The sequence below is a fragment of the Carassius carassius genome, chromosome 6 (genome assembly GCF_963082965.1).
Source record: "Carassius carassius chromosome 6, fCarCar2.1, whole genome shotgun sequence".
In the NCBI taxonomy this organism is placed as follows: Eukaryota; Metazoa; Chordata; class Actinopteri; order Cypriniformes; family Cyprinidae; genus Carassius; species Carassius carassius.
Window position 1 is genome coordinate 28,289,902 of NC_081760.1, and position 68,147 is coordinate 28,358,048.

General features: G+C 38.3%; 3 protein-coding genes across 3 annotated transcripts; 2 read left to right on the top strand and 1 right to left on the bottom strand.

The window, feature by feature from the left end:
• Nucleotides 1-3,542: 3,542 nt before the first annotated feature.
• Nucleotides 3,543-31,515, bottom strand: tesk1a (testis associated actin remodelling kinase 1a). The gene is made up of 11 exons (XM_059552544.1): nt 31,336-31,515; nt 30,271-30,829; nt 10,074-10,195; nt 9,763-9,811; nt 9,525-9,671; nt 8,672-8,754; nt 8,398-8,488; nt 8,227-8,310; nt 6,102-6,188; nt 5,879-5,975; nt 3,543-4,990 (listed from the first exon to the last, which is right to left on the bottom strand). Exons 2-11 carry the CDS (start codon nt 30,445-30,447, stop codon nt 3,948-3,950), a joined length of 1,980 nt encoding a protein of 659 aa, XP_059408527.1. The 5' UTR covers nt 30,448-30,829; nt 31,336-31,515; the 3' UTR covers nt 3,543-3,947.
• A 1,867-nt stretch (nt 31,516-33,382) lies between these two features.
• On the top strand, nt 33,383-44,159 carry faah2a (fatty acid amide hydrolase 2a). The gene is made up of 11 exons (XM_059552545.1): nt 33,383-33,643; nt 34,674-34,756; nt 34,828-34,964; nt 35,044-35,253; nt 37,961-38,080; nt 40,972-41,107; nt 41,649-41,766; nt 41,837-41,956; nt 42,721-42,832; nt 43,035-43,223; nt 43,317-44,159. Exons 1-11 carry the CDS (start codon nt 33,458-33,460, stop codon nt 43,502-43,504), a joined length of 1,599 nt encoding a protein of 532 aa, XP_059408528.1. The 5' UTR covers nt 33,383-33,457; the 3' UTR covers nt 43,505-44,159.
• Nucleotides 44,160-46,755: 2,596 nt separating this feature from the next.
• On the top strand, nt 46,756-49,887 carry zgc:56493 (Thioredoxin-like). The gene is made up of 5 exons (XM_059552546.1): nt 46,756-46,904; nt 48,130-48,234; nt 48,321-48,386; nt 49,244-49,309; nt 49,557-49,887. The coding sequence occupies exons 1-5, from the start codon at nt 46,881-46,883 to the stop codon at nt 49,620-49,622; spliced, it is 327 nt and encodes a 108-aa protein (XP_059408529.1). The 5' UTR covers nt 46,756-46,880; the 3' UTR covers nt 49,623-49,887.
• The last annotated feature ends 18,260 nt before the right edge of the window (nt 49,888-68,147 follow it).

A 68,147-nucleotide genomic window follows, 5' to 3' on the forward strand; every position in this document is an offset into this window, starting at 1 on the left:
GGACCTGGTGTACAAGTCTCTTCAAGCACACACTTAAACGTCCTCAGAGACTTAGATTAATTGTGGCTTAATATAATTATGACAAAACAATTAAGAGGATGCCAAACAGGATGGAACTTAATAGGGTATAATGCTTTAAACTTAGAGTCACCTAGCTTTTGTTATTTAAAAGGATGTTTTAAAAGACTATGAGTATACAAAGCAAACTGAGGAAAGAGATACCAATAAACATTATATATACAGTATATATGTATACAGTATATATAATATATATTTATGTACTTAATTGTAGATTAGTATACCTGAGACCAACACTTCGTTCAGTGGTGTTACATTACAAAAATTACATTTTGTCAGTATCTTAAGATTGGTAGTCCTTTTCCAACTATATGTATTTGTGCTTTGTATGCATAGCCTATTGAAACTATTGAATTATAGAAATTATTTATTATAACTATGTTTCATAAGTCAAGAAATAGATTGTAATAGCAATTAGACTCAACAATATAAGTGGTGCATGTGATGACTGCATGTCATTCATCTAATAGAACAAAATAATTAGTTCTGAATTGTCCTGCTTGGAAAGACAGCGTTTGGGAAAAGTTCAACAGGAACCACCATCCTAGGGGAAGTGTCTTCAACTCCAGTCTTTTAGTCTAAAAAATGTAAAAGGAATTTAGGATTATTAAAGGATTAGTTCACCTAAATCTGAAAATTCTGTCATTATTTACTCACCCTCATGTCGTTTCAAACCCATAAAATCTTTGTTCATCTTCGTAAAACAAATTAAGATGGAGCTGTCTGATCCTGCAAAGACAGCAATGCAACTGAAATGTTTTCAAGTGCCATTTTGGATAATATCTAATATGATACACAGCTGAAATATTCTCCAAAATATAAACAGCTCTTCTATTTGAAATGAGCTCTATACACTGGATTATGGCACACCGCTTGTCAATTTTCTGATTCAGCTAGGTAGCTTTTACAAACATTTCAAATACATTTTAATGTAAAAATAAAAAAAGAAAGAAAGAAAAGAAAAAGACAAAATGACAGTTTCTACATTCAATCTTTTTTTTAATTGATGACATTTTCATAAATAACAATTCACTGACATTTATTAAAGCTGCTGTTCCCCAGAACTAATAAATGTAATCATAGTGGTAAGTGCTTTGCTTTCAGAGAGAAAGCGCTTCTCTCTTAAGAAGAAAAATCATTATACAAAAACGTGACTCATGGACCTTACACATCCATCCATGCCCCATCCGCTATAACATCACTTCATCACTGACTTCATCAAGTTCTGAATGTCTGTGCTATACAAATACACGATCAAACAGCTTTCATCTCTTCTGTGCATTGAAAATTGTAGTCACAATCAAGCCGACTTTTCATTATCAGCTTCTGAGTTTAACAGCCCAATTCTATGCTTCACATTGATATTAAAAAAATTATACTTTTTAAGAACCTAATGAATTCATTTAAACATATTTCTCACCAAACTATTAAAAATATAAGTTACTGTTTAAACCAAGAGCACTTATTGCATCCATATCTTGTTTCAGAATTCAGATCTGAGTAAGACAAAACCGTTTCGAGACAACTTCACCTCTGATGCCAGTCTGAAGGGAAGTTTTAACGTGCTAGACAGCTTCTTGTCTATTGTCATGCATTGATATGTACAGATCACTCTTTTGTACAGTACTCAGCATGCAGATACTTCCTATGCTCATCTCATAAGCAGATGTACACAAACAAGCACGAGGAAATTTCAGTGGATGTGTTTCTGAGGTGTAATCCACACGTCAGAAACATTTCAGCATATCAGACTATCTCAGATTTTGCATGAACTAATGCAAAATTTCAGTTTAGACTCAATATGAATTACTGTTTCAGTCCCAGACTAATATTGACCCACACTGAATCTAGATTCCTTTAATCTCATGTTCAATAACAAAGCAGATTTGTTGACCATTTGTGCTGGGGTGTGTCATATTTGTCTCAAGGAAATGTTAGTAGCATGAGGAAACACTTAATGCAAGTTTTCTTTTGCTTTTTTAAATATGATTCCACAACTTGAACAGAAAAGCTTAACTAGATCAAATGTGAAGGTAAATGTCCTCTAACATCTCTCATGTGAAAGGAGTCTTTTTTTCTTTTCTTTATTTTAAACAACAGCAGCAGTGATCTAATAAGAGTGTATCCTCCAGACCACTAGGGGGAGATAAAAATTAAACTGCTATCATCTACAAGCACTCTTGCACATAGATGTTTTCATTTAAAAAAGGCCTATTAAACAGTACACTTTACATAATCACCATGATTTACTGCATACATTGCATTTAAAAATACACATGTATCACAAAAAATGTCTCAACATCAATACTCAGTGTCACACCCAGTAGTCCACTCTCACAGCAAAGTAAAGAGCATTCAGTCTTTCAGGGGAATGCTTACAATGAACAAATAATCAGATAATACGTTTAAAATGCTTGACATGCCACATTATAATGTAGGTCTCCCTTACTACAAACACAGTATTTGATTTTTTTTTTTCTTTTTAAACACAGTGGCTTTCAGTCAAGAATGTGTATGGAGCCAAAATGATAAACACAATAAAAAGCAGCCATTATTGTAGAGTAATGATATTACGTTCTGAATTACGGCAAAAAAGACCATGATAAAGAACTGGCACTATGGAACCAGCATGCCTTTCATTCCTCTCTTCTATCCTGTGTTCCATACACACTGAAGGGATAGTCCACCCAAAAACAAAACGCTTTACTGCTATATATAGTGCAATATGAAAATAAATAACAACAACAACAACATCAACAACAAAAAAAGGTTGATTTTTTAGCAGATGGCTTTAGTATATTGCTATATCATGGGGGGAAAATTAATTCTAGAATAAGTGCATCAGCAATTTTTTTGGTGTGATTCATCCTTTTAAGGGTCAACCAATTTGGATTTTTCTTTTTCTTTTTTTGAGTGTTCACACTAAAGTTTGTAAGAAACAACAACTTCAGCCTCTTTCTTTAACCATAAACTAAACAATTTAAAAATAATCTCTTTCCACTTGTGTTCATATGCCAAATTCCCATTGATTTTGTCTACTTCAAAATAACTATAAAACAATATCAATTCAACAATATCAATATATAATAGTAATATAATTATTATTATATTGTGATTATTATTAAATAAAAATATTAAACAAAACAAGAAATGTAATAGTTGCATTGTACTAGAAATTAATTTTATACAATTTTAATTTATAGTACAACACTACAATTATAATACTAATATTTGTGCCTTAGTTGCTTTATATTTTTAAACATTAACCCATCAAGCTTTCATTTTGGTAAGCTGCCAGCATAGAAATATATGCACTGCTGGTTTCAGAGAGAAGTGCGTCACTGTTCATTTACAGTACATGTGCATGTGCTCTCAATCTGAAACTGTTAGTGAATATATATTGAAATCAATCTGTGCAGTTTGACAATCACACTAAGCCATATCACAATATCAGTTTCTTTTCCTTTTCTTTCTTTTTTTTTTTTTTACATATTGTGTAGCTCTAAAAGATTGTCATTATTTACTCCCCCTCATGTCAAAAACTGTATGACTTTATTTATTCTGTAAAATAGAAAGAAGATGTATTTTTAGAATGTTTTAAACATCCACACAATGAAATGACTTTGACCGTATAGCCAAAACGCAGTGTGGCATTTTTCAAAACATTGTGTTCCACAGAATAAAATCAGTCATACAGGTTTGGAACAACATCAGCGTGAGTAAATCACAGAATTTATATTTTTGGGTGAAAAATCCCTTTAATTCAATGCTTCAACCCGCACTGCATCCAGTAAGATAGCCGCACTGACATCTTAGATGCGGCCTGACTGTGTGGCATTGCAGTTTCTGTGATGTCACAGTAGCGATCTTTAGGTTTGGGCCTCTGGTAGTGGTAACCCTGGCTCACAAGTAGCTGTGGATGGAGCCAGACCCGTTGCTCCCCGACAGAGCAGTCCCTTTGCTGTCGCTGCAGATGCTTCCCCTCCGTTGAAGTTCCTGTACGGTCTTCGCGGAGGTCCACGGCGCGAGGGAGGAGCTCTACGTAGGCACATGGAAGGGAAGCTGAACCCAGCCAGACAGCAGCCTGGACAAGAAATGACATCGTCTTGTTCGTTAGTGGGAGGTAAAGGCTCCGGGGCGGGGCCTCGGTATCCATTCAGTCTTGCCCACGCCATTGGCCGCCCAGGCCTCAGCAGTCCATTGTTATTGTCCAAACGGGGAAGGGGAGGTAATAACGGTGGACCGTTAGAGATGGGTGTAGCCCAACCATTAGACTGCAAGGACGAGGAATAAGAAGAACCGCAGATAAGCCGCTTCCCTGACACGTTTCCTTCTGCCGTGTCGGGCGAGCTGCTACAGTCCATGGGCTCTGTGAGGCTCAGGCCCTCCTTCTCCACATCGTCATCTTCCTCTTCCTCTTCTACCCTGTCTAAAGACACCATATCTAAGTCTAGAATCAGGCCTGAGCCCTCCACCGCATCTTGCCGGACTTCCACCTCTTTCTCTTTTACTCCATCTCTTAGTTCTTCAGTCCCTTCCTCCTCTTCCTGGCCCTCTTGGTCTCGGAAAGGCAGCTGTCGCCCCAGCTCGGGGGTGCACGGCAGGGAGCGACACCTTCGAGGGGGTCCTCGGAGCCCCGAGCTCCTGTTTAGTGGTGGGGAGGCACAGGGGTCTGGAGGTGGAAGGGTAAAGGTAAGAGAGATGACAGATTTGCTAGGGGTATCGAAGAGCTTGATACGACCACCGTTGAGGTCTTGGCGAAGAGAGAATGGGTTGACCCGTGCAGGTGTGCCTAAACATGGTGATGCGGCAGGAGGCAATACGTCTGACTGACTACGGGACAGGCGCTGGTCACCGGGATGGCATGGCGAGCTTCTCCTCCTATACGGGCTGACGTCAATGGCAATGGGTTCTGAGGAAACCACAACAAGAATGGGTTGTCTAAAGACTAGTAAAACTGAAAAATAATTTCTTGGTGAATGCTATAAAAAGAGTGATTTAAAAGTGATTTTAAAAATGGGTAAATATTTGTAATCTTTAATGTTGAGTTGTGGAAGAATGGGCTGTTAACTGGTCAAATATATTTAATTCAATACACTACCTTTCAAAAGTTTGGAGATTTTTTTTAAATGTTTTTGAAAAAAAGTATTTTTTGCCCACCAAGGCAATTTCTATTTAATCTATTTAATCAAAAATATAGCGAAAATATTGTAAAATTGTAGTCTTTAGTGTCACATTATCCATCAGAAATAGTTCTGTTATGCTGATTTGGTGCTCAAAAGCATTTCTTCATATTATTATTATCAGTGTTATATTTATACATACATACATATACATACACACACATATATATATATATATATACATACATACATATATATATACATACATATATATATACATACATATATATATATATATATATATATATATATATATATATATATATATATATATATATATATATATACATATATACATATATATATACATATATACATATATATATATATACATATATATATACATACACATATATATATATATACACATACATACATACATACATACATACATACATATATATATATATATATATATATATATATATATATATATATATATATATATATATATATATATATATATATATATATATATATATGTATATATATCTTAATCCTACTGATCCCAAACTGTTTAACAGTAGTGTATGTATAATTTATTTATTTATTACCCAATATTATTAAATAAATGGATTACACTGATACAGTGCCCATGCTATCTGTAACATACTTACCTAGGATGACTGGAACCTCACTCATCTTCCTCTCTCTCTCTATCCTCTCAAGTGTAAGTACTATTTCAGAGAAGGCAAGACGACTGTCTGCACTCATCTACCACAGAAAGAGGAGAACAAATTAAAAACGCATCTGAGAGCATGACATTTGCCATTTCATACCATACTATACTATGTGTTTCTGAATTTCTGTATATGAGTGTTATATGCATATTTGGCTTACACTGCAGCAATTGTAAGCCAGGTGAAGGAATGAAGGTGGACAGTCTCCCACCATTTGCTCAAAGGCGTCCACATCCAGTCCAAAATCCTGCAGAAAAACAGACAGATGAAGTTACACACATACTGCTCTGATCAGGCATAGACATCACACAGACAAATCTGAGCTGAATCTTGAGCTTTGCAATAGTGAACACTGTGTTGCTTTCTAAAAATGTTACAAAATAGTAAAATATAAAATATCTATTTTGTGATAATAGTATGATGCTGCTTCACCAGCAGAGGGAGGCAACACTCTAAAAACGAGATACTGATATCAAAGTCTAAACTGCATTGGTCATGAAAAATTTACATCCGTGAATTCTTAAGATTGGATCCGGATTAGAGTTGTTCCGATTCCGATACTAGTATCGGAAATATCTCCGATACCACAACAAATTCTGGCATCGGTATCGGCGAGTACATGGACCCATATACCGATCCGATACCATTTTCAAGACCTAGTTATGAATGCTAGCTTTGCCTAACCGCTGCACGGTTCTTCTTCGCTGCTCAGAATGCATTGCAAACACAGGACGTTGTGCTGTAATGCCACAAGCAACCCCTGTGTAGAGCAGCGAAGAAGAAATGAAAACGCGTTAGCAGCACTGATCTATATATGACTGGATCGCTCATCGCGTTCTAAACTGCCAACAGACAGTGAAGCCGCTTCTATATTATAGATCAGTGGTTAGCAGTATGTCCGCTGTTTAGCAGTATTTCAGACTGGACCAACCTGACAGTAAAACGGCGACTAGGGACCAAGACGGTGCTGAAAATTTTAAAATGTGATGATACCAGCGTCTCTGTAGAACCGGTAGTAAGTTTGAGTATATTCGTTACCCGCAGCTGCGTTCAGTCGCTTCCGTGTTAGTCTAAGCGCAGGGCTCCAGACTGTAGCCGAATATATATACTAGTGTCTGTGAATATTAAACTGCAAAATACTATTTAAATATTACTCCTGCAAAGTCTACATCTCTGTGGGAGACGGGCGCAGATGCACGGGAGCTCGCTGTTTTGTGGCTTCTGCCGTGTGTCACTATATGAGGACTTGAACGCATAAACCGTCACTTCATGAGAATTTAACGTTTCATTTGAGAAAACTGTCATATCATAAACACAGACACTCAAAGATCTTCATGGCGAGTAAATTAAAAATATATTAAGCTACTGTTGTAGCCTACAGTAGATTTAGCTACGTCTCTATGTAGTAATAATACGTCTCTATTAATAATAATAATTATGCCTAGACGGTTGCTTGTTTTTTACTTGTTTTGTTGTAAAGAGATTATCTGATTAATATAGAATTTTTTATATTCCTAGACTTATTTGTTGCAGTTTTTTTATACACCAATATTGTAAAACTAAAATACTAAAATACCTTTTTCAGTTTGCGGTGTTAGATTTTTGGCTGCATTTGAAGTTCTTTTTCGCTTAAGAAATTAAATAATATTACTGTCAAATTCATGTCAGATAATAAAAATACTGTAATAAATACAGTAGTTAACCATGTATTTGTTCATGTTTTATCAAGGGATAAGTCTGGAGCACACCATAAAATAATTCTAGAAATTTACACAGGGCTAGTAGTATATACAGCTGTATATACAGATACACACCCAGTTATCTGATCAGTACTCGGTATCGGCCGATACCCTGAGCCCAGGTATCGGAATCGGTATCGGGAAGAGAAAAAGGGTATCGGAACATCTCTAATCCGGATACATTATATGGTTACTCATATGTACACACGTCATATTTAAAAAAAAAAATAAAAAATGGGAGCAAATAAAACAAAACCAAAATAATCGAATTATTTTTGTACTCATTTGATTATGTTTTAATATGACAGATACATTTTGAGTTTTAATACAATTGCAGAATATCAACATTTCAGTTATCACAACCTCGACACATGAAATATAAACATCCAAGCTTTAAGGCTGGTCATAGATTAAATTTAGCCATTAAATTAATTTTGCACAGAATTATTATTTTGTAGGCTTGCATCTATGTCTGGTAAACCAGCTACATGATTTTATGGTTGATTCTGTGCTTCATCTGGCGGTGTGTGCAGTTGTATGATGTACCTCTGTTCGTGGGAGGATATCTGGGTCAGCCTCAATTCGAGCAATAATCTCACAAAGGATTATACCATAGGAAAAAACATCCACCTATGGTATGAAAATGTGATGAATAAAGTAACACAAGCACACAAGTAGAGTTGGACATTGACTTGTTAGTGTTCAAAGAGAGGATACCTTCTCATTGTACAGCTCTCCTCTTAACATTTCTGGAGCCATCCAGTAGGGGGAGCCCACAACAGCCAACGGCTGCTTCTCAACACCGTCACTGCACACAAGCAAGACAAAGCATACATCAATATTTGGGCTATGTTTGGAATATAGCCTTCTTGGATGGCCATCCTACTTTTGCTTGTATCTCTGGTTAAGTCCTGATCCATTTAAAATGTCATCATCAAATGTGTGTCAATAAAGCTGTCTTATTTGTGTGTAAAAGAAGAGATGCACTCACCTGTAATCAGGGATTTTCTCTGCCAGTCCAAAGTCCCCAACCACAGCGGTAAAAACACCACTGTCACAACGCACCAGACAATTCTGTATAGTACAGTAGTATAGTCAGGGTATTTGATAAGGTATTTAATGTTAGGATATTGTTTTGTGTGTCAATGTTATTAACCTTATAGTCTTATTTAAAGAATGCTGCAGTAATTATGTATATTTGTAGGACAAGTCCCAAAACTAGTTAGCATTTTAGCACTTCCATCCTGGTTTCATTGTCCAAGTCAAATCATCAAGTCATCAAGTCAATAGGTTTTTAGTTTTGAAGGCCTAAAATAAGGTCTGTGGTAAACACAGAGGCAGGATATTTTAACATTTTATTCTTTGACAAAAAAAACAAACAAACAAACAAAAAAACTCAGTAATACCAACTTGAGTGTTTTTTAAAGCTTTTAGTTGTCTTGAAAATGGTGGTTGCTAACAAGTGGCTAAATGGGACTACATAGGGTGTCAAAGATTTTTCAGAATTTACCAGAAATAGCTTTTTTTTTTCCTTCACTTTTTACTTCTGGAGATTGTATTTTGGCTTCAAAATTAATCAGATTTGTGTTACTTTGTGAATATTATCAAGTTGAACAAAATGTGTAAGAATGATATATTTCTGCTTATCGCAGTTTATCTTCTGCATTAATTCAAAAGCAATTGGAAAATCTAATTTTGTCAAGGAAACCAGGATGATGCTAACTTCTGGGCTGGCCTACAAAAATATGACAACACTGCAACATGCTTAACACCAGCATGCAGCAATCACAAAATGAATAGACATAGTTGCTGTCACAATAAACCATATATAACTGTGTATGTACCTTTGATGTAAGATCTCGGTGGAAAATGCCCTTGCTGTGTAGATACTGCAGCCCTCTTGCAATGTCCAGAGACAGACCTATCCTCACACTCCATGACAGATATATGTCACTGTCCAGCAGCTGCTCAAGGTTGCCCCCATTTATGTACTGTAAACATAGTGACAATAAAGTTATCATCACATCAACCTGACACTCCATTTACTCCTAAAGTCTGTGCATTTTCTGTGCAACGTCTTACCTCCGTAAGAGCATGAAGCTGTCCTTCATGAACACACACCCCCAAAAACCTAATGAAGGTGAGAACAACTATTTATTTTCTATATATTTTGGATTCCTTTTGTGAACACACATCTTTAACCTGAGGTAATTTCCCAATAGGTTACATCAAATCTAATTTTTATCACATTCAAGTCAGACTCTTCAAACACACGACCCAAGATAAATGTTATTTATAATAATTGCATTGTAGTACTTTGAAATCATTCCATGCCTACAGAGAGAAGTATTCCCTATTTTATGAACAAAAAGGGAAAATGCTGAATCTCACACCTGAGGATGTTAGGGTGGCAAAGGCGGTTCATGAGTTGCACCTCTCTCAGCATGTTGGCTTTGTTACTGGCCATTGTATTCATCTTCAGAGCCATCACCTGCCCTGTGATCCTGTGCTGCACCTGCAAAATACACACACACACACACTTATTCAGTGACACTAATAACAAGGTATTACACGTAGTACACCAGAGATACCCAATCCAGACCCATGACCTTTAGCCCACAATGCTACAGATTGTATTCAACCAGAATAAGTATTTTACTGCCGCTGGTACCGCAACCATTTCTTTAGGAAATGCATTTGTAGCTTTTGACTGCCAAGTGGCACTTTAACCGTAGACTTGGCAGTTTAACCATAGGCGAACATATCAAAGCACATTTTTGAGAGTAGCATTCAACCTCGCCTTGCCAATGGGTTAGATTTGACTGTTGGAGTCAGCAAATAATCTAAGAAACACTGTATCTTCTGGATATATTCTCTCAAAAGAGAATCATCTTATTCCATTTTTATTTACTTTTTTTGGGGGGGGGGGGGGGGGGGGGGCCTTAATGGTATCACTTTCCAAAATATTTCCAAAGTAAATCACTACACCTGAGTGCCAAAAACTTCCACAGCTGTGTTTGATGGGTCACGCCATTCAGTCATGTAAATGACCTGCATTTAGGATAAAATCTTTGTACATCTGCACAAGAGTATAAAGCATTTTCTGGCCCTACTAGGCAGAATTTCAAGCATGCATTAGAGTGATTTGCCATTAAATGTGAGGCTAGTAAAGGATATAGAATCTAGTGGAGTATTTAGAGGTTGTTGGGATTTGTACGACAATAATGCAATAGTTGCATTATTGTTGTATTTGGGTTTGGATTAAATATGGCTCTGTGTATATGAGTTAGAGAGAGTTGGAGAAAGATCCAGTACAGCATGCTGAGTATTAATAGCCATTAGGGCACTAATAGGCTTTCTGGATTTCCCATCATCCCACCTAACAAGCTGGAACCCAGGACATCATCACAACGTCACATACAAAACGTGGGCTTCAACCATTACCATCACCAAACACCATATCATCCAACATGTAAAAATCAGATATTGGACTGACTTTGATTTACAACTATTTGTACCACACGTCAACAATACATTCATTAATTATACTCTGTCCCTTAAAGAGTCATTTGTCATTTAGACATAATTCTTCTATTAAACTATTTTGCTATGACAGCAAATTTTGATAAATGTTGACTTCTAAAAAGGAAAATAAAAGACAAATTACAGTTTTCTTGAGGTGGCACAAATCACTTTCATTAAAGGGATCGTTCACCCAAAAACGAAAATTCTGTCATTAATTACTCAACCTCATGTCGTTCCAAACCCGTAAGGACTTTGTTCATTTTCAGAAAGCAATTTAAAGATTATTTTGATGAAATACGAGAGCTTTCTGACCCTGCATAGACAGCAATGCAACTGAAACATTTCCAGGCCCAGAAAGGTAGTAAGGACGTCATGAAAATAGTCCATGTGACATCAGTGGTTCAACTGTCATTTTATTAAGCTTTGAGAATACTTTTTGTATGCAAAGAAAACAAAAATAATGACTTTATTCAACAATTCTTCTTTTCCGTGTCAGTGTCCTTACTATGTTTCTGGGCCTGTGAACGTTTCAGTTGCATTGCTGTCTATGCAGGGTCAGAAACCTCTTGGATTTCATCAAAAAAAAAATCTTACGTTGCTTTCTTTCGTAAGTCCTTCCTTACGAGTGTGGAATGGCATGAGGGTGAGTAATTAATAACAGAATTTAAATTTTTGAGTGAACGATCCCTTTGAACATTCTAAGTTACATGCACAGCTTCCTTCAGAGCAATGTAATTGTCTACTGTACAACAAAATAAATATTCACAAATATGTGCCATAACAGCTATGGTTTTCGTAATTTATAGAAAACAATACAAGTCATGCACTGGAAATTTTTTAGACCTCTTTAGTTAGTTAGTTAGTATTTTAAAATGTATGCTCACATTGCTGTAGTTGTAGAATTGAAAATAATCTGTAATTCTGATTTAACTAACCACTAATGAAGAATTACAGCTACTAAATATCTGTAATAAATATAATAAATATGCTAATGACACCTGCAAAAAACAAAACAAAAAGAAAAAGTATGTAAAAAAACTAAATGGATAAGATAAATTTATATCATGATCCACAATGTTATTAAAAAGTATTTAAAGGAGTCTCCATTATTAAATATGGGACAACTGAACTTCAGTTGCAGACATGTTTTGCTTATATCAAAATTATGTTAAAGAAATAACCAAGGCTATTTTTCATTATTTGAGTTTGAGAGGAAAATCAGAGATGCCAACTGCTGATAGATGCAAAAAACTTTCAGCTGAAACCAATCAACTATTTGTGACTTGCACATGAGAGAGTTGACAGAGGAATGGGCCAATAAACACACACCCCTCTGTGAAGAGGACGACAGATTAGGGCAGGCTGGTAATCTGATTACGCTGTGGAGTACAACCAACCTGTCTTATCATTTATCACAGACACTGTTGCTCTTAACACGGACACATATGACACTGTTGTTGTATACACAACACAAGATGACTGAGATTTAGTGATAACTAAAGCTATTACATGTCATTTGTGAGACTGTGTAGATGTTTCAATGCATTTAAATTCCAGTGTATTCTTACAAGTTTCTTTAAACTAGAGATTTTTTATTTTTTTTTAACAACTGTTTATTGAAATTTTATTTTGGGAACAGTAGTATAAAACAAAAAGCAACTGTGCAAACGTATAACCCATCCTGACCCGTCCTACCCCCGAGTAGACTTTATAATTAATTGTTGTTGTTGAGAAATTATCACACAATATAGGTTTCTTTACTGTGATATTTCTCCAATGAAAAATGTAGTAACAATGTAAAATGGTAACATGTCACCTGGTTGAAATTATTATTTAACAACACTGTATCAACTCGATCGATAGAAATCGACCGATACGGGTTTTTCTATAGCCGATGCCGATGTTTAGAGGTCAGGGTCAGCCGATGGCCGATATGTGCTGCCGATTTTTAGGGCCGATATCTTGAAGTTTTCCCCTTCATTTGCATGCTAAAATGTCACACTAATAATAAGTGGATGCACAACATTTCTAAACTTATCATCATTTTTTGAGCACTGACTTGAACCATCTCTCAAATCTTAATTTTGTGCACTGCATGGTATTAAAATAAAAAATGTATCCAAAGTTAACCAAACAAATCAATTACCTGACCAAGTATTAAATATATAAAACAGGTAATATATATATATATATATATATATATATATATATATATATATATATATATATATATATATATATATATATATATATATATATATATATATATATATATATATATATATATATATATATAAGTCAATCATTTGCATTAAAGTTTTAGAGCATTTATCAAGTAGATTTTTTCAAGTTAGTTGGAACATAAATGTAAACTTAAATATACATTTAAATAAATACAATTTTAGAAATAAAAATCAATTAAACTGAAAAATATAAAAAATTAAATATATAAAAAATAAATAACAGTAGTGCTGCAAACACACTTTGTATTTGCTATAAATGACACAGAACATCTAAAGTGCATTCTAATTTCAAACTTACATCGCAGTCTGTTCATTATTAAAATAAAGTACAGTCAACCAAACATTTAAAAGGTTACACTGGTCAGTTTAAATAGACCGTAGTATACCAGTCAACTCTGCTGTTATGCACGTTTTTGCTCATGTGAAGAGGATGATCTTTTCCGTCTAGTTTACATAAAAAATATATATATATTATAGTTTAACATTCAGATACATTGCGAATATGGAAACATTTGGATATGTGCAGAACGAGACGTGAGCAATAACCTCCAAATACATCTAGCCAAACCGGCGCTCGCTCGTCCGCGTATGGATCGGATCATTTTTCGGATCTGCAAAAAAAAAAAAAAAATAGGCCAAGACAAATAAACTTACGTTTTGTCTTTTTTTATTAACATTAAATTATTAAATTAAAATATATGAAATCAACTTAAAGTGCACATGGCATTATATCTTCTTTTTAACATAATAGCCGGACTTCTTATCTCCCAGTCTGCTGTAATGAAGTGAGCAGTTATCGTCACATAGCTCCCCGTCCCCCTGGACGTCCACCCTTCTGTCGTGAGCGCAACAGAGGATGCTCGGGATAGTTCATCCACAACTTTTTTCTTCTCCTGTTCATAAAGATCTGGCACAATCTTTTCGCTGAAGTGGGTGCGGTGAGACTGCTGTATATATACCTCTTACCATTGATTGCTGAGTGCTCTCCACCTGTGTTAATTATCCACACGTGCTCCTCCCGAACTTGTTAATAAAACCTCATTTCATGAGTTCACACTCACATACAATTGAGGGGGTAAAGTATAATGTGTATTTGGCGTGCTGTCCGAAGGGAGGGCTCCGAGCTCGGAGTTCGGCCCGAACCCAGAGTACTCCCCCCAAAAAGCTAAAGAGCAGAGGACAGCCGCCGAACTAAAGACCCCCCGAAATGAGTGCCGCGTTTGGCGGGCTGACATCTCGAGAAAGGGTCTGAATGTTTGGCCAGTGGGCCCGTGATGGCGGCTCACTGTACCTGGACTGACAGGCCCTGCTGGCCTGCAACGGGGAGCAATTGTAATTTGGAGCGACTGATCAGACGAGTTTGTGCCTTTCTCCGCTGTGAGACCAATTCTCACTGGACAGAAAGAGAAAACAGGAAAGAGGAAAATGAGAGCTTGACTGGGAGATTTTCTCAAACTGCGTCCGCTGTGAGACCCAATGCTTGCTGGACGAAAAAGAAAAAGTAAGTGCTCTACCGGGAAAGTTCTCAGTGCGTCCGCTGTGAGACCAAATGCTCGCTGGACAGAGAGAGAAAACGGGAAAGAGGAAAATGAGAGCTTGACCGGGAGATTTTCCTCACACTGCGTCCGCTGTGAGACCCAATGCTCGCTGGACGGAAGAGAAAAGGTAAGTGCTCTACCGGGAAAGTTCTCACTGCGTCAGTTGTGAAACCAAATGCTCGCTGGACAGAAAGAGAAAACAGAAAAGAGGAAAATGAGAGCTTGACCGGGAGATTTTCTCACACTGCGTCCGCTGTGGGACCCAATGCTCGCTGGACGAAAGAGAAATTGTAAGTGCTCTACCGGGAAAGTTCTTGCTGCGTCCGCTGTGAGACCAAATGAGAGCTTGACCGGGAGATTTTCTCACACTGCGTCCACTGTGAGACCCAATGCTCGCTGGACGAAAGAGAAAATGTAAGTGCTCTACCAGGAAGTTCTTGCTGCGTCCGCTGTGAGACCAAATGCTCGCTGGACAAAAAAAAAAGAAAACAGGAAAGAGGAAAATGAGAGCTTGACCGGGAGATTTTCTCACACTGCGTCCGCTGTGAGACCCAATGCTCGCTGGACGAAAGAGAAAACGTAAGTGCTCTACCGGGAAAGTTCTCGCTGAGTCTGCTGTAAGACCAAATGCTCGCTGGACAGAAAGAGAAAACAGAAAAGAGGAAAATGAGAGCTTGACCGGGAGATTTTCTCACACTGCATCCGCTGTGAGACCCAATGCTCGCTGGACGAAAGAGAAAACATAAGTGCTCTACCGGGAAAGTTCTCGCTGTGTCCGCTGTGAGGCCCAATGCTCACTGGACGAAAGTTTTTTTTTTTCTTCTTCTTCTTCTCCCCCTTCTCATTCAATAAGGGTTTTGTGAGCTTTTTTAATGTGGAATCGGTTGGTCCTGATATAGCTATGGAAAGCATCTGAGGACCATCTCCCAAGGGCTTGGATCTGCTGTTGGGAGAGGCTGCTGAAGTTGCTGCCCCAATACGGAATGAGTGACTTGAAAAATTCTTTACTGGAATGCCTGACTGTTGGATAATGGCTTTGAGGTGTTTCTGGAACCTAAAACGTGTCACAGGTTTTTTGGATTCGTCTATGAATAGGGGTTCCAGAGGAGATTTGGCCTGAGAGCTTCTCCATTGCGAATATGCCAGAATTGACTGGTATGGTTGGATTGGCAATGAGAAATTAAAACTGTATATGAAATGACCTTTTTTGGTTTGGTCAGTCTTACTATATTTAATCAAATATGAAATTGATTCACCATCTATTACTTCTATTAAGTCTGAGATGGTGGGGTGGATTTTTGGTTTTTCAAGGAAAGCAGAAGAGACGAGAATAATTCGGTCAATTTTCTCTTTGGGCAGGGATGCTTGGAATTTGTCTGAATCCAAATTAATTCCTAGGAACTCAATGGATGTAGTAGGGCCCATGGTTTTTTCCGCTGCGATAGGAATTCCTAGCTCAGAAAAAACGTTTTGGACTGTGAGGATGTGCGTGACTGGGATGGCATTTGGAGGCGAGATTATTAAAAAATCGTCTAGCAAGTGAATGAGGTGGGGAATGGCGTAGTTGTTCGCCAAAATCCAGCAGACGGCTTCTGATAGCATGTCGAAAATTTTAGGGCTGCTTTTGCATCCGAAAGTTAAACGCACTGCAAAATAATATTTCCAGAGCCAGCGAACTCCAAATAGATGCCATGAATCTGGATGGATGGGCATTACTTTGAAAGCAGATGTAATGTCAATTTTGGCAAGCCAAGCACCCCGACCTACGATTTCGATTATGTAGATAGCCTGATCTATGTCGTGGTATTTAAGCAAAAATTCATTGAGAGGGATCAAGCTGTTTATGCTTGGGAACGGGGAATTGTGCGGGGCTGACAGATCGATTATTAGGCATTTTTTTACCCGAGAATTTTCTTGTAGCCACTCCAATGGGGCTAATACAAAACAGATCAAATGGAGGATTGTCAAACGGGCCGATCATGAAGCCTGACTCAACTTCTTTTTTGATCAGTTTGTTTACGACTTCAGGTTCTATGAGGGCAGATTGAAGATTATTACATGTGCTGTTTTGGGAGAGTGGGCACTCTAAGCCGGGTTTAAAGCCGTTTTTTAGGCCTGACAGCAGATAATGAGTAAATTCAGTGTCCGGGTGATGAGCTAGTTTGAAGTGCATGCGCGAAATATTTACAGAGTCACCAAATAGTTTTTAGATTTTTTATTCACAGATTTATAAATTGGACACACGATGCGGGCATGAGCGCCATCACAGAAACTACAGATGTGCATAAACCAGCAGCGCGCTCTGTTACATTTACCATTGTTAAAATGAATACAGGGCTGTCGGCTGCCGGCTTTCGTCGAAAGGAGAGTCCTGGTTTGCGTGGGTGGTTGCTGCTAGAGGCACGTAGCTGGTGGATTTAGTGGTGTTTGTTCCCGCGTAGGGAAGAGAGGAAGGGTTAACCTGCGGGCACGATGCAGTTGAGTGCGTCACTGACCTGCAAACTGCGCAAGTAATGTTTTTGCAACCTAAAAACACTCTGCTGTGGAGATCTGAGTCGAGTGTGCCCCAGTATGTGCGCTAATTCCACTTTGCGACTCGCACTGCACTTTTTGCTGAAAACAGTTTATGGTACGTGTAGAAGTGCCCACCCCCATAGGACAGCGCGAGCTCGGCTATGATTGCTTGATAATCATTCAGTTCGCGCCGCCTGTGGGGGAAAGCTGAACAGATGATTTCAGTGAAACGGGAAAAAGCAATTGCAAATTCAGAAAATGAAAGAACACGAGATAAGTGAGTGTTTGTGTTTTTCAGGGTAACTGAGAAATCACCGCAATAGTGTTGTCAAAAGACCCGGTACTTCGGTACTAAGTCGGTACTAAAAAAATGTAAATGTGACGGTACCAGGTTTCTTTAAGTACCGGTAGTACCGAGGTCCCGTTCAAACCCGGTTCAGCGCTATGATTTCCGCGAAGCAGAAAACGAAGACGGAATCTCAAAATCCAGTCATGAAAATGAAACTTACATTTTAATATGGACAGTCATGGAATTTGTCAAAGTTAGCATAAATTAATCAAATCAAATCTCCATATGGACCAGTATCTTTAAATGTTAAGCCGCAAATGTTGCTTGAAATATGAATCCGTGTTCTGCGCGTCTCTGTGTGAATTAATGAATGACAGAGACGTGCGGGTTTGTTTACTACATAGACTGAAGCGCATGACGCTTGCATTAATTTCAGCATCTGAGCTTCAGAGTTCTCTCTCCATCAAGCGATCTTTTCAGTTTCTCACACATGCAAAAGAGAGAGAGAGCGAGAGTCTTACCACGCTGAATCGACACGCTATATGTAAACTATTCTTTATTGTCTTTTCCTGTAATGGAGTTCATTTAGAATTATTCATATTCATTTTTGAACAAGCAGAAGACATACCGGTTTCTCCGGTAGTGGGCGGAGCTAATGCGCAAATGGCAATTTCATTGGCTGGCGCTGATTTAGTACCTTCCCTGTTTTGATTTCAGCAAATCAGTTTGACCGAACGCAGACAACGTGATTAATATTCATGAACCCAGCAGCTCATCAATTCATAGTGCATTGGATATACATTAGTATGATAGTAGAATTAGTAGTAGTATTATCTTTTAATAATAATTAATATGAATAATAATTAATATGATCTATTACTATTTTTTTTACAGAAACCATCAATGACCAAAAATATCTTAAGCATCACCACCAGTTTTAAGTTCAGTTAAAATGACAAATATGCATTCATTAGGCCTAAAAGTTAATTTTTACATAAAGGCATTGTGCTAGAAATATTACTATTATTTAGTAAAATGTATGTGATACTGCTACTACTGTTGAAAAAATTTATAAAACCTTATTTTTTAAAGAAATAAATCACAATATTTCTCACATGTTTTAATTTTAATAGAAAATCCCCTTTATTTACCAGAAATAAAATGTGTTTAAATTTCATAAATTAAAAGACAAATTAAATTGAATTGGTGAAACTTGTTTACTTGTTATTTTTAGTGCTAAAAAGTTTTTTTTTAATTAGCATATTTTGGGTTTTGCTTTGGTACCGAAATTGGTACCGAGAACCGTGGATTTTCACTGGTATCGGTACCGAATACTGAAATTTTGGTACCGTGACAACACTACACCGCAATCTATTTGGCGGTCTGGTTCCGCTGCGGGGAGTAGAGGGAGAAGAGAGGAAAGGTCTACATCCGCACCTGATAGGATCTGTGCGCGGATACAGGGCTCCAAACAAAAAAATCGAGTAAGGAGCCATTGGCTCCTATAAGAAAAAAACTTAGGTGCCAAATTATTTTTTTAGGTGCCAAAGAATAAACATGTTTTATGCGTTTTATTTAAATTTTTTATTTTACATTTTAACTTTTTTATCATACTGACGTGTATATGTCTCATCTTTTCTTGACTTTATCAGCATTTTAATCCATCTTGTAGATGACCTGGAAATAAGCTAAATGTCTTTTCCAACTTGAAACTTACAGTCATGCGTTGTTTATTACACAAAATCTGTACCAATATAATGGACCATAAGCATCACTTGGCCCCCTGAGTATAGTTTGGGGTCCTTCTCAATGCATCCTGTAAATGTTGTCATACTCTCTTAAAAATAAAGGTGCTTCATGATACCATAGAAAAACCTTTTTTTCCTGTCTAAATGGTTTCATAAAGAACCTTTAACATTTGAAGACAATAACAGATTATGAAAAGGTCAGAAAGAGATTGTTCTTCAAAGAGCCTTTGACTGAATGGTTCTTTGTGGAACCAAAATTGTTCTGTGAAGAACCTTTTTAGCTCCTTTATTTTTAAGAGTGCATGTCTTTCACACTTTCAGTCTGTTTTTCTTAATAAGTAAAATTAAATTTTATAGGAGGAGTTGAATCATGTAGACAACAGGTTAAGTAAAAATATAAAAATTCAATAGCTCATAAATATAGCAAAATGCTCCTCTTTATAGTTATTTTTCTAACTGACTGATGAGCTTATGGACACCGAAAGGTTACTGAGGTTAATATTACGTTGAAATGTTTACAAGCTTTACACGTTTTCCGCAGTTTGAAAGTGTTGTACTGTAGAATCTCTTATAAAATAGCCTACCGTTTGATGTTAATTCATGTTCATTATGTACTCTAGTAGTAAAGAGCAAGGTATGATAGGTTCACGTGCTGCTTGAACTGAGGCACTACTCGCGATCGCGCATGCCGCATTAGGGGCCGTTCACATGTCGCGTCTTTTGCGCGCTCAAGTTCGTTATTTCAAATGTAGGCGCGCGGTATGCGTGCTCATAATGGAAGCGACGCGCCCGCACCGCATCGAGTTAAAAACTAGAGATCGACCGATATGGGTTTTTCTATAGCCGATGCCGATGTTTAGAGGTCAGAGTCAGCCGATGGCCGATATGTGCTGCCGATTTTTAGGGCCGATATCTTAAAGTTTTCCCCTTCATTTGCATGCTAAAATGAAACACTAATAATAAGTGGATGCACAACATTTCTAAACTTATCATTTATTGAGCACTGACTTGAACCATCTCTCGAATCTTAATTTTGTGCACTGCATGGTATTAAAATAAAAAATGTATCCAAAGTTAACCAAACAAAATCAATAAACTGACCAAGTATTAAATATCATCATAAACATCACAGTCTGTTCATAATTAAAATAAAGTACAGTCAATTAAACATTTAAAAGGTTACACTGGTCAGTTTAAATAGACCGTATACCGGTCCACTCTGCTGTTATTCCAAGGACGTTTTTGCTCATGTGTAGAGGATGATCTTTCCGTCTAGTTTACATTAAATAAATAAAAAATATTATAGTTTAACATTCAGATACATTGCGAATATGGAAATATTTGGATATGTGCAAAACGAGACGTGAGCAATAACCTCCAAATACATCTAGTCAAACCCGGGCTCGCTCGTCCTCGTATGGATCGGATCATTTCTCGGATTAGCAAAAAAAAAAAAAAGGCCAAGACAAATAAACTTACGTTTTGTCTTTTTTTTTATTAACATTAAATTATTAAAATATATGAAATCAACTTAAAGTGCACATAATATCTTCTTTTTAACATAATAGCCCGACTTCTCATTTTCCAGTGTGCTGTGTGAAGTGAGCAGTTATCGTCACAGAGCTCTCCGTCCCCCTGGACGTCCACCCTTCTCAACAGAGGATGATCGGGATAGTTCATCCACAACTTTTTTCTTCTCCTGTTCATAAAGATCTGGCACAATCTTTTCACTCTAACCTCTTTCCTTCATCATTATATCTGACAGGGAATCCAAAATGCGCGGGGCGTTCAAGTTCCTCCGCTCGCCATTACCACTGAGTGTGGACTGAACATGCTCAACTTTTTTTTTTTCATAAATCAATCCGCGGGTCACGTGTGCGCCGAGACGAAGATATTGATCCGAACGGATCACGGCTCAATGATGATCCGTTGCACCACTACTATAGTGTATCATTTGAAAACATTGCAGTTGCATTTTAAAATACAACAACAAGCACCACGAAACCATTTAAAGAGCCGCATTCAGCGGTCTTCCTTGACGGGAAACAGTCAACAAAGTAAAATGATCTCCAACGTATGGCGCGCTCTCTTCATTTTATCAAATGATCATAATCACATCTATTCATTTTATAGTCCTGCCACTAGCATTTTATTCAGACTAAAACCCCTTTAATTCGGGTGAGAAAGCTTTTTTTCCAAGTGGCTTTTGCACATAATAATAATACCGCTGCAGACGCATTTTGCAGCATTAAGGTAATTAATTAATCATTAATTTAAACGACGATCGATCATGGAAATTATCGAATATTGACATCCCTAAATACAAATGAGTTGGATGGAAAACTGGTTATTGTCTGCATCAAACCATGCTTCCGAACAAATGTCATTAACCGTTCTGGGCAGCTCCAGGACAGCTGTCTCTCCGAGCACGCTGCTGTCTGTGAGCGGGGCGGAGTAACATCAGAGACAGTTTACTTTGGTAACGTCACGCTTCAGTGTTTGTTAGAGCTGTCAATTCTCCACCCCATTTACAGAGTGAAATTCTTTGACTACCTTTATCTCCCAGGACTGTTGTTGAATCTTCCAAAACTTTTGGCTTGGGGTGCTTCACATGCTGCTGCAGCAGCACTTTCCACCGCACCAATAACACGGGGCTGCCCGCCGACGTGCCTGACTTTAAATCGGCGCTACTAAACACGGATATCGGCCGATATATTAAAAATGACAAATATCGGCCCGATATATCGGCTGACCGATATATCGGTCGACCTCTATTAAAAACATCAACTTTTCAGAATCCCGCAAGCGCACCGCAGGTCATGTGACAAGAACTAACCAATCAGCTTCATCCTTTCCAGTACCAACGTTGAAAGCTTAGCCAAGATGAAGGAACAGCTGATCATAGCTGTATATGGATGGCCATTTTTAAATAAATTTAGTAACAGAGCTACTGCACGCGATTTTTAGTGCTGCAAATCCATTTATCCTTTGCTGAAATTTACGCGTCTTCATGGAGAGAACAGGTCATGGTTGCTTACCAACGGCAGACGCCTCAGGAGCGCAAGAGCCCGAAGGCTTTTGGAAACAAATCAGAAATCGGCACGCCTAGCGTTTTCCACGCGTTTTTAGGCGCGATATGTGAACGGCCCCTTAAAGAGCACCAAAACTGTATTTATTGTTTGAATTTTGTTATGAATTTGGAATAATTTTAAAGCTGATACTTTGTAAATTAAAAAGTAACAAAGCTTTTTGCGATTACTGGACGGCAAGTGCACTTCAAATAATGAAGTTCATGCATTAACAGAACACAGCATGGACTAAGATCTTGTTAAGAAAAAGCCTTATGATTATAAACGAGAACTGTTAACGATATTACCAATATCCACACAGATGACAGCTTTACTTGTTGTAGTTGGTTCAAGTTATGAACGAAATAGACGCTGTTTTTCTGCACTTTCTCAAGTCTCCATCATTTCTCTCTCTCGCGCGTTTATCAGGTGTGTGTCAGCACTGCTGCGCGGCAGATGAGGACTGTTTAAAACTCTTTTTCCCACTAAAACTTCGATGCGCATTCTCTCAATGCGCGAACATAACAAAAGATGTGAATGCATAACAATCAGGAAAAAAGGCATTACATGCAATCTTTTAAGAGATAGCATGTAAACACATAGGCCTAGTCGCCAGTGGCGACCTCAGCAAAAACTTCACTCGGATTTTAATATTTATGGTCGCAAATGCGACCGTTTTAGTCGCAGTTTGGAGCCCTGGGATACTTTGGGATACTGGTGGTGGTTCCATGGCGACTGTGTTGGACGGAACAGGCATCGGAGTTGCTGTGAAGAGAGAATATGGTGATTTAGTTTGTATGAGAAAGCTGGGAAGGGTATAATCCGGGGCTGCGAATGTCGGCAGCGGCCTCACGCTTAGATGACCCGCTGTGGCTTGAAAAGGAAAGTTAGTTGGAGGGTATGACGAAAAGGAAGAATTTTAGGATGAAGTGTGGGCTTGAGCTGCAAGCGGAGGCAGGCCTGCGCTTGTTTGAGCTACTGGAGCCCCAGGCCACTGGAAGTGGACGGGGTTATAACCTGGTGGATAGAATTGTTGATATTCTTGGGCCTGTGCTATCGCTGCTGTGCTAGCAGCGATGGCCTCGTGCTAGTGTCTCCAACGGGGGCTGTAGGCCACTGAAAAGAAAAAGGCTTATGAACAGCAGGAGTATAAAACTGAGTGGCTGTGGGAGGCCACTGGGCCCGGCTGCATGTGGCACTGCGGCAGCAGAAAATGTGGTGGAGGGCTGGGCCTTATCGAGAGATGGGTGTGGACCTGCTATGGCGGAATCTGGGGCGTGGCCCAGGCTCGCTGAAGGCCTGTTGCTGCGGCTCGATGGGCGAAGCGAGCCGGATCCTGTGCGGGAACACGACGGTGGTGATTGGGCAGGCGAATTTTGGGCCCTTCGGGCTTTGCTCTGCCTGTGGGTTGTTTTGGGAGTTGACTGTAGGGAAACGTACAGATCATACAGCTCCGCTTTGTTTATTTTTCGCGAAGCCTGTATGTCTGAGTTGCCCAGCGCTTCCCTCAATCCAGCTACGGTCCATTTCCCGATAGCTGGGATCGACGGGACGGCCGAGCAGTAGGAGAAGGCCGAGAAAGAAGGTGGAAGCCTTGCCGGGGGCGGTGAAGACTGGCCTCTGCGTCTTGGTGAGCGTAGAGCTGTTCGGGCCGGTGTGCGGTCGCGTGAAGAAGCCAGGGGCTGTCGTGGGACCGGCAGAATGTGAAGGTGCATCCTTGGTGATGTTTACGTCCTCATCGTATAAAGAGCATAATTTAGACATGGTAGCAGAGCTGAGACCAAAAAGCTACTAACTGCTGCGAGACTGTCAAATGAATTGCGGTGAGACTGCTGTATATATACCTCTTACCATTGATTGCTGAGTGCTCTCCACCTGTGTTAATTATCTGCACGTGCTCCTCCCGAACTTGTTAATATAACCTCATTTAAAGAGACGCATTCAGTGGTCTCCTTGACGGGAAACATTCAACAAAGTAAAATGATCTCAAACGTATGGCGTTCTCTCTTCATTTTATCAAATGATCATAATTACATCTATTCATTTTACAGTCCTGCTACTAACATTTTATTCAGACTAAAACCCCTTTAATTCGGGTGAGAAAGCTTTTTTTCCAAGTGGTTTTTGCACATAATAATAATACCGCTGCAGACGCATTTTGTAGCATTATTAATTGATCGTTAATTTAAACGATGATTGATCATGGAAATTATCGAATATTGACATCCCTAAATACAAATGAGTTGGATGGTTATTGTCTGCACCGATATATCGGTCGACCTCTAGTAGGGCTGGGACAACGCGTCGAGGTCATCGATGACGTCGACGCAAAATATGCGCATCGATTCGTCGACCTGTTTTTATTTCTCTAAAAAACGTTTGCAAAACGTTTACCTTATGTGCGCTGAATATACGCGATGGCCGGATCAACATTCTGTCCAACGTTATATAACCAATCCAGGGGTTTTTCTGCATTGATCTTTTTTTTTGGCGGGTGTCAAAGCCTTATTTGATCGGTGAGTGACAGTGACAGAGCGCGTACGAGAGAGAGCCCCGGCTGCGCGCGCACTCACAGTCTTCAAACAACACAAGCGCTTCTTGCCCTCTCTCTCCCTTGTGCAAAATCAAAATCATTAAACACGATAGAAAAAGGGCCAAACACCAAAGTTTCACGCGCAGTTTCACTCACAGTCTTCAAACTACACGAGCGCTCTCTCTCTCTCTTCCCCCACCCCTCGTGAATATTAACCAAAATCATTAGACACGATAGAAAAATGGCAGAACGCCAAAATTTCACGTGGAGCAATCAGAGATTTTTTTTCTCCATGACAGGCTGCTGGCTCCCACTGTTAAATTTTTATTTTGGAAAAGCACTCTCTGTATTAGCTTAAAGCCCTAAAGTTTACATTGGTTACTGTATTCTTTCAATTGCTCTAAACAAGTATTTTGGGTGAACTTTTTTATTGAATGCTAGACATCAAGTTGTTGTTATTTTCATCTGAAAGAAGAACTTTTTTCAGTAAGCTAGGCCCTATGTGTTCAGTAAGCTTGTTTCAGTAAGCTATGCGTTTTCAAGGCTTCAAGGTTTTATTGAATGCTATGCTCTATACAATTGCAAAGTAATGCATTCTTAGTCAGTCTTTTATTTTGTAATTTTAAGAGCAATAAACATATATTGCAATGTTAAGGAATTCATGTTTTTTTCATTCAGATATGTAAATCAACATGTAGAAATTGTTAGTAGTCAATTAATGGAAGGAGATAATCGAAATCGAATCGGCCCGAAAAAATTAACCGTTAGATTAATCGATGCATCGAAAAAATAATCGCTAGATTAATCGTTTAAAAAATAATTGTTTATCCCAGCCCTAACCTCTAGTATCAATATAAATACATGGATTTATACCAACTAAGCTTTTACTGGTAAACACAAAGTTAATAACCAAATAAATATATAAAAGCAATTACGTCTATAAGTGTGAAATATCTGTTTCACACTAGGGTTGTGCCGATAGGCGATAGTATCATGTATCGACGATCGTCAGAGATATCGACATAAGCAGAATTCTCTGTCGATAATCAAGACGATATTAGGCTCATTTTCCTATTAATGTATTAGATTATAATAATAATAACTATTATTTTTATTTTTATTAGGCTACTTATTATAATTCGGCTATCAAACTGCCCAGTTATTTCACTTCAGCACCGCATTTCACACACACACACACACACACACACACACACACACACATACACATACACAGGGCACGCGCGAGCGCAGGAGGATTAGAGCTTGTATAGCTGAAATTGTCCGCTTTGACTCGGATAATTCATAAATCCATGAAATGAAAGAGATAGAAAACGAGGAGTTGGTGTCCCACACATTTAATGGCTCTTACACTGCAACGCGCTCTTCTCAAACATGAGAGATTAACTCTTTCTTGGCGTCACAAATAAAGTAAAGACAAAATAATTAACAAGGCGGCAGAGTGAATTTATCATCCATAGTGGTTCTCACGTAGTCCTTCTCTTAAAGACTGATCACTTAACTTATAACAGGCACTATGTGGTGATGACTTAGGAGTATGTGAGAACCACTATGGACTGCCGCCTAGTTATTATTTTCATGCACACACCGCACTATAATATGATGCATGCAAAATACATAGTTTCGGCCGTTACGAAGTCTCAATCCACAAACAGACGTACAACCCGAATTCCGGAAAAGTTGGGACGTTTTTCTAAATTTTAATAAAATGAAAACTAAAGGAATTTCAAATCACATGAGCCAATATTTTATTCACAATAGAACATAGATAACGTAGCAAATGTTTAAACTGAGAAATTTTACACTTTTATCCACTTAATTAGCTCATTTAAAATTTAATGCCTGCTACAGGTCTCAAAAAAGTTGGCACGTTTTAGCAACAAATGGCTAAAAAAGCAAGCAGTTTTGAAAAGATTCAGCTGGGAGAACATCTAGTGATTAATTAAGTTAATTGATATCAGGTCTGTAACATGATTAGCTATAAAAGCTTTGTCTTAGAGAAGCAGAGTCTCTCAGAAGTAAAGATGGGCAGAGGCTCTCCAATCTGTGAAAGACTGCGTAAAAAAATTGTGGAAAACTTTAAAAACAATGTTCCTCAACGTCAAATTGCAAAGGCTTTGCAAATCTCATCATCTACAGTGCATAACATCATCAAAAGATTCAGAGAAACTGGAGAAATCTCTGTGCGTAAGGGACAAGGCCGGAGACCTTTATTGGATGCCCGTGGTCTTCGGGCTCTCAGACGACACTGCATCACTCATCGGCATGATTGTGTCAATGACATTACTAAATGGGCCCAGGAATACTTTCAGAAACCACTGTCGGTAAACACAATCCGCCGTGCCATCAGCAGATGCCAACTAAAGCTCTATCATGCAAAAAGGAAGCCATATGTGAACATGGTCCAGAAGCGCCGTCGTGTCCTGTGGGCCAAGGCTCATTTAAAATGGACTATTTCAAAGTGGAATAGTGTTTTTCTGGTCAGACGAGTCCAAATTTGACATTCTTGTTGGAAATCACGGACGCCGTGTCCTCCGGGCTAAAGAGGAGGGAGACCTTCCAGCATGTTATCAGCGTTCAGTTCAAAAGCCAGCATCTCTGATGGTATGGGGGTGCATAAGTGCATACGGTATGGGCAGCTTGCATGTTTTGGAAGGCTCTGTGAATGCTGAAAGGTATATAAAGGTTTTAGAGCAACATATGCTTCCCTCCAAACAACGTCTATTTCAGGGAAGGCCTTGTTTATTTCAGCAGGACAATGCAAAACCACATACTGCAGCTATAACAACAGTATGGCTTCGTCGTAGAAGAGTCCGGGTGCTAACCTGGCCTGCCTGCAGTCCAGATCTTTCACCTATAGAGAACATTTGGCGCATCATTAAACGAAAAATACGTCAAAGACGACCACGAACTCTTCAGCAGCTGGAAATCTATATAAGGCAAGAATGGGACCAAATTCCAACAGCAAAACTCCAGCAACTCATAGCCTCAATGCCCAGACGTCTTCAAACTGTTTTGAAAAGAAAAGGAGATGCTACACCATGGTAAACATGCCCCGTCCCAACTATTTTGAGACCTGTAGCAGAAATCTAAATTGAAATGAGCTCATTTTGTGCATAAAATTGTAAACTTTCTCAGTTTAAACATTTGCTATGTTATCTATGTTCTATTGTGAATAAAATATTGGCTCATGTGATTTGAAAGTCTTTTAGTTTTCATTTTATTAAAATTTAAAAAACGTCCCAACTTTTCCGGAATTCGGGTTGTACATGGTCTGCAGATAAAAGGTATTTCAATGAACTTTAACAAGTAATCTGAACCGCCTTTATATGTGCACTATTTTAAACGAGCCCTCACTAACTGAGTTTAATGCCACAGTTATGTTAGAATGCATCTCATTCTTGTTTCTGTTGCGGTGCGTCGAGCTCGTCATGAGGCGCGCGGTACGGAGCGCTGTATGACTGATGCATCAGTTCAACTCAACTTACTCCAAAAATATGAACTTACCTGTTTTAAATACTTTATTTAACGTGTTCGTTTATGCCCAATAGTAGTGTTAAACTGCTGGATTCTAAATGAAATCTACTATTGATTTTCACCGTTGACTGTTAACTTCCCAGCGCAGATACGGACGTGCGATATGACAGTTGCGTCCGACTATGTATGAACTAGCTGTTTTAGATACAGTATTTTTATATTTGACGTTAGTTTATCAGTATGTTTGAAAGTATATTTTTCCGATTATTGGTGATTCCATAGGCCTCTCTCGCGCACCTGCGCGGTTTAAAACACTCAATAGTTATGATTTGACAAGGACAAAGAGTCTCTCTCTAGCTCCACCCATCCACTATAATATTGTGTATCGTCGATCTCACAGGCTGACGATATGATGATCTGAAAAATGACCATATCGCCCAACACTACACACACACATATATCAACCGTGATCACCGATAATTAAAGGGTTATTTCACCCATATATTAAAATTCTTATTAATATATTATTAATATTAAATATCTTATTAATATTAAAATATTAAAACTCAATTAATAACTGTTAACTTTTTTTAATGTGGCTGACACTCCCTCTGAGTTAAAACAAACCAATATCCCGGAGTAATTCATGTACTCAAACAGTACACTGACTGAACTGCTGTGAAGAGAGAACTGAAGATGAACACAGAGCCGAGCCAGATAACGAATGAACGATTGACTCGAGTCAAGAACCGGTTCTGTCAGACGCGTCTGATTCGTGAACCGAGGAGCTGATGATACTGTGCATGTGTGATTCAGTGTGAAGCGACTGACAAACAGCGGATCTGAACTGAACGGTTTCTTTTGATGATTGATTCTAAACTGATTCTGTTCTAATGTTATGAACGCGGGTAAACCGAAGGCTTGAATCAAGGGCAATCATCACAAATGACGCCATTACGTTGAGCGCAAAAGAACCCGGTGAACCGTTTTCTTCAATTTAGCAGTGTTTTGAATGGTCTCACAACACACCCGGAAGAGAAGACAATGATGAATAAAGTTGTAGTTTTTGCAAATTTTGGACCAAAATGTATTTTTGATGTTTCAAAAAATTCTAACTGACCCTCTGATGTCACATGGACTACTTTGAAGATCTTTTTATTACTTTTCTGGACATGGACAGTATACTGTACACACAGTTTCAATGGAGGGACTGAGAGCTCTCGGACTAAATCTAAAATATCTTAAACTGTGTTCCAAAGATAAACGGAGGTCTTACTGGTTTGGAACGACATGAGGGTGAGTCATTAATGACATAATTGTAATATTTGGGTGAACTAACCCTTTAATTTCTACTATAAACTATAGTTTAAGGTTGTAGTGTGATTATTGGATTGTTGGATATACATATACACACACACACACACACACACACACACACATACATATATATATATATATATATGTGTGTGTGTGTGTTACCAATTGGGTGTTTTAAATTATGCAAACTCCTCCTGCTTCCATCCCAAACTTGATTTAAAGAGCATCTCAAAAGTTGTAACCAAACATCAATCAGAAAGAGCATGAGTCATGAGCACTGCAATAAGCCTACGACAGAAGATAAATTGAGGAAGGGTTACCTTGAAGACTTCTGAGAAGAACCCGGAACCGATTTTTTCACAACAAAAATCGTCAATTCTTGCCAGGCTGGACACCGCACTTCGCAGAGCCCGGTACGATGACGGCCGTATCCGGTTAGGCCCGTGAAGGGCATGCATAGGGGGTTCGCATGGTTCTTGGTTCTCATCTTGATCCATAATGATGGACAGGCAGGCAGCGGGTCCCTTTAACGCAACCAAGTCCAAATATCCATATCCCGAGTGAGACGCACTACAAATAATTGCTTACAAAAACAGCTCAATTACTAACAAAAGGTTGTACAATGCTGTAAACCACATAAAAAAAACTAGCCGATTAAATATTCTCCAAAAAGGGCAGAAGAACACAAATGATGAAAAGTGCGCTCGGGCCCTTTCCCGAGTGATGCGGTTGCCATGGTTCGTATCCCGGTCGGTCGCGCGGTTCTTAAATCAGTCTTTACTCCAAAAAGGTCGCGCGTTATCGCCGTTCCGATAAGCAGATCTCTAAGTTAGCTGTAGCCGGTAGCTTCAGTCCCAGCGACGTTTACTAACAAACCGCCTGCAAAAGAGGGGGTTAAATGTGGTTTTAAAATAAGCAATGACGCTTCATTACATTTTTATAGGCATGGGCTCATGAATCACATTAAGCCGAATAAACGGCGACAGTAAGTACAATTGTCCCAAATATGGAGACATGCAGCTATAACGTACATGGGACTAATCTTATTGCAAGCTCTTTAAATAAACATAGAATACAGCAAAATAATTCCAGAGGGCACAAGAAATGCGTTGTGTCCGCACCATCTGTCAAGCTTGGCTACAGAGAGGATCCATTGCGGATTGTTGCTGAAATTGCATGACCGCTAAAGGGCTTGCTCTGAATGCAATTTGCTTTTCACCTTAATCGATTTTCAAAGCAAATATCGTCTTACAGACTTAGCGCATTAATATGTTCTATTAGACATGCGATATTATAATAAAAGCATCTTTAAGTATGCACATGCAGCCGGGGACGACATGCACGTATCCGGGCCCATGCAGCTGCCCTAGAATGCGGCACTGTACCTGCATTTAGTAGGATCGAAGAAAATATTTTCTCGTTTGGGTACCAACGTTGCATTTAGCAGATCTTCAGCGTTTTGTCAGCAACATTTCGTTCGCTAACTGTCACTGTCCGTCTCGGCCATAGTGAAACGCGTTACCGCTTGTAAATTTGCCCGTTCATTGGTGAAGAAGAGGGGCAGGTCTAGGCAAGGCTGGATTTTGCGCGTTGAGCATGCGCAGGAAATGCTCCAACGTGTGCCAGTGTGATTCTGCACTATTGCGATTCTGCACTGCATTCTTCATTTTGTGTCTGCATTCTGCACGTCATGCAAATTTTAACTTAAATGAGTTTGAAAGCGGTACATAAGCACATCAAAAATACGTTTTTACATTTGCCTTTATTTGTGATATGAGCTTTTGTAGTTTGGCTTCTGATTGGCTGCATAATACATCGATCAAGCATTCGAGCCAATGAGCGGCCAGTGCTCTGGCGTGGCTAAACTATGATGTCATCTTTACGTTTCATGTCACACTGCAACGTCCATAGACGTGCAGCAGTCCTTGTTTTGGATGATATCATCGTCGTGAGTCAGCAGACAAAACCAGGCCACTGACTAATCATTTGAAATGAAAGCATTGCATCATGTCAATTTAGTCACTTTTATTACAATATGCAATTATTTCCATGCCTCTCATACCTGTGAAAGAAGCCATTCTTTTACCATCTAAGCTGAACGATTTGGGAAATAGCCTAATTGACTTTAGTGACATTATTGAAACCTAACCCATTGAATTTGCCCATACGTTTAACAAACTGAAATATGAGATTATTTCTAGTTTTAAATGTTTTCTAAAATAATAAGCCTACCTAAATGTTAAAGGTAAAGTTTTTTTTTTAAATTAATGAGCAAGTACATTAAAAATTATTCTTCCAAACCGTGTTTTGCCTTGCCAATACTGTCTGTTTTATTTTTTTCTCGCCACATTGACATATGAATTAGGGTATTCACATAAAACAATAGCCTTATGTTATAGCCTATAATAATCTTAATCCAAAACTGAAAAAGTTGACAAAAAACGAGAGGTTTGTAAATATTAATGTATCTGTCAGTGGCAAATATCAGATGTTCAGCTCCTTACAAATAACTCTTTGCACTCTTTCCCTGTTTACACATGAGCTAACTAGGGCCTATAAAATGTAGTGTGATGCAACAAGAAAAAAAAACTAATTCATCAATAATTGTATGACATTTTATTTCAATATATGATTATATGAAATTTTTAAGAACATATAAAATGAGAATCACCAGTATGAACTCTGACAACTTTCAATTGATTGAATTTAGTTCCTTGAACTTATAACTCACTGTCTAATTTATGAAGCCTATTGTTTTTGTTGTTTCTTTTCTTTTTTTCCTTTTTTGTAACAAAACAACATCAAAACTAATTTTAGTTGTATTAGTATGTTTTCAAATTTTGGAGGAGAAAGCCAAACAGAGTGATGTCTCTCAGCATGGCCTTTTATAATTGGCCTTAATCATGCACACACACAAACACAAATAAAGTTCAAGTTTTTAACTAAACATTTATTATGGCCAATTGCCATTACTGACATGCACACACACACACACACACACACACACACACACACACACACACACTAATTATGTTGAAAAGTCAGTGCTCATAAAAAAAAAACCTTTCTAAACCTTTTTTTAATGTTTATTTCACTCGGATATCACAGTGTTACATTTCACCCCAGGGAATCTAACAACAAACGTGGACTATGTATAGGGTGACTTGTAACATTTCACTCCTCAAGTTCGAAAGTAAACAATTAATTTTCTGTTTGTACTGCAAATATAACATCTGCGTCATGTCACAGCATACATTTGTTACTAGTTTGTATCACATTTTAAATGCAATCCAATGTTCAAGACATGGTTACGGGCTTGTAATATGTATATAGACCCAGTGAAGTTTGTTAAAAAATCTGAATAAGGTATGACTTCGTAACATTAACTGCAAGGATGGATTCAGTAACACCGCTCAGCAGAGGGCAGTAGAGAGCTCATTCCGGTTAAAATAAGCTGCGTGCTGTGCGAGACTGCTAGTGCCATTCATTGCTGGTTGCTCACTGACGATGGCTTTGACCCGGTTCGAACGGTTCTTGGGCCGATTGCTTCGAGCTGTGGTTTGGATGTTATTCGCCGTTTTTAAGTTATTTGCACCCCAGCAGAGGCATGGAGTTTCGCGACTCCCACCCATCACTAACCCACTTCTGCTGCTCTCAGCGATGCAGCTTGCCCGAAAGATTCGTCGGAAAGCAGTAAGATGTCAATAAAAACTGCGTAGGCTTTGTGGATTGATAAATATTACAGCATAACCGTAATGACATGTTAGTTATTCTTTGAGTGACGCTACGGAAAAGATCTTATTTCACACTCATTATGAGGAAGGGATAGGACAATGTGTATTTTAATGAATGCTGGGAGTTGTAGTTTCAACAGTTTCAGTTTTGTAGCATAGTTTATAAAAAAAAATTGTTTGTCTTCTGATCGCAGGTCTTTTTAATGTAAGTAATCAGAGTGGGACGTGTATTTGCGTTGACGCACTAGTTAGGAGGAATTCACAAGTTTCCAAGGCTGTTCAAAGGTCAACAGTAGTTATGAAATCAATAGCTACATTGTTTAGGGCCTCCTTAAATCCTCCTATACGTAGGTACAGTATGCGTATCAATCATCCAGACTAGTTTTTTCGTCTGAAAATCATTGATTTATTTTCAGTTCCCTCATTTGCCTGTAGAAAACAAAATCAACAGCAAAAAAACGAAAACAAAACAAATAATCCTCGCCTTAAATTTTAGATATATAACATATAGTAGTTTAAAAGATATAAAATATATTGTAATATATATTAAAATTATATTAGATTTAATATAATATATAAGTTTTATATAGTAGTAACTTTTAAAATAAAATGATTTTATATAACTTTTTTTTAAGTGACAATGAAGCTACACCGTAATAATATCAAAGGCATAATAAGATTTTTTTTTTTTTTTTTCAGGGCATCATGTGATAAATCTTTTAGCTTTGATGAAGCATATTTTAGAATTTAAAGTTTTAAAATAATCAAAAATGTCTCTAAATAAAGAATCATGCATATCTGCTCCCCCTTTCTTTTGAGAACAGACAAATATAACATAGTGCAGTGTGTACATTTTTCTAGGCATTTAGATCCATGACCTAGGTTTTCAATCTACATCTTACATTGTTTGTCTTTCAGTTAAGTACCCACAACCATTTTTTTATGTTTTACTGCATTATGCAGCCTAAACAGTTCCAATTTATCTCTAGGTAACAAGTGTTGAAGTGGTCCAGGCCTACATTGACCGCATTCAGGAAGTGAACCCACTTATCAATGCCATGGTCAAAGACAGGTAAGTGAGTTCAAAGGTAAAACCAACCTATATTTCATTCAGATTCTGAAAACACGTTCTCATTTCTTTAGGTTTTCTGCAGCACTTCAGGAAGCTGCACAGGTAGACAAACTGATAGAGGAGGAGACAGGAGGAGAGGAGGTGTTGGAGGACAGGCTACCTCTGCTTGGAGTACCCATCACTGTTAAAGAGGCCTTTGCCCTGCAAGGTATGACATTTTTCCAAACCTTTCTTTTAAAAAATGATACATTTCTGTAGGATGACACTCTTTGTTTTCGCTTTAACAGGCATGCCTAACTCGACAGGGCTGTTGACCAGACGGGATCTGGTTTCAGGAGTAGATGCCCCATCTGTTGCACTGCTGAAGAGGGCAGGAGCGATTCCACTTGGCGTAACTAACTGCAGTGAGCTCTGTATGTGGCTAGAGTCCCACAACCACCTCTACGGCATCACTAACAACCCCTATGACTTAGAGAGAATTGTAGGCGGCAGTTCGGGTAATTTTTACACACATTTACAAATCCGGACACTTTCATCATTGTAAAACTTGTAGGAGTTGTGCTTACACTGTTTTGCATTTGTTAAAGTTCCTCTCTGTAATTTTAACTTAAATGAAAAAAAAAGAAGAAATTGAAATACACATAAAATATGAATGAAAATGTGCATCATTAAATACTTTTTGCCCATAAAGAAATGAATAGTTCAAAAGAAAAAATAATATATGTATAAAATGATGCACACTTGCACAAGATAAAGAATCCAGTCATGTTACAGGGTTTCTGCGGGTCTTAAAAAGGTGTTAAAAATTCTTAATTTGCTCTTCCACAAATTAATGCCTAGGTCTTAAATCAGAGAAGAAAGTCTTAAATTCATTGCATTCATTGCAAAAGTCATCGCATTTTTGGTTGCTTGCAGTGCAAAAAAATAAAATCCACCAGTATTTTTTACTTGTTTTTTTAATACAAATATTTAAACAGCCCTAAATCGGTGTATTATGCCCTTCAAGGGAATTTGTGCTGTGTCCTCTAGCGGACACTTGGGGACTGTCGCCAGCAGGACCGATGTTTGAAGCACGTGTGAAACCACTCCAATCCTACTGGCCCACGTAACCCGTGATGTCACAGGCAGGCTCCCGGAAGTATAAGGGGGCACCTGCAGAACCAGTCACCAACTTTTGTTGCCTCTTTTGGAGGGGTCTGTTTCTTCACCTCTGAGGAGTCTGACCCATCATGATCAGCCAGCATTTTCCTGTTCCTCCCCCTTTTGGGAGTCGAGCGCAGATGATGATACCTCAGTCCCCCTCCAAAGTGTTTTCTCAGCCTGGGTAGTATAGTTGGGCAGCCTCCCCTGATTTCAGGGTATCTTCCAAGCATGCAGTCCCTCTGAATCCAGCATGCTAAGTATGGGCTTTATCTCTTTTGTTAGGTTTTTTCAAGTGAATGGCCCATTGCTTTTGGAACATAGTTGTTTAAGGACAGCTGTATATTCCTAGCTTGATTTCAGGGAATGTCCCTTACTGTGTTAAGTCAGATTGGCTTAGGAGTTGGCTGCCTCCCCAGGTCTCAGGGTATTTTTAAGTGGGCGGTCCCTCTGAATCCCACATATTAAGTGTGGGCTGAGTTAGTCTCAGCCTCAGACGTCACACCCATGGACCTTTGGCTAAACGTCTGATGCATATGACACACAAAAGTGGAAACACTTCAGGAGATTCAAAGTCATTATTGGATTGGTTGAATTATACATGATTTCCGGGAGACGCCGAGTCCTTCCATTCTTTGAGCTGTTTCTCCTGTATCAGGGTTTCAAGTTGATGGCTCATTGCTTTTTAAAACATAGCTGTTTGAGGACAGGTTCTCACTTCTTCCGAAGTTATGTTAGCTTCTTGCCTAATATCTCGGACAGGAGGCTGGGCTTCCTCCCCTTTTTTTAGGGTTTATACGTTTCCCTTAGGTTATTTTTGGAGGAGGCAGTTTCCCTATTTCTTATGCTTTGGACGGTCTTCCTTGTGTTAAGGTTTCAATTAGATGGCCAACAGCTGTTTTGCAGTTAGGCTGGTTAGGATGTCCCTCCTTTTTATTATTTAGGTTGTGTTAGACTGTGCTATCCCCCATGCTAGGGTTTCTAAGTAAGTAGCCACTAGTACCTGTGGTCCTTGTATTATCAGGCTAAGGTGTTGCTCACATAACATAGCTGTCTGAGGTTAGCTGTGTTCTTAGCTTGCTGTGGATGTCCACCCTCCTTCATCTGAAACTGGATTCCCCATTGAGTCTGTCACTTCCTTGGTGCTCTCTCAACAGAGAGAGCTTTAGACAGAGGTCCTGCTGGCGTCAGTCCCCAAATTTCGGCTGGACAACACAGCATCTTGTTCCTCTTGGGGAACCATGGTTACATGTATAAACCAAGATGTTTGCTTAAGAAGCAAAATGAAAATATTTGAAGTCTTGTTTTCTGAAAAATTAAACAATTTAGTTAATTGAGTTTTGTTTGCTAAAACAAACATATCTGTTAATAATGTATGAAAATTATTTCCCTTTGAATTAAATAGATTTTTTTTGAGCCTAGAGGCAGATATTTGTTTTTGTGTAAATCATAAACTTATATTTCTAAGAAAACAATACTTCTTATGTCTTTTTTCTTCTCAAGTAAATGTATCTTGATTTATAAATCTTTAGACATTTTCAATGTAAAACAAGGCACAAATAATGATTAAGAAAATGTTTTTTTGCAGTGTGATCCAAAGGTGTACAGTAAAGGTTTACTCATTCCAGTCAAGCTTTTTTTTCTGTAAAATGAATAGACTGGTAATGGAGATCTACAATATTACCATTAGAGAACATATTGATGTATTGTGATTCCTTCAGTTTGGTCCTTAAAATGTCTTTACTTGGTCCGTTAAAGGTCTTTAAAAGTCTTAAACTGACCTTCCTAAAACCTGCAGAAACCCTTTATTAGTAGTCTAATAAAAGCTTTATGCTTTAACAGCTTTAAAACCATTAAGTGGGTCACCTCATGGGGCTGCCATGTTGAGATCACATAACCAGCCATACTTTCGCTCACAGAATAAATAAAAAATTGCTTACTGTGAATAGTGTACTGCATTTTTATGACAGCATCTTTAGCTGATAAATATCCCAGTATAAATCCAAGATGACTTCCAGGGCAACATTAGCAAAAATTAACTGTAGTTATTAATCTCAATTGTAGGAGGTGAAGGCAGTATATTGGGTGCTGGTGCCTCTGTGATTGGAATTGGATCGGATATTGGGGGTAGTATCCGTATTCCCTGCTTTTTTAATGGCATCTTTGGACACAAGCCATCCACAGGTAAGAAGAATGGGTGCAGTTGTGTGCATGTGTTGGTAAGTAGTATAATAATAGTGACACAGATGGAGGGCATGGTTTCTATATACAGGTGCATCTAAAAAAATTAATATCATGGAATGTTTTTTTTTAAATAATTTAATAAAAAAAAGCTAACTTTCTTATATTCTAGATTCATTGCATACAAACTGAAACATTTCAAGAGTTTTTTTTTTTTTTTTTTTTAATTCTGATGTTTAAAGGAAAATTAAAAATTCAGTATCTCAAAAAAAAGTTGAATATTCCATTTTAAGCTTGATTAGTTTGATTGATTTTGAGTATAAATACTGGGTACCTCTTGGGCTAGTTTAGAACATGCAACCACAATTATGAGAAAGACTACTGACTTGACAGTTGTCCAGAAGATGGTCATTGACACCCTCCACAAGGAGGGTAAGCCACAGAAGGTCATTGCTGAAAGGACTGGCTGTTCACTGCACTGTATAGAGTGCTGTATTAAAATATATTCATAGAAAGTTGATGGAAAGGAAAAAGTGTGGTATGAAAAGGGATGACCTTTGGCGATGATTTGGGGAGCTTTGACGTCTGCTGGTGTTGGTCCATTGTAGGGCTGCACAATTAATAGTATTTTAATCTCAATAACGATATCCACCTTTTTCGATTTATTAAAAATAACCGTGACGATATTGATTGGCTCGTTATTTATCCTGAAACCTGTTTTTAATTTGGCATTTGCGTTATCTTGCATTGCTAACAAGTCTTCACTAGTGTTCATGCTTATGGTTGCCAGATGTGAAGAGCTTTAAGCCCCAAAACAGAGCTTTTCTCCTTTAAGGATACACTTTCTTCAAACAAAGTGAAAGAAGTTTCATATAAAATTTTTCATCGGGTTTACCCAGTTAAGTCACTTGTGTTACGGCGTTGCAAAGTGAACATGGAAGATATTTGTGTTTTTTGTCAAATTTCCATAGCCTATTAATTACTTATCCCAAGAGCTGCACAGTCCCAATCACATGTCCCAAGACCCAAATGTTTTGGAAAGAACTCAGTATTTACTTACAAAGAAAGACTGTTATGCTTGTTAACCTTGTCAAATGGAATGAAAAAATGCCAAATTTTGAAGAATTTTAAAATAGATATAAAATATATTTAGAGACAATATCCAAAATCAAAAACTTGAAAGCAATGAAAACTATACAGTTGTGTAATAGATATAATTTAATGTAAAATGCCTTTTTTTTTCTCTTTTTTTATTACCCCTGACATGTATGGTTATATGTACTCTTGTTTGTAAACTATACTCTGTTCTTGTTAATATTCAATAAAAAAAAAAAAAAATGATATGAAAACATATGAGTTTAGCGATCTCTCCGCAGCGATATTCTGCTTACATGAAAGTGTCATATAAACAATGTGTGTTTGTGTTACCAATTGTGCCATAATCAAACTTTCACTGAGTTTCAATAATGGATCTGTTGTGTTTGATGAATAAATTCGATTTTCCTACCTGTGACAATACAATGGGGAAAAATTTACATAAATTGGAATTGTTGAAATTTATATTAAGAGTTTCTAAAGTTTTTACAAGTTTTCATGTTGAAAATGGCATGGCAATATTAGTTTCAGTGTGTATTAATGATCTTTAAGGAAATTTACTGTGCGATCTAAGTAGCTTTTTCCCATTTGAGAACAAATTGTAACATGAAAATGTAATGTGTATACAGATGACAAAACACTAACCATGACTTTTGTATAATCATAGTTGGTTAAATGAAGTCATTGTATAGTCAAAAGGTTTAAGGACAAATGAAATGTAATTGCATTTCCCTGCTAAACACCAACCCCCCCCCCCCCCCCCCCAAAAAAAAAAACAAAAACAGCCTAAGTTGGTTGACTGATTTTAGTTGGTCATCCAGCCCAGTATTTGCTGGTCAAAGCTGGTCAGCAGGCTGGTTTTAGAGGGGTTTTGACCACTTCCTTAGCTGGTCAGGCTGGGAGACCAGCTGGAACAACCAGCTAAAACCAGCTTGACCAAGCTGGGAGATCAGCTTAAATCAGCTAAATTTAAGCTGGTTTTAGCAGTTTTATTTTATTCAGGAGGATTTTAATTAAAATAATGGTGATTATCAGTTTAAACCATTATCGTGCAGCCCTAGTCCATTGTGTTTTATCATGTCCAAAGTCAATGCAGCCATCTATCAGGAGATTTTGGTACACTTTATGCTTCCGTCTGTTGACAAGCTTTATGGAGATGCTGATTTTTAATTTTCCAGCAGGACTCTAGCACCTGCCCACACTGCCCACACTTCCAAGTGGTTTGCTGACCATGATATTACTGTGCTTAATTGGCCAGCCAACTCACCTGACCTGAACCTCACAGAGAATATAAGTTGTATTGTGAAGAGGAAGATAAGTAACATCTGACAAACAATACAGATGAGCTGAAGGCCGCTATCAAAGCAACCTGGGATTCAGTAACGCCTCAGCAGTGCCACAGGCTGATCGCCTCTATGCCATGCCGTTTTGAAGCAGTAATTTGTGCAAAAGGAGCCCCAACCAAGTATTGAGTGCATAATTAAACCTGCTTTGGAGATCTTGAACATTTTTCTTTTGTAAATCTTTTTTTGATTAATCTTTGAGAAAATATTCACATTTTTTGAGCTTTTAAGCTATAAGTCATAGCCATCAGAATTAAAACAAAAAAACTCTTAAAAAATATATCGGTTTGTGTGCAATGAATCTAGAATACAAGAAAGTTTGCTTTTTTGAATTAAATGACAAAAAAAGAGAACTTTTCCATAATATTCAAATTTTTTTGAGATGCACCCGTATTAAAGTAATGTTGATTTAAGACTATGACAAACACAAACTACATGTTTTGGCTGTACATACAGGTATCGTAAGCAATGATGGTCAGTATCCTCCCGCCTCTGGACTGCAAAAGGGATTTCTGTGTACAGGACCTATGTGCCGCTATGCTGAAGACCTGATTCCCATGCTAAGCATCATGGGAGGACCTAATGCAAATAAGTAATATACAATGCTATTTACATAGATATGATATGATCACAACAACATTGTAAGCAAATATCAGCATTACTTAAATGCAATCTACACTACCATCCAAAAGTTTATGGTCCGTTAGATTAAAGGTGTCTTTGTGGTCTTTTAGAAGTGTTTAGTTAGTCATACGTCTCCCTGTTGAGAGTAGAGGTCTGCGATATTTATCAAATATGATAACATTGTAGTTGTTTTAATTATGTGCAAGCTGACATTTTTGACTCACTCACTTTGCAAAAAAAAAAAAAACATGTCTTGAGAGAAAGATTTCACTGCATGATGAAACCTATTAGAATGCAGTTTGAATGTGTATAATTTATCCTCTTCACTGAAAAAAAAGTATTAATTTCATTAAAAAATGTATTTTTATATAAATATTTAATTAAACAAAACATATGAATAGGGTAGCTTTAATTTCAGTCTTTCCAATTGTTTATTTTAAATTTGGTCAACCACTGTTAGAAATCCTAAATCATCACTTGTCTTTCTGTCTGTCTTTCACTTCTGGTAGACTGCGTCTCTCTGCTGAAGTAGATTTGAAAAAGCTGAGGTTCATCTCTGTTCCCCACAATGGAGGCTCTCATTTGGTCTCTCCAGTTGATGCACAGCTGCTTCAGGCACAGAAAATGGTAAGTGGGTGTTTGTGGATCGGCTTCAAATGATTTTCCTCTCATAACAGGCTCTTGGTTTTTTTTTTAGGTGGTCAGACGTTTAGAAGACGACCTTGGGGTGAAGGTCCAAACGCTGTTTATCCCTCAGCTCAAATACTCCTTTCAGATCTGGGGAACTATGATGGCCTCACCCGGCAAGGATGGAAAGGTGTGTTTTTTGCCATTATAATTTTTATATCCTCATCAATGAATCTATTGAATAATAAATATACAGATATACTGGATAAAATAGTAAACCCAAAATTTCTTAAGATGTTAAAGTCAGTTTCAAAGGATGACAAATGAGTTCATTAAAATGAATGTTAGAAACATAATTTTCTGTAAAGTTGCTTTGTAACGATTTGTATTGTAAAAAGCGCTATACAAATAAACTTGAATTGAAACCGATAAGATAACTTTTAATCTCTCACTGACTTTAGCTCTTTATTTACATCCTGTTAAGGGTGGGTTTAATGGTTTTTCTGTTGTGTAAATAATGGGGGTTATTGAAAATAACTTCTGTATTCTGTACTTGTCTTATCGCTTCTGGTTCAGTTCTTTTGTATGTGCTTCATTAAATATGGAGCTATTTTACTCAGGGTGCTTTTGAAGGATATACCAAAGATGATCATAACCGATGTCCATCATATATGCAGATTGATTTCTAAATGTGTATGTATATATATATATATATATATATATATATATATATATACTGTATATACTGTATATATTAAAATTGAATTAGTTATAAATAAGTTCATGTGTCTTAGTTTAATAGCATTTTGTCTGTTATTCATTTTAATATACATACTTTCCTAATGTAAGCATATCATTTTCATATTGTATGTTAGGGTACTGTATAACATCAATAATGTTCTAGTTGTCAGCATATTTATATAAGATTGTTTTGTCATTTTTCCCCCATCTCAGCCTCCCACCACCTTTGCAGAGCTAATGAGTGAAGGCGGGAAGAAGGTTTGGCCTGTCTGGGAGCTGTTCAAGTGGCTTCTGGGGTTTTCTTCTCATACCATAGCAGCAATAGGTGTGTGACAGAGCAAATGAGCTTGTACTCTTTTAACTGTGAATTTGAACCATCCTTCCTTACAGATCTGATTGATCTTTATTAGCATGAGATGCAAATCATTGCTGCCAGTGTCTTCTTGTGATGAGCATTTTTTTGCAAGTTATGTATCTGAAGAGGAATGTCTGTGATAATAGTGTTGCTTTCTGTCTCTCTTTATCAGGTCTTGCTCTAGTTGAGCTGTTCCAGAGTTCCCATCCATCTCCATTCATTTTACAGCAGAAGGAGAAACTGCAGCAGGAGCTGGAGGAGTTGCTGGGCACAGATGGAGTGTTGCTGTACCCCTCTCATCCCCAGATTGCTCCCAAACACCACCACCCAATTTTTACACCCTTCAACTTCTGTTACACTGGTAAGTGTTGTTAGTTGTGATCTACTGATAATCTACTTATTATGGACCATGTTCCTGGGGAGCTTGGGCTCTAAGCGGTTTTGTTCTCTGCAGGTATCTTTAATATCCTAGGTTTGCCAGTGACCCAGTGTCCATTAGGGCTGAGTGAGGAGGGTTTGCCCCTGGGTGTACAGATTGTGACAGGTAAATTACAGGACCGTCTCTCTTTGGCCACTGCCCTCTACCTGGAGAAAGCTTTTGGTGGCTGGAGGGAACCAGGCAAGACAACAGCCAAGCCTTAATCCAGTTTATGCATCTGCAACAACAGGACCACATAACCAACAACACGTACTGTACCACATATACAGCATGTGTAACCATCCAAAGCTTAATGACATTCATGAGTGCAGAATGCATTTTACATTAACTGACATGTTTTTGAGGCCTGCATCTGTGTTTACCTATATGTAAACTTGATATATCTTAATTTCATTCATAAGAAATTGAATGGATGCTGTATCCAGAACAAATAAATATAGATATTTACACAAGACATCTATTAATTTTATAACTATGTGAAAAATACTGTATTTAATTTAATTATTTTTGTTTTATGCACTAAAACAAGGGTGTTTGAAAACACATTTGTGCTGCTCACTGTTTCCTGTTAACAGGCTTATCAAGAGCAGGCTCTTTCGTGTGACAAATCTACTTTGGAATATCCTTTGCCATAAGCAGATTTCAGTGTATTATTAGGAAGACGGGCATAAATCAGTCATATTTAGAAGTAAATATCAAGCTAGGGCATTGAAATGCTGGGCACTGGCAGTTTTCTTGGCCTTTATTACTCATATTTTGTTTCTATGAAAAATCTGGACGAACATTTTGTAATGTGCTGATGTATTAAATAATGTGCCTAAAGCAGTAACACAAAATAAATAAAAAAATACAAAATTTCCCAAATATTAAGTGTTATACTTGAATGTTTTTAAATGTCCCTAATAAATATGTGTCTGAATTGTTAGCAACATAAACATAAATAACCTGCATGTCATAAACGGATCATCAATATATTGTTAAATAACTTTAAAAAAAATGGACAGCAGATGACATTACATGCATTTATTAATTCATTATGTTATTCTTAAGGTATCATGAATAAAGTCAGATGACTCAGTTGGATATAGTTAAAATATTTTTCCTTCTCTCCCCTTCTTTCTTTGTAAATCATATCACAAAATTAAAAACAAAAGCTTTGATTAAAAAAAAAACACTTCACAATAATAATGCATCGCACTGCTATTTAAAAATTATACTATATCTAAAATACTCTATAAAATAGTGGTATAACCTATAAATACAATAAGTATTTTTAATTTGGATTGTACTACCTCAAGCACATTTTAGGTAGTGAAATAGAAATGGCCTATACAATTGAAACTGCAAATATTCGCCCTTTTCACTATATTTTGTGGTGATATCAGCCCATAGAAATATATTTATTGATTTACTTTAAAAAAAAAAGAAAAAAAAAAAAAGTATGACATTTTATAGTGGGTCCGATTATTTAACCAGTTCCGTTTGAGTGGGAGACCTTTATATGTATTGTTATCTTATCGCATATATATTATTATAATTGCAGTCTGATTTCAAGTAGTGGTACTACCATAACCCTAAGCAAAAGTAGTTTAAGGTAGAAGTATTATTATTACTATTATAACCTCAGTTGAGCTAATGAAACATTCACATTCAGATCTCGGGTCTTTACTCTTATGTTAGGGAGTGATCTGTTGTCACTCTTTTGCCTCCAGGTTAGTTTGTCTCCTATATAAGGACTGTTTTTCATAATGTTCAATCTATTTCTTTGTCTTTTTTTCTGATTCATTGGTTACATCTAGAGCGGAGATCCAAAACACCTAGGAAACGGTAAACAAAGCAAGACAGGCCCACTTCACAATGAACACTCTTTAGAGCTGCAAACTGATTAGATAGGAGAGGCTTTCATCAAGGTTACCCAACAAAAAATGCTAATTATAGTCTTTCTGTTAAACTGTGTTGGCTTTTAAATTGGATATCAGCCGTGTGTGTTTTCAGCATTTTTTGTCAGTCCACAAAATGTCTGCTGTTTTTTTTTCTAACTACAGTGTTTATTATTATAATTATTTTTTTATGGCATTTAATTATGGAAATACATCTGTAAAGGTTTTCATTCATCCAGGTGTTTGTAAAACAATTCAGTTAGTTTAATATTTAATTTCAAAGAACATTTTGTTGTAATACCATTCCAAAATCTTCAGCATCATTTCAGTGTTATGTGTGAACTGCTCTAAACTGGATGTTTAATTTATTCTATGTTCCACAGGATAGGATTAGGATTAGATCTCTTTATAATATTAAACTAATATTATGTTCATATATCAGACAAACTTTTAATGCTTTGCTATACAACCGCCTTCATATGACCTGAAAGCAGCTGTAAATGGAAGGCTTTCTTTCCAAATTATGGAGACAAACACCTGGAATCTCTGAATAGCTACTAGCCTGGATGAAGGATGAAGGATGCAACAGAAAGAGAAGGACAGAGGCCGTGATTGGTTTCTGTGGCAACATTGTACTCAGAGACTTCAAAGAGCCAGGCCTAATTATTCCAGATCCCATAACAACACACATCACCATCATCTCATGTATTTTCATCAGTGTTCAAAGAAAATGATTAACATGATTGAATGGGATGGAATGAGACATCACAGAGCAGGCCGAGTTGAAATGGAAAGCTGTCCAAAAAAGCAGAAAAAAAGGAACAGTGCATGGAACTAGACATGAGAATTAACCTATGTAATAAATTTAATTTAAATCTGTGTTTATTTATTGATCATTTACTTATTGTTTTTTAGTAGATATCAGTCATTACTGGCAGTCAATTAAATATATATTATTTTAACATGAGTATTCTATGAAAATGTTTTTTTTTTCCACAGCTGTTTCCAAAAAAATAAATAATAATAATTTATTATATATATAAAAAACAAATCTACACTGGGATAATAAGAAACTACTCCAATTATCAGTTCAGGACGAGTTTAATTGCAATACTAGAAAATACCAATTGCTGGCTACTAAAATGTGTTTTAATATAAATGTACAGTCACTGTAAGCTTAACACAAGTGAATTGTTAAATTGTAAATCACAGTGTGGTTTATGCAAATTTAAAAGGGGTTGTGAAAAAACAATGCAAATAACGAAGTACAGCTTAAACTATAATAATGCAAAGCTAGAACATGGATCTTATCCATATACATACCAGGTTTGACTCTTTTGTTATATGCTTTTTTTTGTTAGAAGTTGTCAAATGTTGACAATTTACTTGAAATGTTGGATTTACTTGAAATTGAACAACTTCTGTAAAACACCCGAGACATTTTCCTGGAAAAAAAACCCCTACAGAAACCTATTGCAGCAAGAATGTCCAGTGCTACTCCCACACTACAAAGAACCAAACACTGAGGCCGTTTGTGGCCTGTTGTCCGCCAGCGCGTTTCTGGGCAGGGCTTTCTGAATGAACCGATGCTTTACTACACGCTTGAGTCAGGCGGAGCAGCAGACAGAGGAGGCTCACTTCTGGGCGAGACTTCAGGAAGGTTTGTTCTTCGAGCTCGGGACAGCAGTAAAGCGATAAAATGATCATCATCATTGAAGATCAGGTAAGAGCGCTGCGCTGATTCAATGGACACATCATTTTATAAAAGTTATATATATATTTTAACTAAATTAGCAAAATCGCGCGGTACAACTTGAGGACACGTTTTGCTGACTAACTGCACGAGAGCCTTTAATTGCCCATCAAACCGATTTCTTTTATGTTTGTTGAAAATTCAACAGCTGTGTGTGAAAATTCACACAGTATTAGTAAGCAATAAACTTCAAAAATAAGTCCGTTCAGATTGTGGGTGTAAATAATATAAGGTTAGTTAGCCTATCTGCTAATGTCTAACGTAACGTTATCTAGCCTCTACGGCAACCGAAAGCTAAAATGCATAGCTTTTCCCCATAAAATTCAGCTTTCATGTGATGTTATTTGCACTGCAACATTTGTGTTGTAAAATTATGAACCAACGCGCGTGAAATCAAATGACATAACGTTAGTTCTGCGGCAGCTGCATGCCGCTTCGTTACGTAACCCTCATCTCACGGTGACTGAGTGTGGTCAAAACCTACGTTTGAAAAAAGAGTTCTCATTCTTAGTTTAACCTAGATAACTAAATTAGCATGCTCTTGTAACATTTATAATTTATTTCGGTGATCGCGGCCTGATGAGACCAAGCGCGCCATCGTCACGTGGGTTTGACTCCTCTTGAGTTTTTTTTTTTTTTTTTTGCACCGCAGCATTTGATCATTTGCCGCAGTGAATAAGGCAAATAATTTGTACAAGGACGCCATTACATGTCGGTTTATTGACTTTCTCTTACTGTTTGTTTTAATGTAATTAATTTGATTCTGTCTGTTACAGATAAATTTAGTAATTCTTACAAAAGTATTGGCCTAAGTGGTCTACCGATGTGGTGTTGTTGTAACCTAGTTAAAGAAAGCGAATGAAATAGTCAAAGTATAAGAAAAATCAAACAATTATTTTACATCCTTAAGGAATAGTTGTCCCCCAGCCAAGTAGTCCCAAACCTGTATGAATCTTTCTTTTGCTCAACACAAAAGAAGGTACTTTGAAGACCTGTTGCTCACCAAACAGTTGATGGTAGCCATTGACTTCCATTGTATTTTTTTCCTACTACTGAAATGTTTGCTTAGCAACATTTCTTCAAAGTATCTTTTGTGATGAAAGCTCAAGTGCCCACAGCAACGCAATCTTATTTTAAAGAATAGCACATTGCAATGAAGACACCGCAAACATTGATCATTGACTTGTGTTCACAGGATGGCTTTGACAAAGCTCTTGCTGAGGCAGGTGATAAGCTTGTAGTGGTTGATTTTACAGCCACGTGGTGCGGGCCTTGTCAGAGCATCGCTCCATTTTTCAAAGTAAGGAATCAACTTAAACTCACTATATTTGAGTCTTTCGACTGGACTTATTTGACCCATTTTCTCTTTGTAATTCCTTACTTCAGGGCCTGTCTGAAAATCCTTCCTATGCTAATGTGGTCTTCCTTAAAGTGGACGTGGATGATGCACAGGTGAGTGAGTGTGTGTGTGATATATATATATATATATATATATATATATATATATATATATATATATATATATATATATATATATGCTTTTCACATTTCTAGGTTTTTCAGAAGCAGAATTTGTCATAGTTGTCAAAATCTGTATAGTGGAAAGGGCAACTACACCAAAAATAATTTGTTTTCATTTACCCCAAGACTACGGTAGTTTCTATGACTTTCTTGAAGAGGAAAATAATAGAAGGGAGATAGGTGTTGAATTTGCCATCACTCCCTGAGCCTTTTTATTACAAACACTCATATGGCGGTGTTTTTTTTTTTTGTACTTTTATGTAACTTAATTCCAGGGTAGGAAAAGACCAACTATAGTTTTAGAAGTGTACACAAGTTTTGCTGTTCTCAAAAGTGCTGGCTAGAGGACAGCAGATAATGTTAGTTCGTAAATGGACAGAGAGGCCAGTGTGAAACTTTTTTTTTAGACTGAAACTGTGGTAGCCAGAAGGAATTCAATAATTATATCACCATAATTCAATCAATGGAATGGGAGGAAAAGCTTTGGCTTTTTTATGAACCGTATTGTTCATTCCCCTTCAATAATAGGTTAGGCCTAAATCCATTTAAAAATATTTAATTTTTTTTTGGTAAGAGGAATGGGTTCTTAATTTGTTGTGTTGGCTCATGATATACACCACTAGATGGTAGTAGAATTACATAAAATATGATATGGTTACATCCCAATCGAAACCAAAAGTCTGATGTTGATGCTTTCTCTAAGTGTGCCCTGCAGTTACTAACTAAAAGTTGGATAAGAGCAGGAAAGCTTCCTGAGGAATATTAAAGTGGTGTTCTGTGTTTTGCAGGATGTAGCCCAGTCATGTGAGATAAAATGTATGCCAACATTCCACTTCTACAAGAACGGGAAGAAGGTTTGTTCGGTTGACTTTCCTCTAGTTGAATTAATAAGTCACATATTTCCACAGGTCCTTAAAAAGCCTTTAGTCTTACATTTTGTTTTATCAGATTTAAGGTCATAAAAATTCTTAAATGACTCAAGAAATTGAACAAATAAGTCACATTAGTACAAATTTCAAGATATTTCTCTGTGAATATGCAGAGTTTGAATTTACTTCCCATTATTGTAAGGATGATTTAATCTGCCGTTTTCTGTTGTAGCTGGATGAGTTCTCTGGGTCCAACCAGACTAAACTGGAAGAGATGGTGAACCAACACAAAGGCTAAGCCTGATACTACCCACTCATAAATGTTTCTTGTGCAGCATAAGCTCCAATTTTACAAACGATTACACCACACTTGTTTTGTTATTCTTGAAGGACTTTCATTTTCTAGTCATTTGTCATTGATTTTAGCAGGTCAAAATCTGCCTTACAAAATCTTTCAACCATTTCAATAATGAATACCTCTGTATGTTTGTGTTCACTTGTAACTCTTAGATGTTTTTTTTCTCAACATCAATAAATGGAATAAAAAAAAAAAAAAAGAATAATGTTGATTTTGTGCTTTAGAAGATTCCAAATTTGTTATACATCAGGTATGTATTTCTCCACTACTTGTTAGTTCAATGTCCCAAGCCCTGATATAATGGATGCCTGTTGTTGGCCTTGTCTCTTTAAGCATTTTATTGTTAAAGGTTTCTCAAGTGCGTTTGTCCAAAGAATTTTATTTAACTTTATTAGCTGCATAAATAGTTTGTGGTCAGCTTGTTAATGGTGGTTTAAATTGTGGTAGCAATCATGTTTATCTAGCAGTTTCTACTCTAGTGTCTTTTAGAAGCAAGGAAATTTTACATCCTGATCAACTGGTTATACAGAAAGAGTGACTTTTTCAATGGTATGTCGTGTGCAAATTGCATCAACCTTAAATGACTTCTTGTCAAACAGTGTGTGAATGGTTCACTCTTATTTTGTTGCTTCATATGCAAATTATAAAGAAAAGAAATAGAGAAAAAAAGAAATAGACCTTTTGTGCACAGAGTAAAAGTCTTAGATCTTTGAGTTCAGCTCATGAAAATGGGGACAAAAACAAGTGTTGCGTTAATAATTTTGTTCAGTGTGTGTATATACAGGTGCTGGTCATCAAAAAGTTGATTTATTTCACTAATTCCTTCACTGATTTCAAATATTTATTTCTTTTTAGTTTTGATGATTATGGCTGACAACTAAGGAAAATCCCAAATTCAGTATATCAGAAAATTAGAATAGTACTTAAGACCAATACAAAGAAAGGATTTTTAGAAATCTTGGCCTACTGAAAAGTATGAGTATGTACAGCACCAAATACTTAGTTGGGGCTCCTTTTGTCTGAATTACTGCAGCAATGCGGCGTGGCATGGAGTTGATCAGTCTGTGGCACTGCTCAGGTGTTATATGAGAGCCCAGGTTGCTCTGATAGTGGCTTTCAGCTCTTCTGCATTCTTGGCATATCGCTTCTTTAACTTCACAGTACCCCATAGATTTTCTATGGGGTTAAGGTCAGGCGAGTTTGCTGGCCAATTAAGAACAGAGATACCATGGTCCTTAAACCAGGTACTGGTAGCTTTGGCACTGTGTGCAGGTGCCAAGTCCTGTTGGAAAATTAAATCTGCATCTCCATAAAGTTGGTCAGCAGCAGGAAGAGTGAAGTGCTCTAAAACGTCCTGGTATACGGCTGTGTTGACATTGGTCCTCATAAAACACTGGACCAACTCTAGCAGATGACAAGGCACCACAAACTATAACTGACTGTGGAAACTTTACACTGGACCTCAAGCAACATGGATTGTGTGTCTCTCCTCTTTTCCTCCAGACTCTGGGACCCTGATTTCCAAAGGAAATGCAAAATTGACTTTCATCAGAGAACATAACTTTGGACCAGTCAGCAGCAGTCCAGTCCTTTTTGTCTTGAGACGCTTCTAACGCTGTCTGTTGTTCAAGAGTGGCTTGACACAAGGAATGCGACAGCTGGAACCCATGTCTTGTATACATCTGTGTGTAGTGGTTCTTGAAGCACTGACTAGCTGTAGTCCACTCTTTGTGAATCTCCCCCACATTTTTGAATGGGTTTTGTTTCACAATCCTCTCCAGGGTGCGGATATCCCTATTGCTTGTACACTTTTTTTTTACCACATCTTTTCCTTCCCTTCGCTTCTCTATTAATGTGCTTGGACACAGAGCTCTGTGAACAGCCAGTCTCTTGTGCAAGGTGTCAAGGTGCCAGCACCTGTGTGTGTGTGTGTGTGTGTGTGTGTTTATATATATATATATATATATATATATATATATATATATATATATATAAACACTCATACATGACCTTTCGGCACATGGTTCTTTTCATGGACTTCCCGTTCTGTTTCAGAAACATCTGTTAGACCACTCAAAATGTACTGTACATGACCTTAGATAGCAAGAATGAATAATAACGAAATGGGCCTCATTCTCCCACATGCTGTCACATATTCACTCTTAAGAGTTATCATTTAGGATCTGCCTTATTTATTGTAACTTCATAACAGTTTTCAGTGGTGTTGACATTAAAAAGCAATGCTGTACAAATAGTTGTGCAGATGGCTGTTATACAAGTTAAATGAACAAAATCTGAATGTATGTAACTTTTGTCTATTAAATGAATTTTGTCATGTCCTGTCAAATGTAATATTTAAAACAAAAAGTAACAATTGTATTAAAAATTAATAACACACACTGGTGGATTAAACATTAAATTGATAGCATTTTCTTATATTGCCATTTGTAAAAACTAATCTGGGTGTTTTCTTTATAGAGGCAAGGAAAGGAGTTTGTTTTTGAATGTTAATTAATTCTTTATCTTATTTGAAAATAAAACCATTTCACTATGGTCTGTGTGATTTGTTTGGTTCAGGCGGAACCTTTCTAAAACAAGCAGGTTGTGGGGAAAGTTAAACTTTTTTTCCAGGCCAAGCTGCTTGCTTTGTCTGTTATTTTTTATTTAATTTTTTTTTCTATAACATTTCTTAGGGACCGTCCTGTTTTTGTGTTCCCATGTCAGCATGTCTTGGTCATATAAGTCATAATCCAAACCTAATTATAACCTAATTCTAGAGGACAATTAAGTCTCTAAAACCATCATAACATCTCTAACAGCCAGGGGCGTAGTTTATGGGGGGGATGGGGGGGAGGTAACCCCCCCAATATTCAAATCCATCAGTTACAACCCCCCCCAATATTTCAACATGAAAATCACAGTAGATCAAATGAAAAATATAATATGAAAAAATAGAATTCATTTATTTTGTAAAAAAAAATACTCCCCCTCCATTGAACCGATTGGTAACGCCCAACCAATGAGTCGCACTTTCACCAAAAACAAGCGAGTGGTGTTTGAATGGGAGAGCACGCCAAAAATGAAGAGAAGTTTTGCACAGCGGACTATATTTAACTGCTGGTCAGAGAGGGATGCAAAAAAAATTTAAGCATTTACTGAGAATGAGGTATGAGAATATTGTGTAATAGTTAGTACACACCACATATATTTTAGCTAGCTAATCCATTGCAGTGTATTTAGCTATAACTATCAGTATAACAAGTTACCAAAGCAGCTGTCTGTTTTGCTAGTGTATTTTTCAATAGTGTCTGTAATTATCAGCGACAAAAGTATTCACATCGGTGTTTGTTTTCTTACTAAATTAATCTGACTTTTGAACGAATTGGATGAATTAACGATTTAAGTGGCTAACTCATTAAAACAGTAAAACACTGCCGCCTACTGGCGGTTTCAATACTTAATTTCTTTCTTTTGATAATCTCTACTATGTTAGAATTTTATGAATGATGATTATACACAAATTTCATAACGTTATGAGGTGTATAATCTCTTAACATGTTTTTATAACAGATTCGAGGTAAATATAGCTGCAGGGTAGAAAAGTCAGCAGAGGGAGAGGAGGAGCAGGTGATCAGGTAAAGAAGATGCCATTCAATCAATCAAATAAAATAAAATAGGAAACAGTATAGAAAAACAGCAGCTTTGTAAAGTTAGGCTATACATTAATGCCTTTAATGTTTTAAAGATGTGTTTCCCTTTAGAAAAAAATTTAAATGCATTAAGGTGGAATGTAAAAATCTTAAAATAAATGTCTAAATGTTGTCTCTTTCATATTTGTATATGTTGAATTTGTAATCAGTTAAAGCATGTTGCCAGATAGATAGATAGATAGATAGATAGATAGATATATAGGAAGAAATAAATTATCCAATAACAATACACATAAAAAAATTTTTTTGAAAAAAATAACGGGCAGCATACAACGTTCAACCCCCCCAATGTTCAAACCAAATCTACGCCCTTGCTAACAGCCCTCACACCTGACTGGTTGTCAACAATGTTGTTCCAGGACCAAAAAGGAGCAGGAACTTTCTTAGGACCAGCAGGATGCAGGTGTTCATCTATCTTCATTCTAGCCAAACTTTATCTATTTGCAAAAGGTGTGCATTATGCAAGACATTGGTCATACTTTTTGTTGCTTCCTTGGCTTTCTTAATTCATATTCAGCACTCTTTATTTAGGGTGTTCATAAGCAAATCATAAACATGTTGTAGATATGATACTTAAGTGATTTTATTTATTTATTATTATTTTAATCAAAAGCGTATAGGCTAATGATAGTTAATAAGGAAACAGGTTAAACCTTATCATTTTGTAACATGTTGACGAACATATTGCTTATTATGTGGGCAGTTAACAGGAGCTTGTTCTTGAAGTTGTTTGTGTTGTATTTCCTCCATTATGTCCCAGGTGGTAGGGGTGATGACAACAGACAATGGGAGTATGCATTCTGGTGTATGGTTGTTTGGGGAAGGTCATACTGTCTGGAGAGAGTCTGCCTTACTGTTCTTGCTGCCAGGGCGATATATCACTGTGGACTGGAATCGAGTGAAGCAGAGGGACCAGAGAGCTTGGCGTGGATCGAGTCGTTTAGCACCTTTGATGTACTCCAGATTTTTGTGGTCTGTGATCACCTGGAAAGGATGGACTGCTCTCTCTAGACAGTGTCTCCATTGTTCAATGGCTGCTTTCATAGTCAAAAGATCTTTATTTCAACCATCATAATATCTTTCTGCCACAGATAGCTTTCTTTAAAAGAATGCACGGATATAGTTTACCAGGTTGGCCATGGCATTGTGAGAGCACTGCCTCGATTCCACAGTCAGAAGCATCCACCTCCACACTACGAACGGAAGATTGGGGTCAGGATGGGGGCTCTGGTAAACCTGACCTTAAGGGTATTGGTTGGCCTCCTCATTCCACTTGAGTTTCGATGGCTTGCCCTTTAAGAGAGATGTCAGAGGTGAAGCAACCATACTGTAATTTCTGATGAAACGTCTGTAGAAATTAGTAAACCCCAGAAATCTTCGAAGTTCCTATATCGTGGAGGATTGTGGCCATTCTGTGACTGCCTTGACCTTGGATTAATCCATCCTTACTCCTTGATGGCTGATATGATAGCCCAGGAATGATGTCTGTCTGACATGAAACTCCAATTTTTTAGCCTTGACATACAATTGGTTCTGTAGAAGTCGAGTGAATATAGTCTTGACATGGTTGATATGTTCCTCTTCAGAATTTGAGTAGATCAGGATGTCATCAATGTAGGCTATTACGTACTGGTTCAGAAGATCTCTAAAATTCTCATTGATGAATGTCTGGAAGACAGCTGGAGCATTGGCAAGCCCATACCGCATGACCTGATATTCATAGTGCCCCCTATTGGTGAGGAAGGCGGTTCGTCACCCTTGTTAATTCTGATCAGATTGTAAGCACTCCGTAGGTTGAGTTTGGTGTATATTGTAGCCTCACGGAGCTGTTCTAGGGCCGATGGAACCAGTGGCAAGTGGTATCGGAGCTTTACATTGACATTATTCAGTCCTCGATAATCAATACAAGGCCTCAGTCCTCCATCTTTTTTCTCCACAAAGAAAAACCCTACTGCAGCTGGTGACGTAGAGGGCCGAATGAATACTGAATTTAATGCCTCTTCAATATATTCCTTCATGGCTTGGTTCTCATTTCTAATCCTAGGATTACTTCATGCTTGGTGGAGTCAAAGACATACAGAGAGATCAATTCTTGATGAAATAAACAAACTTGGATAGTCACTGACTTAGTTTGATGACTAATTCTGTTTCCAGTCGAGGTATGATTAACAGCTTTAATCTTGATGGGTGGATTGCCTGGTTGTGAAAGTTGTGACTCTGAGCTGTTCTCTTAGCTTTGAAAATGAAAATTTTACTCAGTCTCAATTAATTAAAAATATGTATGACTTTCTTTTGTGAAAAAAAAAGTTCTCTCATACACTTGTATTATACTGGAAAATACTGTTATATTCTGTATATATGGTATTCTGTTGTATTCTTTAAAATTAATCTTGTGTTCCACAAAAGAAAAAAACCACAAAGGTTTTTGGGTGAATTGTTTTGTTAAATCTGCAGCTGGTGTGTCATAAGGGAGAAATCCAGTGCTGTTGGGGCTATAATTTTCACTTTCAGTCTTTATTGTTCTCAAGAGACAGTTTGTTGTTTAGACAGCAGCATACATACAAACATAATTAACCATGAAGCAGGAGCTCCAGGACCCACTGACCTGAATTATTTCACACTGCAACTCACTGTCTCAACAGCAAATGCTATTTCTAGTGGATGTTACTCACTTTCTGTGTGCCTCTCTTTTATCTGTTTTTTTCTTTTTCATTTCCCATTTTGTGTGTTTCTAAGTAACATTTAGTACAGCATGTACATTAATATCTTAACTCTTGAACATGTCATCAGAGAAAATTGCAAGGGGAGCCAAATTTATTTTGAATAAATAAGTTAAATGAATAAAAAGTAATGATCTATTTGGAAAAATAAATTATACTAAATACGGCAAAGTTCCAGAAAGTAATAAGAATTGTCAATTTTGATTACATGGTGACTTTATTATTGAAATTTCACCCTCACTTTCTGTGGTATGTGAACAGATGGTTTTGGGACACGCTTTTGGTCACTTGAATGATTATAATTTATATTTGGCTACATACAGTTTGTGAGGATTTAATCAATGAAATGACATGCACAATTGTAATTTTTTTAATCTGTCATTTAATATATAACACATACAAAAATAATATGTATTGAAATAAGTTCTCTAAACCAATTTTAGCAGGTGAAAATTTGACTGATCATGAACCCGCTGAGAGCAGCCTCACCTCGGCCATATCTTCTGGAATTTGCAGTTGGCTCTGATGTCTCTATAGTGGTTAAACTCAAGATATAAGTAGTTTTGGGTAAATCTCACGGACAGTCTTTGGTCTCATTAATCTATGATTTGTTGCAAAGTAAATAGTTTTAGCTGAGAGCAAAATTTCATACAATGCTGTATATCATTGCGCTACCTTTATACTTTTGACTGAATTGCCTTGCAATTTTTATAGTGGCTGTAGTTTTTTTTAATTAAATATTATTATTCAATAAATAATATTTTATATAAATAATACTAGTTTTTAGTATTGGGAAACAGTTGCCGTGTTTCCAACGCAGGAACTTTACCCAGGAACTAGGCACTGTGGCCTGGTACTTGGTGTTTCCACCGCAGGAACCAGGAACTAAATAAAGTTCTGGGTAAAAAAATGGCCCTCAGAAAGTCCCTGCTGGCGAGGTGGTACTTTTTCAAAGTTCCGGAACTTTCGGGGGCGGGACTTGGGCACCAAACATCCTGATTGGTTGAGTTCACGCAGCATTGGTTGAGTTCAACCACCATTTATTCGGATCATTTTCAAAATATTACTGTTATTGTGTCATGAAATGTAATTTCAAAAGTATTTCAGGTGAGAATGTAGTTGTTTTAAACTCAAATCTGTGGTTTATTTATAAAGACAGCGCCTATTTAAAAATGTGTTTTGCCAATTTTAAAAAACAGTGAGCTCCACACGATCAGCAGGAGCAAAGTGTATATGTATCCGCTAGAGCTGTAGTCAAGTCCAGCTTTGTTGAGTCCAAGTCAAGTCCAAGTCCAGGACTAGTCAAGACCGAGTCAAGACAGAGTCCAAAGAGGTTTGAGTCCAAGTCAAGTCCAAGTCCAAATGAGAGAAAAAATGGTCCTCTTCAAGACCACAGAGATTGTGAACCACTACTGATAATGTTTGTGATGCGAGAGACAGCATATCTCCTATTCTAAGAAAATAATTTTACATTATTATTTGTAATGATCAAAAAGCATGTGCAAAGTAACAACTCTGTAGGATAGGGGACTCCAAACTAGATCCTGGATGGCCAATGTCCTGAAATGTTTAGCTCCAATTGGCCTTAACACACCTATCTGGAAGATTCTAGGTCTAGTAAGAGCTTGATTAGATGGTTCAAGTGTGTATAATTAGGGTTAAAGTTAACAGGGGCGTTACACAAGATCCCGGGCCCTATGAATAGGCAGTCCTGATGGGTCCCCATGCCCCCCACCCATGAAAATATCCAGGTAAAATAAAATATATTTCTGAATCATACTTTTCAAGGGCCCTCTCTTCCTTTTGGGCCCTGGTAATGAGTACTGGTTTTACCCCCAGTCCGACCCTGGGAGCTAAACTATAAAGGACACTGGCCCTCTAGAACAAAATTTGGAACTGTAAGGTCAAATAATTTTTATGTACTTTATTTTCATTTTATTTACTTAATAATGCTGCTTTTGCTGACATTATGTCTGTGGTCAAAAATGTATATGACTGATGCCTTGGCACAGTGCACAGACACACGCAAAGCTCGGGATATGACAATTGCGCGCAGCAAGGCTAGAAGGGATACGTTTGGCTCTACTGGGCATGCACACATAAATACAGCGAAATTTTTGTCATACTGTACTAGTGCTTGCATAGACTAGTCGCGCGCTGTCGAAAACAATCGACTACTCCAGCATGCATTAACCATAATGCATAGAAAGTGTTTGCAAGTACGACGTGAATTTTAGAATTACAATATTGCGTGGAGCTGTTACTTTCTATGACCTTATGTTGCATGTAAAAATAAAATATGTAATGTAATAATTAGGGTTGTGCCTGAAGCCGAATACCTTATTCGGAATGGCACGGATAATGGCTTAAAAAACGAATAACGGACAAGGAATAATTCTGCCTGAATACTCGGCTGAAGCTGACACAGTCTGGTGTTTGCTAGATAACAGGTGAGCCAGGGGATCAGCGTGTTGTGTTCTACCATTAGGTTTTCAGGGTTACGAGGGGGTTAGGTTTTGCCTGCTGTTTTGCGCATGCGTGTGAGTGAGTGAGACAGGACTAGTAAAGTGATTATCCGTTCAGCCGTGTGTGCTTCGTATTTAATAGCTAACTTAAATACTCCAACATAACATTGGCGACAAGGATGGCTGAGTTTAGCTTACCACCGCCGGCCCCTTTTCTTCCCGTGCCTGGTGAACCGCCTTTTCCATGGGCGAGCTGAATCGATGGCTTCACGGTGTACCTCGAAGCCATGGACTATGATGACATACCAGATCAGAGGAAAATCACTCTGCTTCGTCACAGCCTCGGGGCAGAGGGACAGAGAATATATCGCGCGCTCGGCGAAGCTGAGACGTATGAGGAAGCGGTTGCTCTTCTCGCACACCACTTCACGGGCCAACAGCGAGTCATACTCCGCCGATATAAACTACACAAGCATCTTCAGCAACCGGGTGAGTCCGTGCAAGATTACGTGACTAATCTGCGTGACATGGTGCGCTCATGCATTTATGGGACACTTCAAGATCAGATTGTTCGTGATCAGTTTATTGAAGGCATACTATGTGAAAAGACTCGAGAAAAACTGTTGTTAGAACCTGACGAATTGACACTAAACCAAGCAGTTGTAATTGCACTGCAAGTGGAGGCTGCTTTGGAATGCTCAACACTACTTGCTGACGCGCACCTCCCTGTGGACGTTTCCACGCAACAGTTGCGATCTTCCTGCCATTCAGGCCACTGCCATTTACCCACAGAAAAGACTGCAGATAGCAATGAAGGTTTTCCAGTGCAGCTTGCACAGTTACAGAGAAACCAAAGCAGTTTGAGCTTCGGTGGCAACTGTGGCTCCAGTTTGCACAATTCAAAAGCCCAAAATTGCCCTGCACGTGGACAGACATGCAGGAAGTGTCTAAAAAAATCACTTTGCCAAAGTTTGCCGGTCGGCTCCTGCTACACAAGCAGCACGGAGGAGACTCTCACCTGTCCGTAATGACTACACTGAGATAAGGCATGTATCAGCTGGCCAGGCAGCTTTTAGGACGTGTACTGTGCTGCTGAAGGAGGTAAGCCTTCCACTCCTGATGGATACGGGAGCAGCGGCATCGTTGCTTAATGCCAGTACGTATCACAAGTTTTTCTCACATCTGCCATTACAACAGCCCTGCACTTCCCTCTGTGGTTATGACAGCTCTAAGATTGTGATGCTTGGCGTTCTACGGCTCTCAGTACGTTATGGCTCTAAACATCTGCCATCATTTCCCTTCTACATTACTGAGCGGGGAGCCAACCTTCTTGGACTTGATCTATTTACAAGCTTGGGATTCACACTTCAAGATGAAAAGGGCTCTGATATCCACCATGTCACCTCCACCTGGCAACAGAGATGGCCATCACTGTTCAACGGAATGGGCTGCCTTACAACATTCACCCATAGGCCTTTGGTTGACCCTGGTGTGCCGCCTGTCATACAGCCCCTACGCAGAATTCCCCTAGCCCTGCGGGAAGAAGTTACTGCGGAGCTTCAAATGATACTGGACAAGTACCCCTTACCCACAGCTGAGGAGCTGACTGCTTACTTCTATGGTTCAACAGTCTTCTCAAAACTGGACCTGCGCCAAGGTTATCTGCAGGTGCCACTTCACCCTTCTAGCAGAGATCTCACAGCATTCGTCACACACGCTGGGGTATTTCGATATACTTGTATGCCGTTTGGCCTAAGCTCCGCCCCCAGCTGCTTTCAAAAGGTAATGACCACCATTTTGGAGTATTCCTGGATGGTATAGTAGTCCATGCGCCAGATGTCCAGACCCATAACAACAGTCTCAGCAGGATGGCCAGTGCTCTCATGGCACATAACCTTACATTAAATGGAGAGAAATGCACTTTTGCAGCCTCAGCCATAGACTTTGTTGGGTACTGCCTCACGTCTAGGGGCATCGCCCCTCTTCAGTCAAATATTGAGGCGATACACAGAATCCCAGAGCCCACCTCTTCCTCACAGGTGGCCTCATTTCTGGGCATGACGGCCTATTACCTTCGTTTCTTGCCTCAGTACTTCCAAACCACGGCACCCCTTTGCCAGTTACTAAAGAAAGAAGAGCCATGGAACTGGACTAGTGCATGCTACGAGGCCGTAAGTACACTAAAGTCCCAGCTTACCACACCTCCTGTCTTAGCTCACTTCAATCCCGATAGTCAGCCTATCGTCACCTGCAATGCCTCCACACAGGCACTGGGAGCAGTGCTGTCACAGATGCAGTATGGAGTGGAAAGACCAATAGCATTTGCCTCCAGAGCTTTGACCCCCACGGAACAGCGCTACTCTGTAGGTGAACGCGAGGCCCTTGCTTGTGTCTGGGCAACTGAACGATGGCATCTCTTCCTCTATGGTCGGCATTTCACTCTCCGCACAGACCATCAGGCTCTGACCACACTCTTGTCGGCCTCTGGCTCAGGTCATAAACCCCTGCGTCTGCACAGATGGGGTGAGCTTCTAAGGCAGTATGACTATCAACTCAAGTTCACGCCAGGGAGGGACAACGTTGTTGCTGATCTGCTATCTCGATCAATTGAGGCACCCACACCAGCAGCCTTGCCAGGAAATTATGACATGGAGTCAGACCTCATTCAGATGCTACACACACCTCTGCAAGAATTGGTCTCCTTGGAGCAGCTGCAGAGGGAGTCCAAGTGTGACCCCACACTAAAAACACTGCGCACATATATACACTCAGGATGGCCAGCACGGGTGCCCGAGGAGCTAAAACCTTTTGCTAAGGTACAAAATGAACTGTCATGTTGGGGCGATGTGTGTGTCTCTAGAGGCCTTTGTACAGTGGTGCCACGTGTCTTATCAATGGCGCATGAGGGGCACTTGGGTATTGTAAAGCTTAAGCAAAGATGCCGAGACCTGGTTTGGTGGCCAGGCATTGATCGTGACATTGAAGGACTGGTCAGAGATTGTGAACCATGTCTACTCAGTGGAAAGACTGGACAACCTGCAGCCTGTTCCATGGCCATCTCACCAATGGGAGCACCTTCAACTTGACATCTGTGGGGAAATTCATGGCCATGGCGTTCCCCACCATCAGCACTTTCTGGTGGTCATGTATGATCTCCATTCTAAATGGCCTGAGGTAATACCAGCCGGGACAGTTACAACACAGACCATCACTCAGATACTGGAGAGTCTGTTCGCTCGCTGGGGCATGCCCCGTGCCATCACTACTGACAATGGGCCGCAGTTTACCTCTGCAAACTTCTCCAATTTCCTGTGCAGTAAAGGAATTAAGCATTTCCGTGCCGCACTCTACCATCCCCAGGCAAATGGTGGGGTTGAAAGATTCAATCAAAGCCTTAAGAATGGCATTCGTGCACACCAGGCCCAGGGGTATACATTCCAAACAGCACTCAACTTAACGCTTATGCATTACAGAGCTAGCCAGCACACCACCACTCAGGCCTCTCCTGCTCTGCTTATGCTTGGCCAAGAGATGGACTTGCCATTGGACAGACTGAGACCACAGGAATTGTCAGCTACAGCCTCAGATGGCACCTGGGCAGCAGCCAAAGCTGCTGTAACTTCAAACCAGAGGCAAATGTAGGCCAACTTTGACAGAAGACACAAGGCCAAATCTAGTAAGATAACAGTTCTAGACTGGGTTCGGGTCCAGAGACCACACTGTAGCAATAAAATGGCATAGTTTTGGTCTGATCCCCTCCAGGTGGATTGTCAGTTAGGGCCTGCCACATTCTTGTTGAGCGATGGTTCTCGCTGGCATGCTAGCAGACTGCTGAACGTGCCAAACCCTTTCAACTCACACATGTGCTTACAGACAAGGGAGCCTAGTGGAGGGCCAACACACAGCTCGGTTTTTGCACCACCATCACTGCTGCCAGTACAACCACAGGCAGGCCGAGTACATCAAGGTTCCCCTGTCAGGGTGGTCCCGCATCAATCTCCACCAGCTGTGGGGCCTCAACCTCTTTATCCACTGCCTGATGGGAATCAGGAGGGCCAAGAAGTGCTGCAGTCAACAGTAACTGAGAGTCGGCCGATTCAAGCAAGAGCTAGTCCCGCATACCTAAAGGACTTTATCACAGACTTTAATACTTAGGTGTTTGGTTATTTCCTATAGTTATAGCTTGAGAGAGCCCAGTTTTGTTTTTTGAAGGAGGGGGGGGGGGGTGTTGTGTTCTACCATTAGGTTTTCGGGATTACGAGGGGGTAAAGTTTTGCCTGCTGTTTTGCGCGTGTGTGTGAGTGAGTGTGACAGGACTAGTAAAGTGATTATCCATTCAGCCGTGTGTGCTTCGTGTTTAATAGCTAACTTAAATACTCCAACATAACACAGCGCCAGAAGTGAATGAATGTAAACTTTATGAGTGAAAAGAGCGCAAATCAAACACCGCATTGTTGTCGCCTCTCTGTGCATCTCTCAGAAATCAGAGCATTCCAAGAGTAATTTTACCTATAATAATACATCATACACGTTATATTATTTGTATATATTTAAAAGGCAAATATTTAAAGCTTAGGCTACGATATGATACGAATGAATGGAATAAGCACAGCGCGCTCACCAATCAAACAGCAGCGCTGCGCGTCTCAGTCTCTCAAAAAACCAAATCAGTTCTCTCTCAAGAGTAGGCTAATAATCAGCTTAGATATGGATACGTTGTCTACTTGTCCTACATGTTTGCATCTTTACCTTTTGCTGGTTTGCGTGGCACACACACATCTGTTTAGTGAAGTTCATTAACATTAAAGGTGCTCTAAGCGATGCCGGGAGTCTTAACTTCTTGTTGACTTTCAAATTGTTGTCAAACAAAACGGAGGCTAGCTAGACCCTCCCTCCTCCTCATCCGTGCACTAACCCCCCAAACCCCACCCCCAAATCTTTCTTGTCGGTTATTGGCTCGAACAGTTTGTTATGTTTTGTGGTGCGGGTGAGCCCAGTTTGTTTTTCTTGTTGTTTGTGGAGCCTGTGGTGTCTAGAGAGACCCCGTTTTTTTACAGTGTGTTCAGGGGACAAGCAGCTAGCGGATAGTGAGGAGATGTTTGCTGGATGTGACAAAAAATGTTTTGGCCTAAAAAATGTGTGACATCACTTAGAGCACCTTTAGGACTTGCTCAAAGTGTTCTGCGTAATGAAAATGTGCACATTGAATGGATTCAGTCATGTTCAAATGATCACTAAACGTTTTTCATGACATCTCTCTGCTTGCATGATAAATATTATTTTAGAAATTAATAATTATTTTAGTTTAACACGACATACTTGTTCAGTGATAACTACGAAAAAAAAAAAAAAAGTCATAACGGTCTTATCAATTAACTGTACGATGTTGTATCCGAATGTAGATAGGAAAAATTTAGTGATTGTTACAGATACAAATACTGGCTGTTACATGAAAATTTAAATATGTAATGTCATAATTATAAAGTTTTTAAAATTTACATATGTAATTGTTGCATAAGGCTATATATTAATACGCGTTTATTGATAAAAAAAAATATTTAATGTCTTTTCATTTACAATAGCATGAACCACGAGTAGCCGACTAACTCAAGCATTTTTTATTAAAAAAATCGACTAGTAGAAATCAGTAGTCTTGCAACCCCTATACTGTACAACAATAATTAGTATTTCATTATTGTAAAGGGTACTTTTAAGGCTATCTAGGTGTAGACGTAAATAAAACACAATCTCACAGGTAGAAAATTAAATTAGAAACATCTAAACTTTTCAGGTCGCAGTAAGTGCACCGCTGGTCATGCACATCCTTTCCCGGAACAATACTGAAAGCTAAGATGGAGAAACAGATGATCATAGCTGTACAAGGATAGCCCTTTTTATTAAATGAATCTATTAGCAGAGCTACTACAAGGGATTTTTAGTGCTGGAAATCCATTTATTCTTTGATGAAACTTCTGCGTCTTCATGGAGAGTGGGTCATGGTTGCCCAGCAACAGCAGACGCCACTGGAGTGCAAGCGCAGATTACAGAGTGCTTTGGTAATAAGGAGAGCGGTGTGTCTAGCGTTTTCCACACGTTTTCAGTCGCGACATCTTGCAAATGTGGTTTTGTTTTGAAGGAGAAATGTTTTATTTTATTTTTTTGCTGGACTCGGTCGAGACCAACTAGAAGACTTGGCGAGTCCAATGGCCAAGTCCGAGTGCAAAAAGCAACGAGTCCGAGACAAGTCCGAGATGACAGAAAAATGTCTTGAGTCCGGACTCGAGTCCAAGACCGGACTCGAGTACTACAGCCCTAGTATCCGCCGAGAGCAGCCTCACCTCGGCTAGACCTTCTGATATGTGCCGCTGGCTTTGATGTCTCTTTAGTGGTTAAACAAAATATAATTCGTTTTGGGTAAATCTAACATGTTATCTTTGGTCTGTATTCAATTTATCTATATGTTAAAATGAAAATAAAAAAGGCAAATTGATATAATATTTTGTTTCAGTGTAATGGCTGTATATATACACATATCCCTGAACTAAGTACATTTCTGCAGCTGTTATTATGTTTAAATGAAAACGAAAGGAGGCAGTGGTATTTGATATCCTAGTTCGTTTTATTGTAAATATACAGAGAGGAAAATAGCAGTAGCCAAGGCGAGCTGACTGAAGTTATCAAGTACGCTGCTGTTTGCAGATTTACCGGATTTGCGTCATCGCGGACATCACACTCCCGAGTCGAATGCACAAAATCTGAACTACTGAGGATGCAAGTCCAAAATCAGCGCACAGTCCTATGTCACCAGTCTATTTGCCTAATCTTCCTGGTATTTACACCGTGGTGGAAACGGAGAAAGCAACAGGTCTGGGGGGAAAAAGTTCCTGGTAATGTTCCGGGTAATTTCGGTGGAAACGCGGCAAGTGTGTGTTCATGATGATGGTGATTTTAGTTATATTGTTCCACCTTTAGATGGCGACAAGGGACAGTTTTCATGAGTCATAAGTAAATACTTTTATATTGAAAGAGACTGAAACGCTGAACAAGAAAGTTTTTTTACTTATCACACATAAATAATCACATTCGCTCAGTCCATCTCTCTCTCTCATGATAAACAACTCCACATAATATGCTGATTTTAATACAGTAATACAATAAGCTTTTAATGAAGCAACTCCGCTTTCCTTCCTAGTTTTAAAGTGAAAGTTTTGAATTTGTAAAGGAGGCTTGAGCTCAGCTGTTAAACCAAAGAGAATAGAAGACCAATAGCCAAAACTCTGATACTTTGGGGTGACAGCCACTAGGTTGTGCTTCGGTAGCGCGGCCACCATTTTGGAGTGAAAATTCCAACTGAAAAACTGTACAGATACACAGACGTAGACAGGGTAACAGTGAAAGAGAAGTCAAAGTGGAACAAAATAATGCAATGTTGGGCAATCCACTGCAAAAACTATTAGTGTGACAGTAAAAATCTTGCCTTTCACTGTTTTCCCAAAGACCCTGACAGGTAATTATTTACAAAAATGTAAAAATATTGTGTGTTTTGAGGTGGGACGCAGCACTGTCCCTATGCTAACCCCACCACTAAAGAATGTTAGCTAACCCTAAAAAGTCCAAAAACGCTTATAATAGCTGGATCTGGCAACACCGCGCCCTCACTCACAGCTCTCTGAAGACTCGTTCAGGATAAAAGCAAATAAGCCATTCAGAGCTGTTATATTCTTATATGTTATATCTTTATTGCCAACATTCATAATTTTTCTGTAATTGATTTAATTTCATATGTTGGTATTAATTCAGTGTTTATAATGCTTGCACTTGAATTTAAAATATTTTCAAACTGTCACAGTTTCTAGAGAGCAAAAGGTTTTGTGAAAAAAGCTAAGACTTTAAAATAAACAGTTAAAAGGATTTGATGAGCACTAGTCTAATGATTGTATGTTATTGTTGTCATCGCTCAGGCTGTATTTTAGCTTTAATGTACGTTTTTTAAACAAAGCAGCGGATATTTTTCATAGCAACATCAAAAAGCTAGTGTTGAGCTACACTCCGTTGTTGTTTCTTATGTATTTACACAGGCCTCATGCTCATGTGATATTGCTCATTTAAACTGGGTATTTTAGATTTTGATTTGAACTGTGATTGCTGGGTTTGAGTCATCCAGTTTAATTAATAAATAATTCAGTCAGCACAAATGCAGAGATTAGTATTAGCTAATATTAGTATTTATTTCCTGTTTAATATTCTGACCATTTTTGTCACTGATTAGGCAGTGTAGGCTAGTATCCATGATTGACAGTTTACCTTACAACTATCATTAAACAGGAATGTTTGGCTTCAAGAAGATAGGAATGCTGATCTATTTCCAGTCCTAAGCATACTTTGTCTTATTTTGCATATTTTGACAATGAAAACTATTTCATGGTCTGTGCAGTTTGTAAGAGCTGTGCAAAAGCTTTCTAAGTCCAGCAGGTTGTGGAGAATGAAATCAAACTTCTTTCTAGGCCAAGGTACTTGCTTTTATTTAATGACCAGTGTTGAGGAAAGTTACTTTAAAAAAAAAAAAAAAAAATGTGTGAAGGCCCTTTCACACCAAAAGTGAAACGAATGCACCTCAGCCATTTCTGGATTAGCATGAAGCATAGAATGCAGGAGAAAGTTCAACACTCTTCAGCAATGAAACAAAAAGAAATAAAAACAAATGTCATGTTTATTTTAAGTAATTTTTGCTTATTAATATTGCTGGATTGGATTATTGAAGGTCAGCACTCAGCAGCAAAGATATTGATTAATAAAATGGGATTAAATGCACAAAAGATATTTGTGTTATTTAATACATTTAAAGGAAAACGCCACCATTGTTCCATATTCTGCTATGTTCTTCCCTCAACTTAGACGAGTTGATACATACCTCTCCTGTAACAGTGCGTGCATTCATTCGGAAAAACTATAGAATATGGAAACATGGAAAAATGTTGATGTTTTCCTTTAATTATTGCAGGTTTGCATTGCACTGCTTTCATTCATTTTTCAACTCTGCACTTATACTCCCGATTTCTCTAAACAAGGGGACAGGAGAGCTTTAAGTCAATGAATGGGAGTTATTTATTTGAAAAAGTAACTCAGATGTTTTATTGCAATTTAGAAAGTAGTGCATTACTTTACTAGTTACTTGAAAAAGTATTACATTCTGATCTTCTGATATAAACAGTTTCTTTTGATTTGACTTCAGAGGACCAACCAGCACGTCCTGTTCCTGGGTTAGCATGATTTCTTGGTCCTGAAACAACAAACCTGTCAAGTTATAACACAAACCCTAATCATAATGTAACCCTTTAACTAGAGGGAATTTAGTTTAATAACAATGATGTACAAGTCTCTAACCCAGTACTAATCCTAAGATTAACATTAGTCCTCACATCTGATTTGTTGTCAGCAATGTTGTTCCAGCAGAAACAATGAAAAGGTAGGATCCTTCTTAAAACCAGCGAGGTGTGGGGAATGAAATACTTCTTCATTCCAGCTCAAATTGTAGCTGTTTGTAAAAGGCTCTAACAATGCACAAACCTG

What these genes read in the sequence shown, in the direction of transcription:
- tesk1a (XM_059552544.1), bottom strand. Translation starts at nt 30,447, where the DNA reads ATGGATCAAGATGAGAACCAAGAACCATGCGAACCCCCTATGCATGCC. An exon ending in GAGAAAATCCCTGATTACAG is followed by an intron (nt 8,489 to 8,671) that starts GTGAGTGCATCT and finishes GCTTGTGTGCAG; the next exon opens with TGACGGTGTTGAGAAGCAGC. An exon ending in ATATCCTCCCACGAACAGAG is followed by an intron (nt 6,189 to 8,226) that starts GTACATCATACA and finishes GTTTTTCTGCAG; the next exon opens with GATTTTGGACTGGATGTGGA.
- faah2a (XM_059552545.1), top strand. Translation starts at nt 33,458, where the DNA reads ATGGCTTTGACCCGGTTCGAACGGTTCTTGGGCCGATTGCTTCGAGCT. An exon ending in AATGCCATGGTCAAAGACAG is followed by an intron (nt 34,757 to 34,827) that starts GTAAGTGAGTTC and finishes TCATTTCTTTAG; the next exon opens with GTTTTCTGCAGCACTTCAGG. An exon ending in GGAGGACCTAATGCAAATAA is followed by an intron (nt 41,108 to 41,648) that starts GTAATATACAAT and finishes CACTTCTGGTAG; the next exon opens with ACTGCGTCTCTCTGCTGAAG.
- zgc:56493 (XM_059552546.1), top strand. Translation starts at nt 46,881, where the DNA reads ATGATCATCATCATTGAAGATCAG. An exon ending in TGGACGTGGATGATGCACAG is followed by an intron (nt 48,387 to 49,243) that starts GTGAGTGAGTGT and finishes TGTGTTTTGCAG; the next exon opens with GATGTAGCCCAGTCATGTGA. An exon ending in TCTACAAGAACGGGAAGAAG is followed by an intron (nt 49,310 to 49,556) that starts GTTTGTTCGGTT and finishes TTTCTGTTGTAG; the next exon opens with CTGGATGAGTTCTCTGGGTC.